Source organism: Aquarana catesbeiana, linkage group LG01 (assembly GCF_042186555.1).
Source record: "Aquarana catesbeiana isolate 2022-GZ linkage group LG01, ASM4218655v1, whole genome shotgun sequence".
NCBI classification, from domain to species: Eukaryota; Metazoa; Chordata; class Amphibia; order Anura; family Ranidae; genus Aquarana; species Aquarana catesbeiana.
The window spans coordinates 972,403,555-972,475,643 of record NC_133324.1 but is presented as its reverse complement, the minus strand read 5'-3'; the positions used below and the strand labels follow the sequence as shown (position 1 = coordinate 972,475,643).

General features: G+C 45.8%; 2 protein-coding genes across 4 annotated transcripts; both read left to right on the top strand.

The window, feature by feature from the left end:
• Positions 1–14,770: 14,770 nt before the first annotated feature.
• Positions 14,771–27,276, top strand: LOC141123259 (uncharacterized). The gene is made up of 7 exons (XM_073612041.1): positions 14,771–14,897; positions 16,756–16,936; positions 22,135–22,413; positions 22,899–22,931; positions 24,552–24,700; positions 24,813–24,913; positions 27,079–27,276. Exons 1-7 carry the CDS (start codon positions 14,865–14,867, stop codon positions 27,188–27,190), a joined length of 888 nt encoding a protein of 295 aa, XP_073468142.1. The 5' UTR covers positions 14,771–14,864; the 3' UTR covers positions 27,191–27,276.
• A 438-nt stretch (positions 27,277–27,714) lies between these two features.
• On the top strand, positions 27,715–55,634 carry LOC141123187 (killer cell lectin-like receptor subfamily B member 1B allele C). Of its 3 annotated transcripts, none has more exons than XM_073612037.1 (6): positions 27,715–27,880; positions 45,897–46,190; positions 46,663–46,731; positions 48,730–48,878; positions 48,996–49,108; positions 55,510–55,634. In XM_073612037.1, the coding sequence occupies exons 2-6, from the start codon at positions 45,959–45,961 to the stop codon at positions 55,607–55,609; spliced, it is 663 nt and encodes a 220-aa protein (XP_073468138.1). In that variant the 5' UTR covers positions 27,715–27,880; positions 45,897–45,958; the 3' UTR covers positions 55,610–55,634. The 3 variants fall into 3 exon arrangements, with proteins under 3 accessions (XP_073468138.1, XP_073468137.1, XP_073468136.1); XM_073612036.1 differs by having other exon boundaries at positions 27,715–27,885; XM_073612035.1 differs by lacking the exon at positions 27,715–27,880 and adding an exon at positions 31,837–31,963.
• The last annotated feature ends 16,455 nt before the right edge of the window (positions 55,635–72,089 follow it).

Below are 72,089 nucleotides of genomic sequence, written 5' to 3'. Positions count from 1 at the left end.
TTTTCGTCGGACTTTGTTGGCTCCTTGCGCCGGACTTAAAAACGGACGGACTTGGCCACACACGCTCACTGCAAAAGTCCGCTGGTTTGGAACGCGGTGACGTATAGCATGTACGACGGGACTAGAAAAAGGAAGTTCAAGCCCCACTACGGCACCCTTTGGGCTCCTTCTGCTAATCTCGTGTTTATCTCGTGTTAGTAGAAGTTTGGTTAGAGACGATTCGCGCTTTTCACACTTCAGCTTATTTCGTTCGTTTTCTGCGGTTCAGTTTGTGCTTGTGAGGTTTGTATCTGCTTTTCAGTGCGTGTTGGTCAGTTCGTAACCTGCCTTGCAGGCCGTTCTGGTCCGCTCGTTCCTGATTTTCAGGTCGTTCTTCATAGGCCTTGCTGTTCTTCAGTGCGTTTGTTATAAGTTTGTTTGAGCAGCCGACCGTTTTGAAGCCATGTCGCGTGGACGTTCTCGTTCTCGAGTTCGTGCTGTGTGGGGACTTGGTGTTGGGGTTAATACTTTGACCCGAGTCCAGTCCATGAACAGGGTGGGGAAGAGTTCATGGACCAAGAATTGGTTGCGCCAGCGTGACCAGTTCTCTCATATGCCTTTGCTCCGTGAGCTCCGTGAGAATAATCCTGAGGATTTCAGGAATTTTCTCAGGATGACGGACCCCGTCTTTGAGCGTCTGCTGGCTATGCTGACCCCCTATATCAGCAGGCAGGATACCTGCATGAGGCAAGCCATCAGTGCGGAGCAGAGGCTAGTCGCCACGTTACGTTACTTGGCGACAGGGAGAAGTCTTCAGGACTTGAAGTTCTCAACAGGCATCTCCCCCCAGGCTCTGGGGATCATAATCCCAGAGACCTGTTCTGCTATTATTCAGGTCCTGCAGAAGGAATATATGAAGGTAAGTTTTATCCTTTAACATTACATGATATGTATTAAATGTTTTTTGATGTATTGTAGAACTGTCCTCTCTACCAAATTGCCATGCTTTCAATCTGCTGTGAATGTCCCCTTTATCTTCGTGCATGCCTATTTTAATCATTTATTGCCCTACATGCATAATTTCTTTCATTAACCTCCCCACCATGCAATGCTGGGTCCATTTATATCTCTAGCCTATAGTCCCTTGAACAATGTATATTGTCTGCTCCATTGTCTTGTTTGTCCCTCCCCCACCCCACAAATGTTTCAACCAGTCAGGTGTGTTTGTTAACCTAATTAGAACCCCTCCCTCACCCCACAAATGTTTGAACCAGTCAGGTGTGTTTGTTAACCTAATTAGAACCCCCCCCCACCCCACAAATGTTTGAACCAGTCATGTGTGTTTGTTAACCTAATTAGAACCCCTCCCCCACCCCACAAATGTTTGAACCAGTCAGGTGTGTTTGTTAACCTAATTAGAACCCCTCCCCCACCCCACAAATGTTTCAACCAGTCAGGTGTGTTTGTTAACCTAATTAGAACCCCTCCCCCACCCCACAAATGTTTCAACCAGTCAGGTGTGTTTGTTAACCTAATTAGAACCCCTCCCCCACCCCACAAATATTTCAACCAGTCAGGTGTGTTTGTTAACCTAATTAGAACCCCTCCCCCCACATTCAAATGTATCAATGGGCCATCAGAGGGGGTGAGTAATCTTATAAGTGTGCCTTATGTTTTTCAACATTTCAATTACAAACACACATATTAATAATATTTGACTGCTGTTGTTTACTAATGTTTTGGTGTAATCTGATATTTCCTTATCTTATTTTTTTTGCACTCCACAGTTTCCTTCAAGTACACAGGAATGGCAGACTGTGGCCTCCCAGTTCACTGACCGTTGGGACTTTCCCAACTGTGTAGGGACGATTGACGGGAAGCATGTCCGGATTGTGCCACCACCGCATTCGGGGTCTTATTTCTATAACTACAAGGGGTTCCATAGTGTAGTTTTGATGGCGGTGGTCTCGGCACATTTGAAGTTTATGTTTGTGGATGTGGGTAAGAACGGCCGGATGTCTGATGGAGGAGTCTTTGCACAGACCGAGCTGTGCCATCGTCTCCAGACCGGTGGCCTGGAATTGCCACCTGATGACGAGAATGTGGATGGACTCCCCTCAGTTTTTATTGCTGATGAAGCATTTGCTCTCGGTGAGAACTTGATGAGGCCATTCCCCCAAAGGACACTCACCCCAGAGAGGAGGGTATTTAATTATCGGCTGGCCAGAGCAAGAAGAGTTGTGGAGAATGCCTTTGGGATTCTGGCCAGCCGGTTCCGTTTATTCCTTTCTTCAATTAATTTGGCGGACTATAAACTAAACTACGTCATCCTTGCTTGCTGCATCTTGCATAACTTTTTAAGGAGACATTCAGCTACATATCTATCCTCTGTTGGCCCTGAGGCCAGACTGGAACAGGATAGCACTTTGACAGGCCTAGAAATTGGCCGTATTGGCTTGGCCCCCCGAACCGCACGTCAAGTGCGTGACCGTTATGTCAATTATTTTAATGGTCGGGGGGCCATTGCTATTCAGCAACAGCTGTAAGTTTCTTACAAAAAGAAAAAAGAAAATTGGTTTATCTAAATATCTTGTTTTTATTGTTGTTTACATTTAAGTTATGTCTGTCTCCTAGTGCACTTGTAGTAGTGTCAAGTGCATTTAGCTTTAGTTAATCAGGCCCACAAAAACAAACCACAAAATTTGACTTCAAGAATCAGCCACACACATTGTATTGCGTAAAAAATTTTACTTTGTGCACATTGAAAGGTGCATTTTTTAACCAAAATTTTTTTTTTTTTTTATTTTGATTTTTTTTTAAATTATTTTACGTTGTGTAAAAAATTTTTCTTTTACTAAATTATTCAAGGCATATTTTCACAAATATATAGACCTTTATATAAAAAGATTTACATACACAACAGTGTTTTTATAAACCAAACAAAAAATAAATGAACTTACAAAGTTCAATATTTAGAGAACGGTGCATGTAATGTCACCCTTGCAGAAATTGTTCATTTATAAGATGCTCAAAATTGAGCTTTACAAAAGGGTCAAGTCAACATGTGCTATCTCCTATCATGGGTGAGCAATGTACGTGTTTTGTGTGTGCAATCCCATTTTTGGTTCCTCTCACCACCAAAGATTTTTCAGGATGAAGGGGTTGCAAACACAAAACAAGTACATTGCTAACCCATGATGGAAGATAGCACATGATGACACACCGTGTGCATCACACAATGTAAATTTGGGTATACCCCAAAAATGTAAAATACATTATTTAAAACAAACCAACTTCCCAAGGAAATGAAGAACATGATTGATGTTTTTAGGCCAAACGTGATTATATTCGGCCCAAAACATCAATCATGTTCTTCATTTCCTGTTGCATGGAGTCCAGGCGAAGTTGCATGCTGTGAATTTGGTCACGCATTTTATCGATCTGGCCATTCCACAGCATTATCTGGCCAATTAGTCTTTGCGCACTGTCTGTGGTGAAGTGCTCTGCCGCTTGGCCTTCCACAACCAGAAACTCACCTAAAATGAATAAAAACAAGGTTTACAATATGCACGCCAAAATACAGTAACTCAAGCTGGGGTGTCAGTCACTCACTTGGTGGGCTTGAAACCTCGCACACTTCCTCCACCTCTCCTTCCTCAAGGTCGTCGGGTGGGCGTGGTCTTGGGCTGGGGCTTGGGGTATCTTCTGCCTCAGGCTGGTGACTTGGGGGGGTCCTGAGATCCTTGGATTGTTGTCTGAGTCTTTTCTCCCCTATGAGAATTGAACAAAAGGTATAGTTAAAACACACTGATCTTTTAGCTTTTAATAAATAAAGTTAAACGTTGGTTATGATTTTTGGCCAATTTTTCATCATAATAAATTTTGAAGACAGGATGAACATTACCTCTGAACAACAATTATAAACAATGCTCATTTTCGGGGAAGTTTCACAGATGCTGACACCTCAATTATCTCCTATGTGTATTACCCCTCTAAAATTTATTTATGGTCACATAGTACACTATAGTGCTCGTGAGTCCAGATGTGGAAACAGCTGATGTGTCCTGTCCCTACATTACACTGAATCATTTTTGATGAAGCATTATATTTTTAAACACATCTACACCACATCAACTCATTGTGGGAATTCGACAGATTATCAAGACATAAATGTATGTCCAACCCTGTCCCATCGTATTTGGCGAAAAAATAACGGCACTTTATAAAGTATCATATCTATTCTAAAGAACGGTCTTTACGAACGATGCAGAAAAAACTCCAAAAATAAGGATCAGCATGCAAGTTCAGTATCTCAATAGTAAAACACGAGTACTTACTTTTTTTAAGCAGCTTCTTTATTCGCCAATATTGTTCTGACTCCCGACTTTTGATGTCAGACCACCGCTTCCGCAATTGTTCTTTCGAACGTTTTGTACCAAATTTCTCTTCAAGAGCGGTAACAACTGAGGACATTATTTTGTCCTTCCTCATATTCGGTCGTGTGTACGGTCCATTTTTGCCATCGTAGTCCTCCCTTCTCAATATGGACACCATCTCCACCATCTCTTCAAAAGCCATGTTGGTGGCCTTATATCTCCTCCGGGATGTGGATGTTTGGGGCTCCGGGCTTTCCTCCGCGCTACTTCCACTTAATTTCTCCGCCATCTTTTGCTATCTACTCCCACTGCGCAACGAAGAGTGAAGGGGCGGGGCCAAATCGTACTTACGAACGTCAGGGGCGGGCGACGCAGGCGGAGCATGACACATGCGCAGTGTATATAAAGCTATTACGATGGCCTACGTATGTCCGTGCGGAAGTAGCGAGCGTCACAAACGAAGGTAAGATTAAAGTGTGTGTGTGTGTGTGTGTGTGTATGTGTCCCCTAGATTACAACCCAAACTAATCCTGTGATTTGGGACTGACATTTAAGTTTGGATCTTGTGTCTTGTCTTGCAGAAAAAATGAATCCCTTTAAAGAGGAAGAATTTTTGTGCCAATTTATTGAGCTCTATGAGGACAAGAAAAACCTGTGGGAGGTCAAACACCCCCTATATTATAATAGGGATGTTGGGAAGGCAACACTGGGCACACTTTTAGAGTTTGTGAAGACTCGACTCCCCCAGGCAGACCTCAAGTTTGTGGACAAGAAGATTGGTATCTTGCGAAACATGTATAAGCGGGAACACAAAAAAATCCAGGAGTCGCTCAGATCCGGGGCAGCAGCTGACCAAGTATATGTACCCAAGTTGTGGTACTACAACAAACTGCGATTCCTGGATGACCAGACCGAAGCCAGGCAATCACTTTCCACCCTTCCCCCCACCCTTCCCTCCAGACTTCCCTCCACTCTTCCCTCCAGCCTTCCTTCCACTCTTCCCTCCAGCCTTCCATCCACCTCCACCCCAGCTGAGGAGTCCCAGGATGAACTGGGCCTTTTCAGCATTGATGAAGTTGATGCGCCCAGCTTCAGCCAGGTATCCTTTTTTTTTGAATTTGGGATTGTGTAAATGTTATTAATGATGTTAAGGTGTTAATTTTGAAAGTGCTTCCTAAAAAATCACTTCTGCACAAAGAGTAATATGTAGACATATCACTAGACAGTAGTGGCCAAATATATACTTCACTTCAGATCTTGTTGATCATCTGAAATAATGGTGTTGTCAAATAGATAGCCTTTACTATTTTGTGTAATTATATTTGAAAGTCATGAGCTGAAAATTGTGTGTGATTGCATAACACAAAATTACAACTTATGTCCCTTTTTTTTACACAGGATGACCTCAGCCAGGAGGAGGCCTTGCCCAGTGGGAGAGAGGAGGAGGCCTTGCCCAGTGGGAGAGAGGAGGAGGCTGTGGCTGGGCCAAGTCGAAGCCGCACAGAGTGTCAGGTGCCTCCCCTCCGCATTCTCCACAAAAGGCCCAGGAGAATGACACCAACTGAGGAGGAATCCCTAGCCCTCATACGGGAAGCAAGCCTCATCCTGAGCAAACCATCCAATGCAGAGGAGGCGTATGGCACCTATATAGCCAGCAGATTGCTGGAGTTGGAAAAGGGCCAACGCCTCCTCTGTGAGGGTCTAATTTTTGAGGCTTACCAGAAGGGCTTGAGAGGGGAGCTTACTGCTACCACGTATCTGGCAGATGAAGCCACTCCTCCTCCTCCTCCTGCCCCAAGTACACCACCAGAGGCACAACCTCCAAGGAAGGCTGCAGAGAAGCGTGGAGGGAAGGCTGCAGAGAAGCGTGGAGAGAAGGCTCCACGGAAGAGTCGAAAGTGATTGCCTGGTTTCTGTCTGGTCTGACTGTGCTCCCTGTGCTCCCTATAGTCGCAAGATACCAATTTTCTTGTCCTCAAACTTGATGTGTGTCCTGGGGGACGAAAGGCTTCACAGATTCTAAAAGTGTCTCCAGTGTTGCCTTCCTAATTTTTTGAGAATAAACTAAATACATTTTTGGTTACCTTACATTCTTGCCTATGTCTTTTGATTAAAAAACGCCTTTTTCTTTGGGAGTAGGCAGGTACAGGTCAAAAAGACTATGGGGTTGATTTGAGAAAAGCAAATAGTCTGTGCACTTTGCAGAGGGCAGTTGCCCTCTGCAAGTGCAATTGCTCCAGAGCATCAGAAATTATTTAAAAGCTTGACTTTGCAAAGAGTACCCAATCCTGTGCAAGTAAAATAAAAAAAAAAACATTTTTGCTTGCACATGATTGGATGATGGAAGTCAGCAGAGCTGCTTCACATTTAATAAAGCTTGGGAGCAACTGTTCTTGCAGAGGGCAACTGCACTTTACAAAGTGCACAGTCTTTTTCCCTTTAGGAAATCAACCCCTATGTGTGTTTTTGACAAAAGGCTTAAATCATTTAGAATATCAAGTGAAACGTTCACTTGAGAAATTGCACAGCAAGTGCACTTGTTGGAAGTGCAGTCGCTGAAAATCTGAGGGGAAGAGCTTAAATTCGGGGAAGCTCTGCTGATTTATTCCGAAAATCATGTCAAATAAAAATTATTTGCTTTTTTTTGGGCTTCCTTGCATGTGCCCCTCGGATCCACAGCGAACGCACTTCAAAATGCTCTTTCTGTGGAATTCAATGTATAATTAGCACTTGTAGTGAAAAATGATTTTGCCTTTGTTAAATACACCCCCCTATGTCTAATGAACAAGGGACAACAACCTCATTAAGGTTCATTAAAACAACACAAAATATGAATGTTAATTGTGGTAACTTGAAAATACACACAAAAAATGTGGTTAGCATTTAACACACATTGTAAAATAGCTAAGTGTTGAAATAAAAAAAAAACAAAAAAAATTAGTCCAAAATCGATTTTAAAATTTATAAGTTATGGAGATCTGGCTTTTACAAAATATTATATTAGTCATGGCAGGAGTATAAATCATGAAGAAAGTAGTTTGTGAGAACTCTGTGTGAATATAAAGCAGAAAAACAACTTCATTCCTCTCGCATTATCAATCCTAAAAAAAGGCTGTATTAAAAGACGACAGAAGAGGAATGTGCTAGCTTCAAGACGAAGGCTAGTTTTACCAGACCGAGCGCTTCCGTCTTGTAATTGCTTCAGAGCATGCGTCAGTTTGAGTTCGTCGGACTAGCACACAGACGATCGGTTTGTCCGCTAGAAAGAAGAGTCCGTCGGATAAATTTTAAACAAGTTTCAAATCTAAGTCCGTCCAACTTTTGAGCAAACAAAGTCCGCTGGAGCCCACACACGATCGAATTGTCCGACAAAACCCAGTCCGCCGGGCAAAGTCCGCCGTAAAGTCCGCTCGTGTGTACGCGGCATAAGTGTAAAGGCTAGCCGGAGGCTAGCCTGCATTTGTGGGAGGAGTCAGAGGGCTATTTAAGCCTCCTCCTCTGTCAGGACAGAGCTCGTCAGCGTTTCTGGGTTCAGAAGGGGGTGGGGCCTACACGTCACTTCCGGGTCCTTGCCAAGCCACGGTCAGCTGCAACATGGTGGCGGTGCCTCTCTCTCTCAGTGCTTCACCGGGGAGTTCGCCTGTCCACCCACCTGGTCCCCCCTCGGCACCCATATTTATGGGTCCCCGCTTCTCCTGGTGTTCCAGCGGGGGTGGGTGATCGGCTGCCCGCTGCCGACTCCTCTCCCCATGCAATCCAGCTCCACAAGGGAGCCGCTCATCAGCCAGCTCCTCTCTCCCTTTACCAGCTTGCTCCATTGGGGAGCCGCCCGCCCGCTCCTCCAGGTTTTGGGGGGGATGTTCAGCCAGCTGCCTGCTCCTCTTCTCATATGGCTCCACGGGGGCCGCCCGCCCGCTTCTCCCGGCAGTTATGCCGGGGGAGGGAGGTGGGCCATCCATCTATCCATCCTCCACCCACCCTCCTTCCCCTCGGTTGCATCTGGTCAGGGTGCTGCCCGCTCGCTTCTCCCGGCGCTCATGCAGGGGGGAAGGGGGGGCGTCCGTCCATTGCCTTAGCCGCCCCCTGCTTCTCCCTTTTTATCCATGTGCCTGCCGGAACTGTCGGGGCCACCCGCTTTTCCCGGCGCTCATGCGGGGGGAGGGAGGGGGGGCGTCCGTCCATTAACTTAGCTGCCGCCCGCTTCTCCCTTTCAGCCTTGCGTGCCTGCCAGAGCTGTGGGGGCCGCCCGCTTCTCCCGGCGCTCATGCCAGGGCGAGCAGGGGGGCATCCATCCATCATCCACGGCTCCATCTTGTTAGCATGCTACTTGCCCGCCTGCTTTTCCCGGCTCCCATGCGGAGGGGGCATCTATCCATCCATCTCCGTAGCTGGGCGCAATCCCGCATAGTCTGGGGGGCCACCGCCCGCATCCTTCTTTCATCCCTCTGTTCCTGACAGCGCCGTGGGGGCCGCCCTGCCTGCTTCTCCCGGCACTCACGCCGGGGGGTAGCGGGGGAGGGGGGCCGTCTGTCCGTTCATCCATCCTCTAACCACCCACTTTCCCCACAACCTCATCTGTCCGGGGTGCTGCCCGCCCACTTCTCCTGTCTCTCATGCCGGGGGGAGGGGGGGGTGTCTGTCTATACATCCATCGTCCACCCACCGACTTGTCACTCGCCCTCAAGTTCACCCCCTTAGTACCACGCCGTGCATTGTGGAGGGGATGCCCGCATGCCTCCGAGTTCTCATGGGGGGTGCTCACTCAACTGCTCACCTCCCGGTATTCACGTGGGGCATCATGTGGGGGGGGTCCCTGCACACCTCCCGGGCATCCACCACTTCAGTCACAAGTGTTCATATCATGGCATTTCGGCCCCACGATTTCTGTTATAGCGTTTCGGCACAGGTTTTCTGTCATAGCGTTTCTGTTTAGGCATTTAGTCTCAGTGCTTATTTTTTCTGTCATGGCGTTTTTTCTGTCATAGCGTTTTTCTGTCATATCCTTTTCTGCCTCAGCATTTCTGTTGTAGCATTCTGTCCCAGCATTTCTGTCATGGCATTCGGCCCTATTATTTCTGTCATGGTGTTTCTGCCCCAGCAGTTCTGTCGTAGCGTTCAGCACTTCTGCCGTAGCGTTCAGCACTTTTGTCGTAGCGTTCAGCACTTTTGTCATAGCGTTCAGCACTTTTGTCGTAACGTTCAGCATTTCTGTCGTAGCGTTCAGCATTTCTGTCGTAGCGTTCAGCATTTCTGTCTTAACGTACTGCCCAGCATTTCTATAATAGCGTTCAGCATTTCTGTCATAACGTACTGCCCAGCATTTCTGTCATAGCGTTCAGCATTTCTGTCATAGCGTTCAGCATTTCTGGCTAAACATTCTGCCCTAGCATTGCTGTCATAAGCGTTCAGCATTTCCGTCTCAGCGTTCTGCCCTAGCATTTCCGTCTCAGCGTTCTGCCCTAGCATTTCCGTCTCAGCGTTCTGCCCTAGCATTTCCGTCTCAGCGTTCTGCCCTAGCATTTCCGTCTCAGCGTTCTGCCCTAGAATTTCCATCTCAGCGTTCTGCCCTAGCATTTCTGTCATAGCATTCTGCCCCGGCATTTCTGTCATAGCCTTCTGCCCCGGCATTTCTGTCTCGGCGTAGTCTTGGCATTTATATATAGCGTTCTTCCCCAGGATTCCTGTCATAGCGTTTCTGACCCAGGATTTCTGTCATAGCGTTTCTGGCCCAGGATTTCTGTCATAGCATCTCTGCCCCAGGATTTCTGTCATGACATTTTTCTTTATTCAGTCATGGCATTTTCTGTCATAGTGTTCTGCCCCAGCATTTCTGGCTCAGCGTTCAGTCTCAACTTTTGCTGTCTCAGTATTTCTGTCATAGCGTTTCTGCCCCAGGATTCTGTCTTTGCATTTCTGCCATCAGTATTTCAGTCTCAGCGTTTCTGTCATTGCGTTTTGGTCATGGCATTTCAGCCTCAGCGTTTCTGCCCCAGGATTCCTGTCATCGCGTTTCTGCCTCAGCGTTCTGTCAGAGTGTTTCTACCCCAGGATTTTCTGTCATTGCATTTCTGCCCCAGGTTTTTCTGTCATCACGTTTCTGTCTCAGCATTTGGTTCAGCATTTCTGTCATAGCATTTTCTGTCATAGCGTTGCTGTCCTTGTGTTTCTGCCCCAAGATTTCTGTCATAACCTTTCTGCCTCAGTGTTCAGCCTCAGCATTTCTCACAGGGGCATTGTTGTTCAGTCACGGTATACTCCGGTAGCTGTTTCATCTTCGTTGTTTGTCATGTCTTATTGTTTTTTTGTTCATGTTTGTACCTGCGTCAGGTAGCTAGGGCTCACATGTCATGATCTGTCACGTCTACAGATCCATACGGGCTGAGGTTTCGTTTGTTAATAATTGTTGACCACAATCTTCTCGCCCGTATAACATACGTCATACGATGCATGTTCATTCACCACACCTGTACGATTACCCACCACGGTCTGTGGGTACACCAGCCCTGAGTTTTCAGTTAATTACCTGTCTCTGCGCAGCAGGTTACTTGGGCTCACTCACTACTCACACGAGGGGGGGTCCGTTATCAGGTTCATTCACGCGCAGTGGTCTTGACATTTCTGCTCATGTTCTCATACTTAGGTAGGCACAGAGGGGCGTTGTTGTTCTCATGTCTTGTTGCCTGTCATTTCTCTTGTGCATGTTCTCAGGTTGGGCTGTGTTGGCATTCATCATCCCCTTGTTGGTCCTTAAGTGGTAGGTTTGGGCAAACATCGTCACGATTCTGGATTCCACTCTCGGCTCTGATCTCTTATCTAGGATGTGGCCTGGAAGACTGCTCAGGGACGTCAGTCCAGTCATCTTTTCCATTCCCCAGCCAGTTCCAGGTAGGGGGGTTTCAGTAACTTTGGGTATGACTGTTTCATGCCATGGTACTTATTTCCCTGGGCTGGAGTCTGGCCCTCCTTCCTCGGTTCAGGTTTCATACTCGGTTGCCAGGTCACAGGCTGAAGCACGACCCAATCGTATCAGGTGGGACCAGTATTCTGTGTCTGGCATGGTTTCTCCATGTTGTCAATGCTTATTGCCATAGTGCATCCATTATCCATCTACTAGAGGCCATCTACTAGAGGCCATCTACTAGAGGTAGTCAGAGTCTTCGCGTGAGAAAGTGAGAAAGTGATACTCCTAAGCACCAAGGCCTGAGGTGTGCCTTGGCCTGACTGGTCAGTCTGCCTGAAAAGAGGGCAAAAAGACACAAATGTAGGTGAAGAAGGGAAGGTAACAATCCATCAAGTGGAGTAGCGCGCGCCCAGATGGCAACAGTATGTATCCAAAAAGTGTCCGCTATGACCGGAGAAACCCCCCCCCCCGACTCCTGACTTGGTGATGAGACAGAACCCCCTACAGAACCTGCAAAGCTACCCAGAACCCAACTAAACGTCCCCTGAACGATTGGACAGAGCGTGAAGCCCGAAACGACCCAGACATGAGAATGAACTGCTTGTGAATGAGGATGCGTGGGGGAAGGGGAGCAATGGCTGTCCCGAGGAGCCCCTGCAAAATGATAGCCGAGAAGATCGAAAATTCAAACGGACACCAGTAAAGTGCTCACTGGTAGACGTAGGCAGAGTGATTTTCACTCTGGAGTCCTTGGGCTGGATAGTAAACAGAGAGAAGTCTTCTCTGGCTCCATCCCAAATAAAAGTATTTCTGGGATATCTGGTGGATACAGAGGCTCAGAAAGTGTTTCTTCCAGAGGAAAAACGATTAAAGGTGGTTACAGCAGTATCCTCTTTAAAAGAACCCAGGGGGTACTTTCGCAGGCATATCATGAGAGTTCTAGGTCTACCTCGTAACCTTGTGTATTCCAGCGGTTCCCTGGGCTCAGCTCCACCTCCTGGGACAAAAGGAGAGAGTCACTAGATGGGAAGGTGTCTATCCCAACAAGAGTAAGGACCTCCCTAGATTGGTGGCTGGATCAGGACAAGCTCTGGTCGGGTCTACCCTGGGACCAGTGGAATCCCACAAGAATCACTACCGACGCAAGCGCCTGGGGTTGGGGCACTAACCTGGGGGATGTCCAGGCACAGGGGGCCTTTGGAGACAGGATTCAGGGCTTAGAGCTCCAGGTCTTGTCAGACAATGTGACAACGGTCTCTTACGTAAATCTTCAGGGGGGCACCAGATCCAGGAAGCTACTGAGTCTAGTCCTAAATATCTTAAACTGGGCCGAAGAGAATCTTCAGTCCATATCAGTGTTTCACATAAGAGGAACTGCCAATGTGGTGGCAGACTTCTCAAGCCGGCAACCCATCCTCCAAGGGGAATGGGAGTTAAATCAGGATGTCTTTCTCCAGATAAGTCAGAAGTTCGGGATTTCGGATATAGACCTTTTTGCCCACAGAGGGAACAAAAAAGTGGATCGTTTTTTCTCTCTCAACAGAGAAGGGGGATATCAGGGAGTGGACGCTCTGTCTCAGGACTGGGACTTCCATCTAGCATACGCTTTTCTCCCACTAGCCTTAATACCACAGGTCTTACAAAAACTGGCCCGCTCAGATTGCGGACTGATCCTTATAGCCCCATGGTGGCCAAAAAGGACCTGGTTTGCCACTCTCAAAAAGTCGTAATTTTCTCCTCCGCTCCGTCTTCCAACCAGACAGGATCTTCTCATACAGGGGCCAGTCCTCCACCCCGACCCGAGATTCCTCAATCTGACGGCATGGTTCTTGAGGAGGAGATCCTTAGGGGCAAGGGTTGCTCTGATAGGGTAATTGAGACTCTCTTGGGCAGCAGGAAGCTGGTCACCAGGAGGATCTATTCCAAGGTTTGGAATTGCTTCTCACGGTGGTGCCGGGATAAGGAGGTGTCTCATCCTTCGGTACCAGTGGTACTGGAATTTTTACAAGCAGGGGTGGATCCGGGGATTTCCCCGAACACCTTGAGGGTACAGATAGCAGCGTTATCTGTATTTTTGGATCAGAGGCTCGCACTAGAACCTCTGATTAAGAGATTTCTTCTGGCAAGGGAGAGGTTAACCCCTGTCAGGGTGAATGTATTCCCTCCATGGAATTTATCTCTGGTTTTGGAGGCGCTGACAAAAGTGCCCTTTGAACCAGTGCAAGAGATTTCAGTTAAGTTTTTGACTCTTAAGTTAGCATTTCTGTTGGCCATAACCAAGGCTAGAAGGGTGAGTGACCTACAGCCCCTGTCAGTTAAGGAGCCTTTCCGGTTGATTCTGGAGGATAGCGTGGTTCTTAGACAGGACCCACTATATCTTCCCAAGGTCGCATCTAAGTTTAATAGATCTCTGGAGATCATTTTACCTTCTTTCTGTGATTATCCAAAGAATAAGAAGGAGAGAAAATTTAATTTATTAGATGTCAGGAAATGTCTATTGACATATCTAGATAGAGTAAAGGACTACAGAAGGTCAAATCATCTTTTAGTTTTATTTAGCGGCCCTAGAAAGGGAGAGCAGGCATCTAAATCTACTGTGGCTAGGTGGATTAGGCAGAAAATAAAATTGGACTATGAACAGACGGGTTCCCCAGTACCAGGGAACCTTAAGGCCCACTCAACACTCAACAACATCCTTGGCGGCCTCTTGGGCAGAGGGAGCTGGGGCCTCGATAGAACAGGTCTGTCGCACAGCCTCTTGGGCGAAGCAGGATACCTTTTTGAAACACTATAGAGTGGAACTGCTGTCGCCCCAGGATCTGACATTTGGAAGAAAGGTGCTACAAGCGGTGGTCCTGCCCTGAGGTAGGCCTTGAACTCCTTGTCCATCCTCTCAGGTTATGCCGTCCTGGAAGATGACTAGAGAAAATTGACAGTTACTTACCGATAACTGTTTATCTAGGATATCTTCCAGGACGGCAGGCCTACTTCCCACCCATGTTTTAATATAAGTACTACGGGAAGAGTTTCTCTCTGTCATCCGGATAACCTATTACTTTGGGAGAACTGAGGTGCAGGGGGAAGGGAGGGGCCTTTTAACCTTGTATGATGATTGTGTTTCCTGTCAGGTGGATCAGTCATCTCTCAGGTTATGCCGTCCTGGAACATATCCTAGAAAAACAGTTATCGGTAAGTAACTGTCAATTTTTTCTTACATTCAGGGTATGCCCTCTTTTCAGGCATACTGACCAGTCAGGCCAAGGCACACCTCAGGCCTTGGTGCTTAGGAGTATCACTTTCTCACTGGAAGACTCTGACTACAAATGTTATTTCTTCTCTGAGAACAAGCAGATATGTTCACTTAGTGATAAAGACTGTGAAAAGAATGGCTCTAGACTGGCCCATGTGAAGGAGAAGATCATGCAGGTCAGTGTTGGGGTCACTGGGTTGGGTGTGGAGAGCATCTGGTGGCACTTATATGACATCCAGAAAGGTGATAGTAATAATAATGTGTTGTGTATTTTGTTATCCAGAGACTGGTGACCATCACCAATTCCAGGAAAGGAATTCTGGGTCGGATTAACCCAATTTAACATCCATGGTGGATTATGGACAGGAAAATGGCCAGATGGCAGCATGGAGTAAGTTTTTTAGGGGACTTTTTTTTCATAAACAGAAAACACCCCCAACTCTTCAGTAGAAGTATCTCTGTATGATGTCAGGCTTCCTCCTCCTTCCTCTTCCACCACAAAGATTTGTACACAATCTGTTTGGATAACAGAATATTTTTTTTGTTTTTACTGAACCCCAGTATAATTAAGTGGGGACATGCTAGATCTCCTAAGTCACCCCTTTTTTGACAGCTCTTTGACCCAATTCACACCTGCACCAAGCATCGTTTTTTAGCGTGTTTTTTTGCCATGTTTGTCACAATGCAGCTCAAGGAAACCCTTTCACTTGAATCGACTTCCCAAGGCACAGCAAAGTATCCCAAGTACCTCTTTTTGCAAGTGACCCAAGTACATTTTGCATTTCACATTTTGCCTTGTTTTTTCACGCATTTTGTTGCGAGGGAAACATGCAACAAAATGCAGGACTGCGCCCTGTGTTTGGGATGTCATTAAGAAATAATATCACCACAAGCATGTTGTTTGTTTTTGCCGCATTTTGAGTGTTTCCAGAAACACAGGCAGAAATTCACTACTCTGCCAGCGAGTTTAGAATGCCCAGGGGTGAATGCAGCCTTATTGTCACTTTCTTGGAGCAAAGCACATCTCTCCTAAGGCAATTCTGTGTCTCGGTGGAGCTGTTATGAACATTCGTCACCAATCTAAAACACTCCTTTGGCCTCATTCACCTGTAATAGGACTGGATATGTTATATCTGTACAGTGTCCTCTATAGTTCTTCATCACCAGACACTCAGGTGTGACAGTCTGTGGGCGCACCAACCCAACTACATACACTATATTGTCAAAAGTATTGGGACACCTGCTTTTCCATGCACATGAACTTTAATGACATCCCCGTCTTAGTCTGTAGGGTTCAATATTGAGTTGGCCCACCCTTTGCAGCTATAACAGCTTCAACTCTTCTGGTAAAGGCCGTGCACAAGGTTTAGGAGTGTGTCTATAGGAATGTTTGACCATTCTTCCAGAAGAGCATTTGTGAAGTCAGGCACTGATGTTGGACGAGAAGGCCTGGATTACAGTCTCCACTCTAATTCATCCCAAAGTTGTTCTTTCGGGTTGAGGTGAGGACTCTGTGCAGACCAGTCAAGTTCCTCTTCCCCAAACTCGCTCATCCATGTCTTTATGGACCTTGCTTTGTGCACTGGCGAGCAGTCATGTTGGAACAGGAAGGGGCCATCCCCAAACTGTTCCCACAAAGTTGGGGGAATGAAATTTTCACAAATGTCTTGGCATGCTGATGCCTTAAGAGTTCCCTTCACTGGAACTAAGGGGCCAACCCAACCCCTGAAAAACAACCCCATGCCAAAATCCCTTCTCCACTAAATGGTTTGGACCAGTGTACAAAGCAAGGTCCATATGTTTTTCCTGTTTGTTTTTTTTCTCCTTCTCCCTTCTCCTTTCTCTCTCTTTCCATTGGGGCTTCTGCCCATGCCCGTTGTAAAGGTGAAGAATAGTAATTCCAGTTGCCAAACACAACTATGGAAACCCCTTTTATAAATCGGTGAAATACAGATGTGAGAGGAATGACAGAGGTACCAAACTTGGGATAAAAAGACCCATCTGACCCGATGTAAAATGTAGACACATTCCTTAGTAGAATAAGGAGTAGGAGGACCTTATAGAGATAGAAGACACAAAGGGGCATTATTTGGATGTTCTACACAAACAGTAAACTAGGACCTCTCCGTACACATTGGACATCCCTGTACGATCAGATAGAGGGATTCAGCGATCATGTTTGCACTCTCGTGTAAACCCCCGTCTCTTCTTAATTTCCTTTAGTAAATCAGCTTCATCATCTTTATTAGGTGTCACACTCTTGTTCCTCCTGTCCCCGTACATGGCTGACCACAGTCTGCAGACACAGAGGAGGTCTCAGGTTTCATTACCTCTTCCCCTCCAGCTGGAGAGACCACAGAACATCATATGAGAGCAGAGACACCATGGAGGAGGATGCCAAGTCTGCACGGAGGAGCGCTCAGAGAGCAGGTAACCTGGGGAGGGATGAGGAGAACAAAGTGAGGACATTTATTAAAGCCATTGAGGCTCCTATCACCAATCTTCATGTGCAAATATGTCATGTCAGCAGTTATCGTTGGGTCTTTTTTGCAATCAAACAGGTGTAGTTTTCTGTGGTAGTGCCACCAAATAGCCGATGATATTTTAATGTTTGTCACCAACCCTATGGTCCATCTCCCTAACCTTACAACCCCTTTGTCCCACTTTGGTAGTTTCTCTGACAGTGGCAGTCTGTCCATTAGGGGCACCTGTGCACCGCCCCCCCATACATGCATCCAGCCCCTTTAGGGACACTGGATGCATGAATTCCAACAGGGGTGTGTTTTTTTTATGGACCTGATTAGAGGCAGCCACCGGGATGCCTGCAGAGAGCAGGGGAAGTGGAAGCCGCTGCCGTAAAGGGAAGCCGCCGCCGCCATGATGACCGCAGAGAGCAGGGGAAGCCGCAGGTGAAGCCCGGGAGAAGCGCTGCCCACCATATATGGGGTGAGTGATCCGACCGACCGGGGGGGATGGTGGTGGCAGTGTTAGCCGCCCCCCCCAAAAGAACTACCACCGGCCGCCACTACTCTCTGGTCTCCAAATCAACCACACCAAATGAAAGATTTTGAATGTTTCCTTATTACCATATTTAGTGGTCTCTTTGCCCTACTCATTGGAACTGAAATGTCTCCCCTGCCTAGGAATTAATCTTACCTCCTCATGTGATACTTTTTATGAGGCTAATTACCCACCACTTTTTCATAAACGTAGGCACTTGTTTATTTTCTGGTCCACCCTCTATCTGGGTTAGGCTGTATTGCAGCAATTAGGATGAAGTCACTATATCTGTTCTGGGTCCTACCTCTGAGTCCCCTACCACATTTCACATATACAACAAAACCAGATCATACAATTCATTTGATGCCATCACAATCCTGGACTTGTTAGCTACAATCTTTTTTACAGTGGACCCCAAGGCAGCCTAGAAGTTCATATATATTTCCAAGCTGTTCAGTAGTTCTCCCTCACCAAATACCATGTGACCACAGAAATCCCTCTTTGGGTCTCACTGGAGGCAGATGATTGCACCCTTCTCTGCATAGATAATTTGCTTTGGTTTCTTCAGAAGGACAGAACTTGTATACACAATCCTGTTACATTACATTCTCTGAAACTTTGGGATAATCTTAAGTACTCTGGGCAGATCCAATCCCCTCATCTGCCTTTATAGAATTTTGTACAAAATCCTTTCTACTAGGTTTTGAGAATCCTTCCCTTTTTTAAACAGTGATTACAATGAAAGATCACTCGCTTACACACCCTTCTTACACCAGGTGGTGTTAAGTTATTCCAAACTCTTCAAAACACTTACACCCCCCTTAATTCTGAGATATTTAATTTATTGCAGATAAACCATTATGTCACTTATTCGGTCCCTAGCACGTCAGATAGAACTACCCTCGCATAAATGTAAACATGACCCCCATGCCCTGGGTATGGGCTCCTTAATGTATAATCAGCTTCTGATGGAAACATCCAGGCCCAACCATGTCCAAATGGCTGCCAGACCTTGCCATCCAACTGGACCCAGAGCAATGTCCTTGATCTGGGATACCACCAAGTCTTGCTCTCAGAGTGCTATGGCCCTGAAAACGAACTGCAAGCTATTACACCATTGGTATTTGACCCCAACTAAAATTGCAAAATTCACCTTGGAAAATACGGGAGCTTGCTTCTGAGGGTGTCCAGATCTGGGGACATATGGTGGACCTGTCCAGTTGTACAACGACTATAGACTAAGGCAGGGGTAGGCAACCTCGGCCCTCCAGCTATAGTGAAACTACAAGTCCCATGAGACATTGAAAGACTCTGACAATCACAGCCATGACTCCTAGAGGGATTTGTAGTTTCACCACAGCTGGAGGGCCGAGGTTGCCTACCCCTTGACTCTCAATGACAGCAGATAAAAATTATTTTTTCATTGATAAAGGTTGTATGAAGCCAACAGCGAGACTGATGGCTAAAATGTCCAAATTCCACCAGGTTTGGGACCCTTTGGTCACACATATTATTACAGAAGACTTCAACCATAGTTGACCTATGATACCTACTCTACTACTACTGATCATTGCTGCCTTCTGTGCAGCGAGCTGCTCCCCTCAAACCTTGTCTAAACTGTAATTATGCCACATCTTGTATTACTTGTCATACTCTCTTTGTACTATGTTTCAATAAAAGTTATTGAATGAAAATTGGAGGAAATTTTGTTAAAGCTGTATCAAACCCAAAAGCAAACATTTATTATATTGCGATAAAAGCAGCCATCACATCTATGTATTGGTAAGCCGCAATATATAACATTTTTAGTTTTTGGTTTAATACCGCTTTAAACTGTCACTTCTTATAGAGCACTTTTAAACTTTTGAGGGGGAGTTATTCATAGAAAGAAGAACACTGGAGACATGAATGCATTTCTGTCTGGGAAGATTTAATGGACACATTATGCCCTGTACACACAATTGGATTTTCTGTCTGAAAAAGTGTGATCGGATTGTGTTGTCAGAAATTCTGATCGTTTGTGGGCTCCATCTGACTTTTTCCATTGGAATTTCCGACACACAAAGTTTGAGAGCAGGATATAAAACTTTCCGACAACAAAATCCAATCGTTTAAATTCCGATCGTGTGTACACAAATCCGACACACAAAGTGCCACGCATGCTCAGAATAAATTAAGACACGAAAGCTATTGGCTATTGCCCCGTTTATAGTTCAGACATACATGTTTTACGTCACCGCGTTCAGAACGATCGGATTTTCTGACAAATTTGTGCGACCGTGTGTATGCAAGACAAGTTTGAGCCAACATCCGTCGGAAGAAATCAGATGGATTTTGTTGTCGGAACGTCCGATCAATGTCCGATCGTGTGTACAGGGCATTATTGTTATTTGCAACCCACAGCTGAGACATTGTTTATGTTATGTCTTACATTGTATCTTTTAATACATTGTATGAGAGGTGTTTTGTTACATTTATGTTTTTATATAGAGTATTGCACTATAATGACTCGAATGTTCTACTGAGCTCTGCAGGAGTGATATGGTTTACATATTTCTGCCTATTGTATACTTCTAAAAACACATTTACAAATGAAATGTTATTGCAAACAGCTCTAATTTTTTAAGTGGCCTCTGTGTATTTGTAAGGTGATCCAAGCTCCAACCTTAAACTCCAAGCTCCAAACTTAAACTCAAAATTTCATAACCAAAAGCCAAAAAAAATAATAAAAGCAAAAAACCCACTCCCATGCCAAACCTCTTATCCAATCCACTCCCATCAAACTAACACCCCTCACTCATTCCAAACCTTTCACCCAACCCAAACACTTTCTCCCATTTCAAATGCCCTTACCAAACCCAAACACCCCCATCCAGCCCATTTCATTGTACTACTCAATACAAATACTTTGTTACCCCCTAACCCACTCAAAAAAATCCCCTTAAGTCAAATGCCTTATCCAACCAAGATCCCTCACTCACTCTAAACCCTTAACCAAATCCAAACACCCTCTCCAGACCAAGTATACTTAACCCTCCTAACATCTTCACCCATTCCAATGACCCTCATCCATCCCATGTATCATCCCCCAACCCAGACACCGTCATTAACCTATTAACCACTTCAGCCCCGGAAGATTTTACCCCCTTCCTGACCAGAGCACTTTTTGCAATACGGCACTGCGTGACAATTGCGCGGCTGTGCGACGCTGTACCCAAACAAAATTTGTGTCCTTTTTTCCCCACAAATAGAGCTTTCTTTTGGTGGTATTTGATCACCTCTGTGTTTTTTATTGTTTGCGCTATAAACAAAAGAAAAGCTACAATTTTGAAAACAAAAACAATATTTTTTACTTTTTGCTATAATTAATATCCACATTTTTTTTTTCTTAAAACAAATATCTTCATCAGTTTAAGCTGATATGTATTCTTCTACTCTTAAAGGGAACCCCGTATCCATATGGGGTGTCAGGCAGGGGTGCCATTCTGCCCCCGCAAAAAGACAAGAGCTGGTCGGGAACCGGTTAATCAATCAAAAACACCAAACCAAACCAAATCTCTCAGCCAGTTGAGTCCCCTCACTCATTCCTAACCCATCACCCAATCCAAAACCTTCACTTACACCAAACACCTTCCTCTACTACAAACACATCACCTCAATCCAACATGTGTTCATCCTACACAACATTCTCACAAAACCCAAATATCCTCACCCAACCTTAACATTGCCCCCTCACTCATCTAAAAGCAACGCCAAAACCAAATCCCCTACTCAACCAAACCACCCTTACACAGCCCACAATCCTCATCAAATCTCTCTTCCAAGATATACTGTACATCTTCAGCCAGCTTAATCACCCCAACTGGACCCAAATGTTTACACCGAGTCCAAACATTTTCACCCAACCTAAATATCTTTACTTAACTGAGACCTCCTTACCAAACCTAAATGTGATGACCCAACTGGGACAGGGGCATTTGAAGGGGACTGCAGGGTAGCCTTTGGCCTACTGGCTATTTACAATAAGGTTAGTTTCTGTTTGCACCTGAGCTAGTCTCATCTAGTTCTTGGGAGCAATTGTCTGCTATAATACCTGTCTCCTGGTTCCAGAGTGGAAGTAGCTGTATCTTGGTGGAGGCACCCAGGCAGGCTGTCTAGCGGTTCATCACACCAAATGTCCTCACCCAACTAAAAGTCGCTCCCAAACCAATTCTCCCACTCAATCAAAACAAGCTTATACAACCCGCAATCCTCCACAAAATCCCTCATCCAATATATACGTCTTCAGCCAACTTAATCACCCCAACTGAACCCACATATCTTTACCCAGTCCAGATATTTTCACCAGGCCTACATATCTCTTGACCTATCAGATATCCTTGCCTAACCCAAATGTCCTTACCCAATTAAATCACCCTAATCCAAATCAAATGCTATGACACAATCTATACACCCCTGAAGAATGGGCAGTTCTGGGTCCCTCAAACACTTTGGCTGAACCTATTGATCTTGAGGAAACAATTTTAGTGGAATGAACAATTTTGGACTCTGTCCTCTTTGTGTTTTGCTCATGTGCACCATTCTTCCTATAATCATCCTTCATCTGTATGTTCTCTGTGTATTTCCAGGATATGACAGTGAGGTTGTGGTCTCTGGATCCAGCTTTACAACACCCATTTATGAGCATATGAACCGGGAATCTTCTGTGTATGATGATGTAGCCCCAGAATCTTCTAGCAATATTCCTACAACATTTATCTCTCAGCATGTGGCCCTCACATCATCCAGAATAAAGCATGGGGCCCATGGAGCATCCAGCTGTGGTTGTGTGGTCCCTGCACTGCTCATGGTGGTGTTGGTGACGTGTGTCACTCTACAGTCAGTGCTGATATTTCTTCGAGTGTCAGGTAAAAGACTCCTCAGGGGCGGGGCTGATTGCACATACTGAGTACATTGACAGATACAATTGGTATGGAGGTTCTTAGTAGTATAAGATAAGTCTACCCAGGAAGACAGGTGACTTTTCGATACATATGGGTCTGTCTTGGAATTTGTCATTTTTTTACAGCGCGTACAAGAACTGTATACCAGATTTTCACTGAATGGGATGACATAATAAATACAGTATTTGCACAAATATCTACATTTTGGTCACATTTTGGATGGGGGTGTGGTATAAATAATCTGGGTCTGCTGGCAGTTTTATCTCCTGGAGTTCTTTTACATCAGACCAACATCAGGACTAATGACCAGCGTGACCAACACCCCCCACTGTGTATAATGCATTTTATATATGAAGATTGGCAAGAGGCTGCACTCCTGCATACACATTATTACTGAATATGTTTACTGCTTGTCCGGAGTTCCTCCTAATGATGAATGTTTATTACAGGAAGAGAAAGAGAAGTCAGGAGAGGGGATACTGGTAAGAGTTCCCATCCCCCTGAGACATATCAGACTATGCAATGTACTCTATCTGTCTCTCCATCATTACTGACTGTCTCTATTATTCCATATTACAGGACGGTCTCTCCTGTGTCCGGCTGTCTCTCTATCATTACTGACTGTCTCTATTATTCCATATTACAGGACGGTCTCTCCTGTGTCCGGCTGTCTCTTCATCATTACTGACTGTCTCTATTATTCCATATTACAGGACGGTCTCTCCTGTGTCCGGCTGTCTCTTCATCATTACTGACTGTCTCTATTATTCCATATTACAGGACGGTCTCTCCTGTGTCCGGCTGTCTCTCCATCATTAATGACTGTCTCTATTATTCCATATTACAGGACGGTCTTTCCTGTGTCCGGCTGTCTCTCCATCATTGCTGACTGTCTCTATTATTCCATATTGTATAGTGTGGTCCCTCGCGCTAAATTGAGTAAACAGGCTGTGTGAATATCCACGTGATTAACTGAAATAACGGATAATGAAAAATATAATAAAAATAATAATAATATTGAATATGTGTGAATGGTGATGATGTCTCTACGGACTGCAGCAAAATCGAAAGTGTTCACTTACACTCAGCAATACAATAATAATAAAGTGATTTTGCGCTTCAAATCTATCACCTCTATGTATAATACATACAATTTATAGATGAATAAAATGTGTTCTATGAGTGCAACATCATAACAGTGCTCGATATTAAAATAAACAGGTGATCATCAAAAGTGCTGTTGTGCATCAATATTAAAAATAAAGAGTTTATATTGTGCATCAATATTTAAAAAAGAGTTTATATTGTGCTTTTCCACTGGGATCATATGATGGAGAAGGGAGGTGACAATGCTTTTTTTTTTTTTTCGTCTGCTCTCGGGCGTGGCCGAGAGCAGATGAAACCGGAAGTCAGTAAGGAGGCGCCTCAGACGCCGCTCATAAACCTCTTTTCACTGTTTATGCTGTTTTTAATTATCTATAATGTAAGAGACCACCTATATTTTCAATAAATAGTCATTTTAATTAACATACTACACCATTGGAGGCATTTTTCTCTCCCTTTCCTGTTCATACCACCGGACTGGTGGAGCCCAGGTGGGCAACCCCTCTTTGTTCCCATATCTGATAGGTGCTTTAAATCAGAAGAACCGCTACACCACCAGAGAAGCCCTACCTGAATGGCACTACACTACAGAGAACAAAGAACCTGTTTTGATGCCCATATTTATTTTATCTAAGGTGAGAGTCCAGAGAGCCCGGTGTCACCGGATCACTACAATTTTAAAAAGCATTGTCACCTCCCTTCTCCATCATATGATCCCAGTGGAAAAGCACAATATAAACTCTTTATTTTTAATATTGATGCACAACAGCACTTTTGATGATCACCTATTTATTTTAATATCGAGCACTGTTATGATGTTGCACTTATAGAACACATTTTATTCATCTATAAATTGTATGTATTATACATAGAGGTGATAGATTTGAAGCGCGAAATCACTTTATTATTATTGTATTATTCCATATTACAGGACGATCTCTCCTGTGTCCGGCTGTCTCTCTATCATTACTGACTGTCTCTATTATTCCATATTACAGGACGGTCTCCTAGTTGTCCGGATCTCTGGATCACCATAAATGATAAATGTTATTTCTTCTCTGAGAACAAGCAGATATGTTCACTTAGTGATAAAGACTGTGAAAAGAATGGCTCTAGACTGGCCCTGGTGAAGGAGAAGACCATACAGGTCAGTGTTGGGGTCACTGGGTTGGGTGTGGGGTGGGGAGCATCTGGTGGCACTCATAAGACATCCTGGAAGGTGATAGTAATAATAATATGTTGTGTATTGTGTTATCCAGAGACTGGTGACCATCACAGGAAAGGAATTCTGGGTCGGATTAACCCAATATGACCTCTATGGTGGAGTGTGGACAGGAAAATGGCCAGATGGCAGCGTGGAGTAAGTTTTATGGGACTTTTTTTTTTCTTAAACAGAAAACACCCCCAACTCTTCAGTAGAAGTATCTCTGTATGATGTCAGGCTTCCTCCTCCCTCCTCTTCCTCCACAAAGATTTGTACACAATCTGTTTGGATAACAGAATATTTGTTGTCTTTACTGAACCCCAGTATAAATAAGTGGGGACATGCTAGATCTCCTAAGTCACCCCTACTTTGACAGCTCTTTGGCCCAATTCACATCTGTACCAAGCATCGTTTTTTAGCGTGTTTTTTGCCATGTTTGTCACACTGCAGTACAAGGAAACCCTTTCACTTGAATCAGCTTCCCTAGGGACAGCAAATGTGGCAAAGTAGCCCAAGTACCTCTTTATACAAGTGAGCCAAGTACATTTTGCATTCCACATTTTGCCTCGTTTTTCATACAACAAAATACAGGACGGCTCCCTGTGTTTGGGATGCCATTAAGAAATAACATCACCACAAGCATGTTGTTTGTTTTGCCACATTTTGAGTGTTTCCAAAAACAGAAATTCACTACTCTGCCAGCGAGTTTAGAATGCCCAGGGGTGAATGCAGCCTTATTGTCACTTTCTTGGAGCAAAGCACATCTCTCCTAAGGCAATTCTGTGTCTCGGTGGGGCTGTTATGAACATTCGTCACCAATCTAAAACACTCCTTTATCCTCATTCACCTGTAATAGGACTGGACATGTTATATCTGTACAGTGTCCTCTATAGTTCCTCATCACCAGACACTCAGCTGTGACAGTCTGTGTGCACCAACCCAACTACATACACTATATTGTCAAAAGTATTGGGATGCCTGCCTTTACACGCACATGAACTTTAATGACATCCCAGTCTTAGTCCGTAGGGTTCAATATTGAGTTGGCCCACCCTTTGCAGCTATAACAGCTTCAACTCTTCTGGGAAGGCCGTCCACAAGGTTTAGGAGTGTTTCTATGGGAACATTTAACCATTCTTCCAGAAGTGCATTTGTGAGGTCAGGCAATGATGTTGGATGAGAAGGCCCTACTGGCAGTCTCCGCTTTAATTCATCCCAAAGATGTTCTATTAGGTTGAGGTCAGGACTCTGTGCAGGCATGTCAAGTTCCTCAACCCCAAACTCGCTCATCCATGTCTTTATAGACCTTGCTTTGTGCACTGGTGTGCAGTCATGTTGGAACAGGAAGGGCTCATCCCCAAACTGTTCCCACAAAGTTGGGAGCATGAATTGGTCCAAAATGTCTTGGTATGCTGACGTCTTAAGAGTTCCCTTCACTGGAGCTAAGGGGCCAAGCCCAACCCCTGAAAAACAACCCCCACATCATAATCCCCCCTCCACCAAATAGTTTGGACCAGTGCACAAAGCAAGGTCCATATGTTTTTCCTGTTTGTTTTTTTTTTCTCCTTCTCCCTTCTCCTTTCTCTCTCTTTCCATTGGGGCTTCTGCCTGTTCTCTCACCCTTTTCTATTATAGGCCAGTGCCTTTAGACCTCGGTCATTTTCGCAGACCTACGGCCTATGCCATGGGGTTGTACCTTGAGCTTTTGCTCTATATACCTTACCTGTTTTGGGTTCATTCATTGATATTCTATGTAATTTTATATCTCTCATCTGATCCCCTTGCATGGGCAATCTGTTGCTATGCACCTGTGCATAATTTTTTCCTCAATAAAAATGATTGTACCAGAAAGCAAGGTCCATAAAGACATGGATGAGCGAGTTTGGGGTGGAGGAACTGGCCTGCACAGAGTCCTGACCTCAACCCGATAGAACACCTTTGGGATAAATTTGAGCAGATTCTGTGAGCAAGGCCTTCTCATCCAACATCAGTGCCTGACCTCACAAATGCGCTTCTGGAAGAATGGTCAAACATTCCCATAAACACACTCCTAAACCTTGTGGACAGCCTTCCCAGAAGAGTTAAAGCTATTATAGCTGCAAAGGGTGGGCCAACTTAATATTGAACCCTACGGACTAAGACTGGGATGTCATTAAAGTTTATGTGTGTAAAGGCAGGTGTACCAAAACTTTTGACAATATAGTGTAAGTAGAGGCCTCTAGACATATTTTGCTTCATGGTCTTCTCTCTCTCCACCACCCATTACTGCTCATCTAAAAGGCCTGTGGAAATTCCCTCATCTTATTTTATCTCCTCTCTAGAACCCTCCCTCACCCTGAAGGGACTGGAGGCTGTGCCAAGCTCGGATCTCATCTGAAAGTGTGGAACTGTTATGAAGAACTGAACTACATCTGTGAGAAGAATGCTGTGTGACCGCACTGATCTGAGAAATGCTGTGTGAATGTTCTGGTCTCTGTGCCATTATTCTGAATTGTAAATAAAATGCTAATGAATTCATATATGTGTTTTTCTCCTTTGTGTTTATTTCTGTATAGACTGATTCTTGTAAGATTAAAGGATAAGGACACTTTTCTCACACTATCCTCAGCCGTCTCCTCAGAGGTGGGAGTGTTTGCAATAGAGAACACTAGAATGGAGCTCCTTGGGGGAGGGTGGAGAGGAGGGGAGAGCAGATGTGAGGAGGGGAAGGGAGAAGAGGGGGGTTCAAGAGAGAATGTTAAAGAGGGGGAGCATGGGCGTAGCATAACGGGTCGCAGGGGTCACAATCGCAAACCCACCCCTAGCTCCAGGGGGCCCCTGCAGCCTCCCTGTCATATTATCATATCCTCCACAAAATCCAGCTCCGATCTGCCTTATGGCCCCACAGCCACGCTCCAGTACTGGGCTTCCACTTTGCCTTTCACAGTCCACACCCCTCTGTTCCCATTGGCTGGGGAGAAGCTGTACACCATTTCCTGAATGGAGAGGAGCACGAGGTGAGAACAGCCCATGATGGGGAAGTGTCTGTTCTGTGTGCTGGCAACATGGAATGGTAACCGAGCTCAGCGAGGCAAGAAGAGGAGAGTGCCGTCCTGTAGCCACGATGTCCAACCGATGTCACTGGTGAGGTATGACACTGCTCAGTGTCTCCTAGTCACCAGCTGGGATTCTCTGTACCCCAACACTGACAGAGAAATCTTCAGAAATTGCTAAAACAAATCACTTAACACCTCCTCGGGGGGCCCTTGAAGGGCTGCAGGCTCCAGATTTTGTGTTACATGGCTTTGCCCTCCCAGATCTAAGTTGCCCCCCCCAAAGCCCCCTGACCACCCCTTCCACCCTGCATGCTATGCCTGGCTGCTGAGCTCCTTTCCCATTAGACTGTGTGTAAAGAAATGTGATTTCAGCCCTGTGTAGTGTGTGTGTGGGGAGGGGGAGCTGTATACAGCGCTGGGATGGGAAAGGAGCTCTGCCAAGTGACCTGCCAGGGGTGTATCTGCACGGACATGGAAGTAGTGGGGGGGCCCAGGTCAACTTTTGCATTGGGGCCCACAAGCTTCAAGCTACGCTTCTGAGGGGGAAGGTTTCCAAAGAGAAAGGAAAAGAAGGTTAGTGAAGTGGAAGGCGGAAGAGGGGAGATTTAGGAGAGAAAGAGAGTGTAGATTAGAGAAGGGAGGGGAGGGTTCAAGAGAGGAAGCAAAAGGGGGTTTGAGAAGGGGAATGGAGAGAAGGAGAGGATTGAGAAAGGGATAGAAGTTTAGAAAAGGGAAAGGGAAGGGAGTTTAAGAGAGATAGGTAGAGGAGGACAGAGAAGTGAAAGGGAGGGTTCAGGGACTGGAAGGGAGAGGAGGGGATGTTTCATGAGAGGAAGAAAGAGAAGGTTAGAGGAGGTGAAGGGGGGGTTCAAGAGAGGAGTGAGGCGGAGTACTGAGAAGTGGAAGGAAGAGATGGGGAGAGTTCAGGAGTGGGGATGGGGGGGGGTAGAAGGGAAAAAGAATGGAGAGGAGGGGATGGTTTAGGAGAGAAAGAAAGAGGAGAATAAAGAAGGGGAAGAGAGAAGTGGGGAGGGTTTAGGAGTGAAAAGAAGAGGAGGAAAGGGGGGGTGTTCAAGAGAGGAAGGGAGATGAAGCTACAGAAATAGAAGTCGGGGGTCATATACAGTAGATCCTGTGTGTTCCCCTCTGGACACCCGATGATGGGTCTGCTTCTCAGAGTAGCACAGACAAGGTGGGAAGTCTCACCTCACCTCAGAGACAAGTGTGTGTATTTCAATCTTCAAAATTCTGAAAGGTGTAATAACTCATCACTCCCATCCTGTGCAATGTATAATTATAAAGCTTTCTACAAAAGCCTGGCAGAAGACAAGAGAAGTTGAATGATTCAATCAAAAATAATATACAATAGTCCCATAAACTTGTATCTGCATCAAATCAGGAACTCCCAGGGGTGACTTTGGTGCTTAGAATGTTGTCAGGTAACTTTTGTGCTCCCCCTTCTGATTTCCTACTCATCGACTCCTGGTGCCCCTGCAGGGGTAATGGGCATGTAGTACTTTAAATGGAAATCGCAGCTCCTTGTTGGTTGCGGTGGGTGCCTCGGGTATATCCTGGCTGATGGAGATGTTGCAATGCCCTCCCAGATGAGTCAAAACTCATATACAGGTCTCCCCACGAGCTCTTTGCTCTCACTTCCTCTTCCCAATGCAAACTTGTATCTGCATCCTGATTTGATGCAGATACAAGTTTATGGGACTATTGTATACTATTTTTGATTGAATCATTGCAGCATATGCTGGGTCCAGGCTTTAATATATGAACTGTAAGGTATTCATAAGGCCCACAGTATATGCCTGAGCCATGTACACATATGGATGTGGCTGATGTAGATACAAACTTATGGGACTAATATACAATACTTTGATATACTTATTGTGGCATATGTTTTGTTCCAGCCCTATTATACTAGTCAAGTTGTAGCTGTGTGGTTGGTATAAGTTAAAATGTACTAAATTGGGTGATTGCTTGTCCTTGCTCTATACAGTGGGCACAGTGTATATTAAATATATACAGAGCGGATTATCTCTGGTAATACACTGCACCAACTTAGGCAATTTACCTATATATCATTCAGCTTACTTGTTATACAATTTTACCCCTATATATATTAACAAAATATTCTACCGATTGGGGATCCGAGGACCCCTTACTCCTACCAGTCACTGAGGCATTTTATTTAACCTACAGACTGGGATGATATGTACATTGGTGTGTAACACTGTATTAACATAAAACCACCTGTATGTTTTTTTCCTATATATGCATTAGCATTTAGGTTTCCAGGTAGCGCCAGTTAACCCTTTTCTTTTAGTTCATACATGGTTAGCAGAGTACCCTTGTGAGTGCTCTGCATAGGGGAGGCAGCAACCTGTTCTTGTACCATACAGGCCCATCCTAAGCGCAGTTTCTTTACGTGTTATATACCAGGCCACATACCCTCAACATGGGGAGTGTGCTTTGGAGTCCCCCCAATGTTGGCCTCTTGTTTATGGGGTCTGCGGGTGATGGCTTATCAGAATCTGGAAGTCCCCTTTAACAAGGGGACCCCAAGATCCTGCCCTCTCCCTTTTTTTTTTATGTATTCATTTGTATGGTTCTTTTTCATGTGGCTTTTTATGTGAATTTGTTTCTTTTGCTTTGTTTTATTGATATTTACATGTATTTAAATTTTTTGTTTGTATGATGAATCCGAAGGATTTTATAGAGGAAGATGCATATAGAAGCAGCAGGTCTGCTACTATTTTTTACTCGCTTATTAAAAGGGCTAAGGTGCACATTATCTCTCTGATCCATCTAATGAGCAGACAACAGGATCATCAAATTTGTCCACCCCTTATATAGAAGAATATGCTTTGTTCATTTTTATTTTCAGGGGTGTACAACCACTTTAAAGGGAAGAATTTAAAAAAATGCTGAAATTTGTTTAAATAACATGCCTGGGGGATGTGTTAAACCTGCCTGTGAGGTGTCTCATCTGTACGATGTACTACAGCAAAAGTGATATTCACAAAGTAAAAAAAAAATGATATTTCCCGGTCACTTTGTTCTGTTAGTAAAAAAAAGACCAGGATTACCCTCAGCATCTATATCAGGCCGACATCTTGGGTGAGGGTCTGCTATGGATTGTAATAGGGGAACCCAAAAAAAGCAAACAAAAAACTACGCACATATCCTCGAAAAGGTGTCTGGTCTGGATGTCAAGGGGGAACCCACGAAAAAAAAACTGCATTTGTCCACAAAAATGTAATATCAGTTTCCCTTTATAAATAGAGGGCTTCATGCCGCCAACACAGAATTCACCTTTTTGCATATTTTGATAAACACACGGGGGGAACCAAAAAGAAGCAATGGGTTGTGGAAGTGGACCTATACTCACCTCCATCCCATGATGTGGCATCAACGAGCTCCTTCACCAGCAGTGACATCTTCTCACATAATACCAATGGATGGTACAATTGTGCCCCATCACCCCCCATCCCTTTCCTTGGGAATGGTAACACTCTTCTTACCAGCTTCTCTTCTCCCTGATTGGAGTAAAAGGAAGGCAAACGTCACCAAGATTTATAAATTAGAAAATGATCATTCCACTGCTAAAAACTGGAAAGGTGAAGAATAGTACTTCCAGTTGCCAAACACAACTATGGAAACCCCTTTTATAAATCGGTGAAATACAGATGTGAGAGGAATGACAGAGGTACCAAACTTGGGATAAAAAGACCCATCTGACCTGATGTAAAATGTAGACACATTCCTTAGTAGAATAAGGAGTAGGAGGACCTTATAGAGATAGAAGACACAAAGGAGCATTATTTGGATGTTCTACACAAACAGTAAACTAGAACCTCTCTGTACACATTGGACATCCTGTATGATCAGATAGATGGATTCAGGGATCATGTTTGCACTCCCGTGTGAATCCCTGTCTCTTCTTCATTTCCTTTATTAAATCAGCCCCATCATCTCTATTAGATGTCACACTCTTGTTCCTCCTGTTCCCGTACAAGGCTGACCACAGTCTGCAGACACAGATGAGCTCTCAGGTCTCATTACCTCTTCCAATCTGGCTGGAGAGACCACAGAACATCATATGAGAGCAGAGACACCATGGAGGAGGACGCTGAGTCTGCACGGAGGAGCGCTCAGAAAGCAGGTAAACTGGGGAGGGATGGGGGAGAACAAAGTGAGGACATTTATTAAAGCCATTGAGGCTATCACCAATCTTCATGTGCAAATATGTCATGTCAGCAGTTATCACTGGGTCTTTTTTTGCAATCAAATCAACAGGTGTAGTTTTCTATGGTAGTGCCACCAAATAGCCGATGATATGTTTGTCACCAACCCTATGGTCACTCTCCCTAACCTTAGAACCCTTTTGTCCCACTTTGGTAGTTTCTCTGGCAGTGGCAGTCTGTCCAATAGAGGCGCCTGTGTGCCACCCCCCCCCCCCCCCCCCATCCATGCATCCGGCCCCTTTCAGGACGCCAGATGCATGAATTCCAACAGGGTTGTGTTTTTTTTTTTTAAGCACCTGATTAGAGCCAGAGACTCTAATAGGCTTCAAAATAGGGTGGGCTCAGGGCGCAGAGAATCGCGCTATGGGTCCAAACAGGTGTGTTACAATAGCAAATTAATATTCTCTATTGAAACACTGATCCTCCTCCCAGCCAATCAGGAAGCGGGTCTGAGACGAAAAAGGAGAAGGGTCCCAATTGGCTGCCGGAAAGGAGGGAGGTAACAGAAGTCATAGCCGCCGCCACTGGGATGCCTGTGGAGAGCAGGGGAAGGGGAAGCCACCACCATAAAGGAAAGCCACCGCCGCCACCGCCGTGATGACCGCAGAGAGCGGGGGAAGCTGCTGGTGAAGCCCGGGAGAAGCGCTGCCCACCATAGATGGGTTGAGTGACCCAACCGACCGGGAGGTTGGTGGCGGCACTGTTTTCCGCCCCCCCCAAAAAAAATTACCACTGTCCGCCACTACTCTCTGGTCTCCATATCAACCACACCAAATCTAAGATTTTGAATGTTTCCTTTTCACCACCTTTAGTGGTCTCTTTCCCCTACTCGTTGGAACTGAAATGCCTCCCCTGCCTGGGAATTAATCTCACCTCCTCATGTGATACTCTTTACGAGGCTAACCACCCACCACTTTTTCACAAACATAAGCACTTGTTAGTTTTCTGGTCCACCCTCTATCTGGGTTAGGCTGTATTGCAGCAATTAGGATGAAGTCACTATATCACTTCTGGGTCCTACCTCTGCTACTCCCCTCCCACATTTCACTTATACAACAAAACCAGATCATATAATTAATTTGATGCCATCACAATCCTGGACTTGTTAGCTATACTCTTTTTTACAGTAGACCCCAAGGCAGCCTAGGAGTTCATATATATTTCCAAGCTGTTCAGTTGTTCTCCCTCCCCAAATACCATGTGACCACAGAAATCTCTATTTGGGTCTCACTGGAGGCAGATGATTGCACCCTTCTCTGCATAGACCATTTACTTTGTTTTCTCCAGAAGGACAGAACTTGTATACACAATCCTGCTACATTACATTCTCTGAAACTTTGGGATAATCTTAGGTACTCTGGGCAGATCCAATCCGCTCATCTGCCTTCATAGAATTTTGTTCAAAATCCTTTCTACTGGGTTTTGAGAATTCTTCCCTTTTTAACAGTGATTACAATGAAAGATCACTCGCTTACACACACTTTAAACACCAGGTGGTGTTAAGTTATTCCACACGCTTCATAACACTTACACCCCCCTTAATTCTGAGATATTTAATTTATTGCAGGTAAACCATTATGTCACTTATTCGGTCCCTAGCACGTCAGGTAGCACTACCCTTGCATAAATATAAACATGACCTCCATGCCCTGGGTATGGGCTCCTTACTGTATAATCAGCTTCTGACAGAAAACATCAACCTTGTCCAAATGGCTGCCAGACCTTGACATCCAACTGGACCCAGAGCAATGGTCCTTGATCTGAGATACCACCAAGTTTTGATCTCAGAATGCTATTGCCCTGGAAATGAACTACAAGCTATTACACCATTGGTATTTGACCCCGACTAAAATTGCAAAATTCTCCTTGGAATATGCAGTAGCTTGCTTCCGAGGGTGTCCAGATTTGGGGATATACCTCCACACCTGGTGGACCTGTCCAGTTGTACAACGACTATGGGCTAAGGTATACAACATGTTAGCCCTTCTGTTGACCCCTTCAATCCCAATGCTCTCAGCTGAGGCCTACTAAAAAAACTATTCAAACTAATGACCCATGTCCTGTCCTCACAGCTACTAAACAATCCATAGCACAAGCATGGATAGCTGACCCCCTCTCAATGACAGCAGATAAAAATTGGCTTCATACAACCTTTATCAATGAAAAACTAACAGCGAGACTGATGGCTATCCAAATTACACCAGGTTTGGGACCTTCAGGTCTCACATTTTATGACAGAAGACTTCTACCATAGTTGACTTATGATACCTACTCTACTTCTACTGATCATTGCTGCCTTCTGCGCAGCGAGCTGCTCCCCTCAAAACTTGTCTAAGCTGTAATGATGCCAAATCTTGTATTACTAGTCATACTCTCTTTGTATTATGTTTCAGTAAAAATTATTAAATGAAAATTGGAGGAAATTTGGTTAAAGCTGTATCAAACCCAAAAGCAAACATTTATTATATTGCAACTTATCAGTTCCTAAGAAAGGAAACTAATGCAGTCATCACAACTACGTATTGGTAAGCTGCAATATATGACATTTTTAGTTTTTAGTTTAATACTGCTTTAAACTGTGACTTTTTATAGAGCGCTTTTAAACTTTGAAAATTTTGGGTGGAGTTATTTATAGAAAGAAGAACACTGGAGACATGAATACATTTCTGTCTGGGAAGATTTAATGGACCCATTCTTGTTATTTGCAACCCACAGCTGAGACATTGTTTATCTTATGTGTTACATTGTATCTTTTATTAAATTGTATGAGAGGTGTTTTGTTACATTTGTGTTTTTATATAGAGTATTGCACTATAATGACTTGAATGTTCTATTGAGCGATGTATTAGGAGATATTTGGTTTACATACTTCTGCATTTTGTATACTTTGTATACATTGTATACATACTTTGTATACTTTTGTATACATTTACAAATTAAATCTTATTGCTAACAGCTCTTATTTATTAAGTGGACTTAGTGCCTATGTAAGGTAATCCAAACAACTATCCTAAAACTCAAACACCCTCATTATTTCATAACCAAAAGCCAAAAAAAAAGCAAAAATCCCACTCCCATGCCAAACCTCTTATCCAATCCTCTCATCCAGCTAACACCCCTAACTCATTCTAAACCTTTCACTCAACCCAAACACCTTCTCCCATACCAAATGCCCTTACTAAACCCAAACACCCCCATCCAGCCCATTTCACTGTACTCAATACAAATACCTTTTGTACCCCCTAACACACTCAACAAATCACCTTAAGTCAAATGCCTTATCCAACCAAGATCCCTCACTCATTCTAAACCCTTAACCAAATCCAAACTCCCTCTCCAACCCAAGTATACTTAACCCTCCTAACATCTTCACCCCTTCCAATGACCCTTATCCATTCCATATATATTTTCCCCCAACCCAAACACTTTCATTAACCTATTAATTAATAACAATCCCCAAACCAAACCAAATCTCTCAGCCAGTTGAGTCCCCTCACTCATTCCTAACTCATCGTCAAACCCAAAACCTTTACTTACACCAAACACCTTCCTCTACTGCAAACACATCACCTCAACCCAAAATTCCTTCATCCTACATAACATTCTCACCAAACCCAAATATCCTCACCCAACCTAACTATTACCCCCCCCCCCCCACCCATCTACTATAAAAGCTGCTCAAAACCCAAATCCCCCACTAAACCAAAGCACCCTTACACAACCCACAATCCTCATCAAAACCCCCCATCCAAGTTATACATCAACACCCCAACTGAACCCAAATATCAAATATACCCAATCCAAAGCTTACCCCACCTAAATATCGTTACCTAACTGAGACATCCTTACCAAACCCAAATGTGACAGAACCAATCGGGACAGGGGCTTTTGGAGGGGACTGCAGGGTAGCCTCTTGCCTACTGACTATGGGCTCTGGCATTTCAGGGAGCTACGAGCATTCAGGAAGATGTCCTGTTATATAATGCAAAATGACATGTTATTACCACATTTAACAGTCAAGGATGCCATGATGGTCTCTGCCAACTTGAAACTAATTGAGAACATGGATGTGGAAAGAAAGCTGGTTAATTACATCTGTTGCCGGACTGTATGGGATGGGCACTCCCTGACTAATCAAAGCTTGTCTAGGGGCCTAGCTGTTAATTAGCTTACTGGTATATTAGTTCACTGTTTAATTGGATTAAAGTTAGCTGCAAGCTGTTCATTAGATGTACTGTTAGATGTACTGATGATTTTACTGTTCAAAGTTGCATTGTTCAGGATAATGTGATCAAGCTCTTATCTGATTTTGTGTGGTTTAAATTCTGTGTAAATTTACAATACAGTTTGTTCCTGTTTGCATCTAAGCTATAGTGTTGTCCAGTTCTTGGGAGCAGTTTTCAGCTATTAAACCTGGTTCCTGTTTCTAGAGAGGAGAAAGCTGTATCTTGTCGGAGGCATGTAGGTGGTGTGTCAAGCAGTCCATCACACCAAATGTCCTCACCCAACTAAAAGTCGCTCCCAAACCAAAATCCCCTAACTCAATCAAAACACAATCCTCATCAAAATCCCTCATCCAAAATATATATCTTCAGCCAACTTAATCACCCTAACTGAACCCACATATCTTTACCCAATCCAAACATTTTCACCAGGCCTACAAATCTCTTTACCTAACTGAGACATCCTTGCCTAACCCAAATGTCTTTACCAGTGGCAGAACTACTATGGTCGCAGCATTTGCACTTGCGACTGGGCCCTGGAGTTCCGCCACTGTGGTGGGGCCCTGCCCATCCATTTTGCCACTGTGGGGAGGCGCTGGTGGGGAAGGGTCATCTGTCGGGGGTCGCCTGCCAACGTACCCAACCGCCAATCACTAGTCTCCGCCCATTGTTCCAGAATCCAGTCAGATGTCAGGAGGAAACTGGAGTAGAAAGTCAGCTTACCAGTTGATTGCCAGTAGAGTGAAGGAGGAGGAGCTCTCTATTCTGTGAGGAGCCCCTATGTCAGGAGAGGCATCGCTGGAGGCACGTGAATGAAGCAGAGAGGCAGAGACACACTGAGCAAGGAGAAGGGGGAATCGACTGACACTGAGAGCAGGTGAGTGCCAGTGCCACTGATCCCATCCCCCATCACCACAGCTGCCTCTGACTTATCCCACCCCCCCTCCCATCAGGCAGCGGTGATTGGGGGATAGGGAGGACATCAGTGGCAGTGGACTGATGTCATCCTAACCCTCCCATCACCACCACCACTGATGTCATCCCTATCCCTCCATCACCACTGACACTGATGTCATCCTTATCCCCGTCACTAATATCCTCCCCATTCCCACCACTGCTACAGATGTCATCTCTATACCCACCACCACCACTGATATCATCCCTATCCCCACCACCAATGTCATCCCTATCTCCACCACCACCACCACTGATGTCATCATTATCCATCCATCACCACTGCCACTGAGGCTATCCCTATCCCCACCATTGCCACTGATGCCATCCTTATCCTCACCACTGTCACTGATGCCATACATATCCCCACCACTGATGTCATCCTTATACCCACCACCACCACTTATGTCATCCCTATCCCTCCTTCACCACCCCCACTGATGTCATCCCTATCCCCACCATCACCACGAATGTCTTCCTATCCCCACCACCACCACTGATGTCAACCCTATCCCCATCACCACCACTGATGTCACCCCTATCCCCACCAAGGCTACTGATGTCATCCCTATCCTGCCACCGCCACTGATGTCAGCCCTATACCCACTGCCACTAATGTCATCCCTATCCTCACCACTAGGGATGAGCCGAACACCCCCCGGTTCGGTTTGCACCAGAACCTGCGAACGGACCGAAAATTTGCACGAACGTTAGAACCTCATTGACGTCTATGGGACTCGAACATTCGAAATCAAAAGTGCTCATTTTAAAGGCTAATTTGCATGGTATTGTCCTAAAAAGGGTTTGGGGACCCGGGTTCTACCCCAGGGGACATGTATCAATGCAAAAAAAACTTTTAAAAACGTCCATTTTTTCGGGAGCAGTGATTTTAATGATGCTTAAAGTAAAAAAAAAAAAAATTGAAATATTCCTTTAAATATCGTACCTGGAGTGTGTCTATAGTATGCCTGTAAAGTGGCGTGTGTTTTCCATGTTTAGAACAGTCCCTGCACAAAATGTCATTTTTAAAGGAAAAAATCTCATTTAAAACTGCTTGCGGGTTTAATGTAATGTCGGGTCCTGGCAATATGGATGAAAATCAGTGAGACAAACGGCATGGGTACCCCCCAGTCCATTACCAGGCACTTTGGGTCTTGTATGGATATTAAGGGGAACCCCGCACCCAAATTAAAATAAGGAAAGGTGTGGGGCCACCAGGCCCTATATACTCTGAACAGCAGTATACAGGCGGTGCAAACAAGACAGGGACTGTAGGTTTGTTGTTAAGTAGAATCTGTTTGTAATTTTGAACGGGTACATTTTTAACGTGTTTAGCTCCAGCCAAAAAATCTTTTTTAAGCTTTTTGGAAAACATAGGGAAGGGTTATCACCCCTGTGACATTTGTTTTGCTGTCTTTCCTCCTCTTCAGAAGATTTCACCTCACTTTTTGTCCCAATGACAAATGTTTTTTGAAAATTTGGGGTTTTTTGTGGAACAAGGATTGGAAAGCATCAGTGGAAAGGAGAAATGTTTTTCCCATATTAACTCTTACAGGAGAGAATTTCCCTTCCTAGGGGTAGATTTCATCTCAATTCCTGTTGTCTCCCGCCGTTTGCAAGTAGGAGTCGTTTGTAAGTTAGATGTTTGAAAGTAGGGGCCTGCCCTATATACTCAGCAGAAATTTGGGCCTTAGGTGTTGTTGTGGCCACAACACTGTAAGCCCTCACAGGGCCCTGCTGTGAAATATTAGATCAAGAATTGTAATTACATGCCCCTGTTGAACAAGGGCAGAAAAATTGGGCCTTTGGTGGTGGTGGTGCTGGTGCCACAACACTGTAAGTCCTCACTCGCTCTTGGTGGGTGCAGAAATGGGCCCTGCTGTGAAATATTAGATCAAGAATTGTAATTACATGCCCCTGTTGAACAAGGGCAGAAAAATTGGGCCTTTGGTGGTGGTGGTGCTGGTGCCACAACACTGTAAGTCCTCACTCGCTCTTGATGGGTGCAGAAATGGGCCCTGCTGTGAAATATTAGATCAAGAATTGTAATTACATGCCCCTGTTGAACAGGGGCTGAAAAATTGGGCCTTAGGCACTGGTACTGGTGCCACAACACTGCAACCCCTCACAGATACTCTAGTTGTAACGCAGAAACGACTCCTGCTGCAAAGTATTGCATCAAAAATTGTAATTACACGCCCCTGTTAAACAGGGGCTGAAAAATTGGGCCTTAGGCACTGGTGGTGGCGCCCAGAACCAAAAATGTTCTTACAAGCTATCAGCATGATCATTGAGGAGGAAGAGGATAATTACTCAGGGATAGTCACTCAGCATCAGCATAGGCAGTCTTTGAAGAGATCTGAGATTTTAAAAAAAATTATTCGGTTACATCAGCATCAGGTGCTTGGTAGCTGGTGGTGATCCAAGACTGATTCATTTTTATGAAGGTCAGTCGATCGACCGAGTCGGTGGACAGACGCACCCTGTGATCGGTTACAAAGCCTCCAGCAGCACTGAATGTGCTTTCCGAAAGAACGCTGGATGCAGGACAAGCCAGTAGCTCAATTGCATACTGTGCAAGCTCTGGCCATTGATCCATCCTCAAGACCCAGTAACCCAGAGGATTTTCGGTGGGAAAGGTGTCCAAGTCAGATCTTGCCCCTAGGTATTCCTGCACCATGTAAAACAGACGCTGGCGATGGTTGCTGGAACCGATCATACCTTGGGGCTGCGGACCAAAAAATTGTCTGAACGCATCGGTCAGACGGCCACCTTCTCCACCGCTCCTTCTTTGACTGACTGAAGCCTCAGCAACACGTTGTCCAGAAACAGGAGTTTGTAACCTCTCAGTCTCTGGGAACGCGTTGCACAGACCTTTCTGCAAGGCCTCCCGAAGATGTTTCATCCTCTGCTCCCTCTGCGATGGCAAGATAAGGTCCACAACCTTACCCTTGTAACGTGGATCAAGGAGGGTTGCCAGCCAGTATTGGTCCTTCTCCTTGATACCACGGATACGAGGATCCTTACACAGGCTTTGGAGGATCAGGGAGGCCATGCAGCGTAGGTTTGTTGAGGCATTCGGTCCGGAGTCCTCTGGGTCACTAAGGACGACATGGTCCGCAGCCACCTCCTCCCAGCCAGTACAAGTCCATGTGTTTCTTGGGACTGATCCCTTAAAGAGTGCTGCTGATGCTGAGTGCCAGGCTCCACCTCCATACTGACACAATCTTCCTCCTCCTCCTCCTCCTCCCCGTCCTCTTCCTGTGTGATCGGTGGGCACGCAGGAACACTGTCTGGATAAAGGGGGCCTTGAGAGCTAGGGAAGTCCTCCTCCTCCTGCCTCTATTCTGCCTCAAGTGCCCTGTCCATTATTCCATGCAGCGTGTGCTCCAACAGGTGGACAAGGGGGACAGTGTCACTGATGCATGCACTGTCACTGCTCACCATCCTCGTGGCCTCCTCAAATGGTGACAGGACAGTGCATGAATCCCTGATCATGGCCCACTGGTGTGGGGAAAAAAAAACAAGCTCCCCTGACCCTGTCCTGGTGCCATAGTCGCACAGGTACTCATTGATGGCCCTCTGCTGCGTGTGCAGCCGCTGCAGCATGGCCAACGTTGAGTTCCACCTGGTGGGCATGTCACAGATTAGGCGGTTCTTGGGCAGGTTAAACTCCTTTTGGAGGTCCGTCAGCCGAGCACTAGCATTATATGACCGGCGGAAATGCACACAGACTTTCCTGGCCTGCCTCAGGACATCCTGTAAGCCCGGGTACCTGCCCAAGAACCGCTACACCACCAAGTTAAGGACGTGAGCCAAACAGGGCACATGGGTCATTTGTCCCTGTCGGAGGGCAGAGAGGAGGTTGGTGCCATTGTCGCAAACCACCATTCCTGCCTTAAGTTGGCGTGGCGTCAACCACCTCTGAACCTGCCCCTGCAGAGCTGACAGAACCTCTGCCCCAGTGTGGCTCCTGTCCCCCAAGCACACCAGCTCAAGCACCGCATGGCATCTTTTGGCCTGCGTACTTGCGTAGCCCCTTGAACGGCTACGGAGCACCGCTGGTTCCGAGGACAAAGCACAGGAAGAGGCCATGGAGGAAGAAGAAGAGGAGGGGGTGGAGGAGAGAGGTGTGTCACAATCATTAGCATTTTGGAGGCGTGGTGGCGGAACAACCTCCAACACTACTGCACCTTGTCCTGCATCCTTCCCAGCTGCCAGCAGAGTCACCCAATGCGCTGTGAAACTTAGGTAACGTCCCTGTCCATGCCTGCTGGACCATGAGTCAGCGGTAATATGCACCTTACCGCTGACCGCCCTGTCCAGCGAGGCATGGACATTGCATTCCACATGCCGGTAGAGAGCCGGAATCGCCTTCCGTGAGAAAAAGTGGTGTTTGGGTACCTGCCACTGAGGAACCGCACATTCCACAAACTCACGGAAGGGGGCAGAGTCTACCAACTGAAAAGGCAGCAGTTGAAGTGCTAGCAATTTTGCCAAGCTAGCATTCAACCGCTGGGCATGTGGATGGCTGGGAGCAAACTTCTTTTGGCGGTGCAGCAGCTGGGGCAGGGAAATTTGCCTGTACAATCTGACGTCGGTGTACCAAAAGCAGATTGCCCACAAGTACTTGGTTGTGACACACCTAATTCTACACCTTCATTCCTCTCAGTGCAGGTCTCAGAGAGGACTGAAGGTATAGTGGGGTTGGAGATCTCAGCTGATGAGGAGCAAGGAGAGGTCCTCTTTGTTCTTTGGCGTGGGTCTTTTAGATACGCTTGCCAACGAACTGCATGGCAGGTCAACATATGTCTGGTCAAGCATGTGGTACCCAAGCGGGAGATGTTTTGGCCACGCGAGATACGCTTGAGACATATGTTGCAAATAGCAGCGGTGCAATCTGATGCACTCGTCTCAAAAAATGCCCACACCAAAGAACTTTTTGAATAATGCGCAGAGACTGCAGCGCCCTGCACATGTGGAGCTTTGGGGTGTGATGCAGTCAAGGTGCTGCCCTTAGGCTGGCCCCTGGAGGGCATCCTGCCTCGTTGGTGATGTGCCGTCTCCTCCTTCTCCTCCTCCCCTCTCCTATCAGGCACCCACGTTGAGTCAGTGACCTCATCATCCCATCCCTCCTGATCACTGGAGCAAACCTGGCAGTATGCTGCAGCAGGGGGAGCATGACTGCCAGATTGCAGTCTTTCTTGGGCACCCCCTCTGTCCGTGCTCATGTTACTGCCTTCATCGAGCTCAGTATCATCATCAGAGCCGTCCAAACGCTGGGCATCCTCCTGGAGCATGTACCCAACACTGTGGTCAAACAGTTTGAGGGACTCCTCAGGAGGACATGGTGGGGCTAGGGAAGGAGTCACTGATGACATTGAGCCAAGGGAAGAGGCCGCTGCTTTGCCAGACAAAGTACCCTGGGCATGGGTGAGAGAGGATGAGGAGGATGAGGACGGCTTGGTCATCCACTCGACCAAGTCTTCCGCATGTTGCGGCTCAACGCGGCCAGCTGCTGAAAAAAAGGCCAAGCGTGTCCCACGGCCACGTGCTGATGAGGATGCACCGTCTCCACGACCAGCACTAGACACAGAGCCTGCTTGCCCTCTCTTATTGGCTTGTGACTGTCTGCCTCTCCTTCTTGGCCCTCCAGACATACTAATGGCCTGTAGCTGCACTAAGCTGGGATATATATATACTGCAGCTAGCAAAATCAACTGCCTGCCTGTAGTATGAGAACACCACCAACCTTCTACAGGTAGCTTTAGCTGAACACTGTGCAGAGCTCGCAAAAAACTAACTTGTAGCTTTTCTAGCTGCCTGCGGTAGTGATAGGATCAGGAAAACACCACCAACCTTCTACAGGTAGCTTTAGGTGAACACTGTGCAGAGCTCGCAAAAAAATAACTTGTAGGTTTAGCTGGACACTGTGAGGAGGACGCACCACACTAACTTGTAGTTTTAGCTGAACACTGTGAGCAGGACGCACCGCACTAACTTGTAGGTTTAGCTGAACACTGTGAGGTGGACGCACCGCACTAATGCCCCGTACACACGGTCGGATTTTCCGATGGAAAATGTCCAATCGGAGCGTGTTGTCGGAAATTCCGACCGTGTGTGGGCTCCATCGGACATTTTCCATCGGATTTTCCGACACACAAAGTTGGAGAGCAGGAGATAAAATTTTCCGACAACAAAATCCATTGTTGGAAATTCCGATTGTGTGTACACAAATCCGACGGACAAAGTGCCACGCATGCTCAGAATAAATAAAGAGATGAAAGCTATTGGCCACTGCCCCGTTTATAGTCCCGACGTACGTGTTTTACGTCACCGCGTTCAGAACGATCGGATTTTCCGACAACTTTGTGTGACCGTGTGTATGCAAGACAAGTTTGAGCCAACATCCGTCGGAAAAAATCCATGGATTTTGTTGTCGGAATGTCTGAACAAAGTCTGACCATGTGTACACCCTATAACTTGTAGTTTTAGCAGAACACTGTGAGGTGGACGCACCACACTAACTTGTAGGTTTAGCTGAACACTGTGAGCAGGACGCACCCCACTAACTTGTAGGTTTAGCTGAACACTGTGAGCAGGACGCACCCCACTAACTTGTAGTTTTAGCTGAATACTGTGAGCAGAACGCACTGCACTAACTGTAAATAGTCTAGCTACCTGACTGTGGTACTAATAGGATCAAAAGAACACCAGCAATTTTCTTCAGGTAGCTGTAAATACTGTAACAAGACAAGCCTGCCTGTCAGTAAGAAGATAACAGGAACGGATCTAGCTGAACACTGTGAGCAGGACGCACCCCACTAACTTGTAGGTTTAGCTGAACACTGTGAGCAGGACGCACCGCACTAACTTCTAGGTTTAGCTGAATACTGTGAGGTGGACGCACCACACTAACTTGTAGGTTTAGCTGAACACTGTGAGCAGGACGCACCGCACTAACTTGTAGGTTTAGCTGAACACTGTGAGCAGGACGCACCCCACTAACTTGTAGGTTTAGCTGAACACTGTGAGGTGGACGCACCACACTAACTTGTAGTTTTAGCTGAACACTGTGAGCAGGACGCACAGCACTAACTTGTAGTTTTAGCTGAACACTGTGAGCAGGATGCACCGCACTAACTTGAAGGTTTAGCTGAACACTGTGAGCAGGACGCACCCTGTGTGGGGCGTGTACTAAATCCCCTGAGCCATAATTGGCCAAAGTCTCCTTGGCTTTGGCCAATTACGGCTCTCTGTTCAGACGGCGCTGTGATTGGCCAAGCATGCGGGTCATAGTGCATGCTTGGCCAATCATCAGCCAGCAATGCACTGCGATGCTGCAGTGAATTATGGGCCGTGACGCGCCACACTAATTTGGTGCGAACAGCCCATATCGTTCGCAATTCAGCAAACGGGCGAACAGACGATGTTCGAGTCGAACATGGGTTCGACTCGAACACGCAGCTCATCCCTACTCACCACCACCATCACTGATGTCATCCCTATCCCACCACCGCCACTGATCTAATCCCATCCTCACCACCACTGCTGTCCCCCCTTTCCCCAACACCCTCAGTGGACTGATCCCATCACCCCCCTCATCATCACCACTGCCGCTGATCCCATCCCACCACCACCATCAGTGGACTGATCCCACTCTCCTCACCACCACCAACAGATTCCATGTCCTCACCACCTCAGTGGACTGATCCCATCCCTCCACCACCAGCGCTGCAGCTGATCCCATCCCTCCACCACCATCAGTGGACTGATCCCACTCTCCTCACTACCACCAAAGATTCCATCTCCTCACCACCCTCAGTGGACTGATCCCATCCCTCCACCACCACTGCTGCAACTGATCCCATCCCCCCACCACCACCGCTGCCATTGATCCCATCCCCTCACCACCCTCAGTGGACTGATCCTGTCCCAATCACTGCCACTGATCCCATCCCTCCACCACCACCACTGCCACTGATTCCATCCCCCCACCACCCTCAGTGGACTGATGCCTTCCCCATCACCACTGCTGCAATTGATTCCATCCCTCCACCACCACTGCTGCCACTGATCCCATCCGACCACCACTGCTGCCACTGATCCCATTTGACCACCACTGCCACTGATCCCATCCTTCCTCCACCACCACTGCCGCTGATCTAATCCCTCCACCGCCATCAGTGGACTGTTCCCATCCCATTCCTTTTATTAGTTACACAGGTTCTGGGGATAATTTAATGCAAATAAGGCACTAAGTGAAATTAATTACCACCTCTTTCAGCCACAGTACCCTTGGTATATAATATGTGTTCGGTTTTAAAAGGATGAGGTGGCAAACTTACCCCCCCACCAACACCAGAACCGCTGCCACTGATACATGGGGGGCTTCATTGTTTCTTGCACCGGGGCACAGAAGGTTCTAGTTATGCCTCTGGTCCTTACTCAATCCAAATACCCTCATTCAAACCAAAGTCCATGACCACATCTACACATCCCTGAAGAACAGACAGTTTTGGGCCCCACAAACACTTTGGCTGCACCTACTGATCTTGAGGAAACAATTTTAGTGGAATGAACAATTTTGGACTCTGACCTCTTGGTGTTCTGCTCAGAAGCACTCTTCTTCCTCCAACCATCCTTCATATTTATGTATTCTGTGTATTTCCAGAATCTGACAGTGAGGATGTGGTCCCCAGATCCAGCTTTCTGAATGTGATCCCTACATCACCAATGTATGAGCATATGGACCAGAAATCTTCTGTGTATGACAATGTAGCCCCAGAATCTTCTAGCAATATTCCTACAACATTTATCTCTCAGCATGTGGCAGTCACATCATCCAGAAGAAATCATGTGGCCCATGGAACATCCCGCTATGGTTGTCTGGTCCCTGCACTGCTCATGGTGTTGCTGTTGACATGTGTCACTCTACAGTCAGTGCTGATATTTCTCCGTGTATCAGGTAAAAGACTCCTCAGTGGTGGGGCCGATTGTACACACTAAATACTGTATATTGAGAGGTAAAATTGATAGAGAGATTCTGATTGGTATTAGAGAAGTCTGACCAGGAAGACAGTTGACTTCCACTGGTTTGAAGTCTACAGACTTCCAGTAGTCCCTTCTTTGGAGATGACATTTTCCCTTAATGGAAAAGTTTCTTATCTGAATGGACTGCGGTCAAATAATCCGAGTCTGCTGGCAGTTTTTTCTATTGGGGTTCTATTACTTCAGATCATCACTAATAACCAGTGCGACCAAACCCCACCATTTTATACCATCAGAAGTGTAAGTGTTCTCTAAAAAAATAGATCAATATATTGTACTACACAGAATGATTTTACATGGGAGACCAACAAGAGGCTGCAGTCCCGTCTGTTACTGAATATTTCTACAGCTTGATAGAAGTTATTACTAAAGATGAATGTTTATCACAGGAAAACCAAGAGAAGACTGTGCCACTGGGAACAGTTCCTATTCACCTGTATCAGATCAGACAACACGAGGTACTATAACCATATCTTCATCATTACTGACTGTCTCTATTATTCCATATTACAGGACGGTCTCTCCTGTGTCTGGCTGTCTCTTCATCATTACTGACTGTCTCTATTATTCCATATTACAGGATGGTCTCTCCTGTGTCCGGCTGTCTCTTCATCATTACTGACTGTCTCTTTTATTCCATATTACAGGACGGTCTCTCCTGTGTCCGGCTGTCTCTTCATCATTACTGACTTTCTCTAATATTTCATATTACAGGACGGTCTCTCCATTGTCCGGCTGTCTCTCCATCATTACTGACTGTCTCTATTATTCCATATTACAGGACGGTCTCTCCTGTGTCTGGCTGTCTCTCCATCATTACTGACTGTCTCTATTATTCCATATTACAGGACAGTCTCTCCTCTGTCCGGCTGTCTCTCCATCATTACTGACCGTCTCTACTATTCCATATTACAGGACGGTCTCTCCTGTGTCCGGCTGTCTCTCCATCATTACTGACTGTCTCTATTATTCCATATTACAGGACGGTCTCTCCTGTGTCCGGCTGTCTCTCTATCATTACTGACTGTCTCTATTATTCCATATTACAGGACAGTCTCTCCTGTGTCCGGCTGTCTCTCCATCATTACTGACTGTCTCTATTATTCCATATTACAGGACGGTCTCTCCTGTGTCCGGCTGTCTCTCCATCATTACTGACTGTCTCTATTATTCCATATTACAGGATGGTCTCTCCTGTGTCCGGCTGTCTCTTCATCATTACTGACTGTCTCTATTATTCCATATTACAGGACGGTCTCTCCTGTGTCCGGCTGTCTCTTCATTATTACTGACCGTCTCTATTATTTCATATTACAGGACAGTCTCTCCTGTGTCCGGCTGTCTCTCCATCATTACTGACTGTCTCTATTATTCCATATTACAGGACGGTCTCTCCTGTGTCCGGCTGTCTCTCCATCATTACTGACTGTCTCTATTATTCCATATTACAGGATGGTCTCTCCTGTGTCCGGCTGTCTCTTCATCATTACTGACTGTCTCTATTATTCCATATTAAAGGATGGTCTCTCCTGTGTCTGGCTGTCTCTTCATCATTACTGACCGTCTCTATTATTTCATATTACAGGACGGTCTCTCCATTGTCCGGCTGTCTCTCCATCATTACTGACTGTCACTATTATTCCATATTACAGGACAGTCTTTCCTGTGTCCAGCTGTCTCTTCATCATTACTGACTGTCTCTATTATTCCATATTACAGGACGGTCTCTCCTGTGTCCGGCTGTCTCTCTATCATTACTGACTGTCTCTGTTATTCCATATTACAGGACGGTCTCTCCTGTGTCCGGCTGTCTCTCTATCATTACTGACTGTCTCTATTGTTCCATATTACAGGACGGTCTCTCCTGTGTCTGGCTGTCTCTCTATCATTACTGACTGTCTCTATTATTCCATTTTACAGGACGGTCTCTCCTGTGTCCGGCTATCTCTTCATCATTACTGACTGTCTCTATTATTTCATATTACAGGACAGTCTCTCCTGTGTCCGGCTGTCTCTTCATCATTACTGACTGTCTCTTTTATTCCATATTACAGGACGGTCTCTCCTGTGTCTGGCTGTCTCTTCATCATTACTGACTGTCTCTAATATTTCATATTTCAGGATGGTCTCTCCATTGTCCGGCTGTCTCTCCATCATTACTGACTGTCTCTATTATTCCATATTACAGGACGGTCTCTCCTGTGTCTGGCTGTCTCTCCATCATTACTGACTGTCTCTATTATTCCATATTACAGGACAGTCTCTCCTCTGTCCGGCTGTCTCTCCATCATTACTGACTGTCTCTATTATTCCATATTACAGGACGGTCTCTCCTGTGTCCGGCTGTCTCTCTATCATTACTGACTGTCTCTATTATTCCATATTACAGGACGGTCTCTCCTTCGTCCGGCTGACTCTTCATCATTACTGACTGTCTCTATTATTCCATATTACAGGACGGTCTCCTAGATGTCCGGATCTTTGGATATCCATCAATGATAAATGTTATTTCATCTCTGAGAACAAAAAATCCCATGTAGACAGTTATAGAGACTGTACAGAACGTGGCTCCAGACTGGCCACTGTGAAGGAGGAGACCATACGGGTCAGTGCCGGTGTCACTAGGTGGGTGTGGGGTGAATAGTATTTGGTGGTTCTCAAAAGACTTCCAGAAAGGTGATAGGAATAAATTGAATAATGTGTTGTGTATTGTTTTATCCAGAGACTTATCCAGAGACTGGTGACCATCACAGGAAAGGAATTCTGGATCGGATTAACCAAATATAACTCTGATGGTGGTATATGGAGAGGAAAATGGCCAGATGGCAGCATGGAGTAAGTATCACAGGACTTTTTTTTCTCTTAAACAGAAAACCCCCAAACCTTCAGGAGAAGTATCTCTGTATGTCAGGCTTCCTCCTCCTTCCTCTTCCTCCACAAAGATTTGCAGACACTCTGATTGTGTGACAGAACAGTTTTTTCTTTTTATTGAACATTAATAAGTATTAATAAGTTGGGGTATGATAGATCTCTTATGGCTGCACTCTTACCCTATGTTCACAGCTATGGTTTCCTATGGATGTAGTTTGCATCTATGCGTTTTGCAGCAATACATTTTTAAAAAGGGTCATGGTTTTTTCCCTGCAGCAGATTGTGTTTTTTTCGTGTAATTGATTTCAATGGATTTGTACCAAAAACTCAAGTGTTGCGATTTTGATGTGTTTTTTTTTATGTGTTTTGTAGGGTTTTTTGCTTTAAAAACACTGTATATAACCTCACCAATACGTAGGTGGCCCAACGATTGAGGCACCTACGGTGTGGCAGGAGCGCACCCCTACCACCCCCTCCTCCCTCCCCCCTCCTAATTCCTCTCATACCTGCTCTTTACCCTTCTGCTTCTTTTCTCTCTCTCCCCATTTTCTTTACGATTCTCATCTTTTAAATTATAGTCGATGAAGACTATCACAGTATGTTACATAATTTACCAGAATGTTTATTCTACTTTCTGTAAACTTAAAAATTGAATAAATACCATTGTTTGAAAAAAAAAAAAAACACTGTATATAGCTGGTTGCTAAGGAGCAGACTGGGAAACCCGCTGCCGTGTCCTTAACAACCAATGAGTCATCAGCAGTCACCAGGGTTTACAGCTGAATGAAAAAAAAAGTTGCTGGCAAAAACATTTGGGGAAAAAAAGCGTGGCCCCCCCCTTAAATCTATACCTTTGGGTCTGGTATGGATTTAGAGGGGAACTCCATATCAAAATAAGAAAAATGGCGTGGGCTTCCCCCTCCTGGGCTGTGGTTGTGGGGTCTGCGGGTGGAGGGTTTATCAGAATCTGGAAGCCCCCTTTAACAAGGGAGTCCCCAATTCCCACACCCCATGTGAATGAGTATAGGATGGTACATTATACCCTTACTCATTCACCAAAAAAGTGTCAACAAAAAAAACCTCACAAGCACAGTTTTTGACAATTCTTTTATTAAAAATAAAAAACAATGTCTCCCGATGTAGATCCATCATCAATCATGACACCCGTCAAAAACCGTGTTTGTGGTTTTTTTGTATTGACACTTTTTTTGCGAATGAGCATGGGTATAATGTACCCCATACTCATTCACATGGGGGGTGGGATCTGGGGACACCCTTGCTAAAGGAGGCTTCCAGATTCTGATAAGTCCCCCACCCACAGACCCTCTCAACCACAGCATGTTGAGGGCATGCGGCCCAGTATGGTTCAGGAAGGGGGGTTCTTGCTCGTCCCCTCCCTTTCCTGACCTGCATGCTCAGATAAGGGTCTGGTATGGATTTGGGAAGACCCCATGCCATTTTTTTTATTTTAGTGTGTGGTTCCCCTCGGGTTCCCCTTCAGGTCTAGTATGGATTTGGAGGGGACCTCATGCTTTTCCCCTAATTTAATTAGGGGAACCCCACTGACAGCTGTTGACTCGTAGGTTGTGACGCGGCAGTTGGCTTCCCAGCCCGCTCCTTAGCAGCCAGCTATATACAGTTTGTTTAACTACTTCAATACCGGGTACTTTCACCCCTTTCATTCCCAGACCAATTTTCAGCTTTTTGTGCTCTCGCGTTTTCAATAACAATTACTCAATCATGCTACATTGTACCCATATGACATTTTTATAACTTTGTTGACACAAAATAAAGTTTTCTATTTTTTGCAATATAAGCGAAAAAAGAGCAAACATTTTGAAAAAAAATATATTTTCTACTTTCTGTTTTAAAAGAAATCCAATAAAATCTAATTTCATCATAAATTTAGGCCAGAATATATTCTGCTACATGTCTTTGGTAAAAAAAAAAATCCCGATAAGTGTATGATAATAGGTTTGTGTGAAAGTTATAGAGTCTACAAGCTATGCTACGTATCTTTGAAAATGATCAATCCTGATGTACTGACGGCCTATCTCATTTCTTGAGGCCCTAAAATGTCTGGACAGTACAAATACCCCCCAAATGACCCTTTGTAAAGAGGACTGTCCAAAGTATTTAGTAAGAGGCATAGTGAGTTTTTTTGAAGTTACAATTTTTTGCCCACAATAGTTTGGAAAATGAAGAATTTGTTTTCCACAAAATTGTCATATAAAGTTATTTCTCACACATGGCATAGATAAACTTTTACACCCCAAAATACATTCTGCTGCTCCTCCTGAGTACGGCGATACCACATGTGTGAGACTTTTACACAGCCTGGCCACATACAGAAGCCCAACATGCAGGATGAACCATCAGGTGTTCTAGGAGCATAAATTACATAAATTACATATATAATTTCCTGACTACCTATCACACTGGAGCACCAGGACAATGGAAACACCCACAAAATGAAAACATCCCAATGTATATTCTACGAGGCATAATGTGTCTTTTGAACATGTCAAAGTTTTTGGAAAATGTGAAAAGAAAATGAAAACGTATTTTTTTTTTTTACACAAAGTTGTCAATTTATAAGATGTTTCTAACACATAGGATGTACATAGCAAAAATGACACCCCAAAATACATCCTACTGCTCCTCCTGAGTATTGTAATACCACGTGTGTGAGATTTTTCCACAGCCTGGCCACATACAGAGGCCCAACATCAGGCGTTCTAAAGGCATAAATTACACATTTCATTTCCTGAGTGCATATCACTTTTTTGAAGGCCCTTAGTACCAGGACAATGGAATTAGATGTGGCAGATGATCACAGACAGATGTGTGCCAGATGTGCACAGATGATCACGGACAATTGTGGCAGATGATCACGGACAGTTGTGCCAGATGATCACAGACAGATGTGGCAAATGATCACAGACAGATGTGGCAAATGATCACGGACAGATGTGTGCAGATGATCATGGACAGTTGTGGCAGATGATCACGGACAGTTGTGGCAGATGATCATGGACAGATGTGCGCAGATGATCATGAACAGATGTGGCAGATGGCCATGGATAGATGTGCGCCAGATGTGCCCCAGATAATCACGGACAGATGTGCCAGATTATCATGGACAGATGTGACAGATGATCACAGACAGATGTGGCAGATGATCACAGGCAGATGGACAGTGAGAGAGATGTGTCAGATGTTCAGTGGGACAAATGTTTACTGGGATAGATGTTTTTTACTGTGTTGGGGACACTGTGATAGTATACTCTTTGGGGAAACCAGCTGGGTGATCTGTGTGTAAAAAGCTGTAAAAAAACAGCTCATACACACTGATCCCTAGCTCAGTTCCACTCTCCTTCTCCTCACTAATAGGTTCTGTGTAATGAGAATCAGAGTCGATTACCTGGAAACGGCTGTGTTTACATTACATGAATAAATATAAGGAAAAAATCTTGCGAGCCACAATGATCCAGTACCTTAATAGAGAACCAACTGAATAAATACCCGGCTGCAAACGCAGATCACGTATTCATGACCGTGCGATAGAATGTAAACAAAGAATGCGTTGCGCCTAGGGATATATCTAAATATCTATACTCCTTAGTGATAACATGTGAAAAATAATAATAAAGTAAAGTGCAATTTACAGAAAATATGGATCTAAGATCACTTTCTGTATAAAACAAACTCTATAACCACGTACAACAAGGTGCCGTGTGCATTGAATCACAAAGTGCAATGTGCATATACTGCGTACCTAAATCATGTGATATAATTAAAAGCACATGTGAATAAATGTATAAAATAACCAAATATAAATCCTTGAATAGGTGTACACACTGAAAATGTACTATACATATATCACATAAAAAATCCACTGTGATTATAAAAGTGAGGGTGAAAAAAATAAAAATAAATAAAAGCACAAGTAAATAAAACACTCGTGTAGTAAAATAGACTGTAATCGTCCTTATTGTGGTATTGAAAATTACAGTCGTGAAAACTCTTCCAATCCAGCAATGTGAAGTGACAAAGTTCCAACAGAAATCAATATAATAGTGGTGCTTCAAAGAAAAAGTTCCAGTACTGAATCAAAGGTGCCCAAATCATGCCGTGAAGTGCCTTGGTGACCCCCAATGTGATTGCGCTCACCTTAGAGCGTGTGACACAGTGTTCAGTTGTGTCAATACACGCTTTGGAGCCACCCCTGGGCTCAGTGATTAGTAACAGCTGATTCCCCAAACAGATTCGTTATGGCTCCACACACATCATACCATAGAAAAGAGAAAGGCTAATATAGTGTAATACCGCAAGATTATTTTATTAAAATGACATCCAATCCCCACAGTGGGGTACTCACATTTATAAGGTGCTCATGTGCACCAAACATAACAAGTGAAATAAACCGCTGTACGGCGTGCTGCGGGGTGTGAGAGATCCACAACCGAGCTCTGTGCTGATCGCTCCGTCCTGGCCCCTCCCCTACGCGTCTTCGACACAGGGAGTCACGTGTCTTCATCAGGGGGATATGATTGGACGGGCGCTCTGCAGTTTAAATACACTGATGGCGGCCATTTTGCGTGAGACCGCAGACATTAATGTAATGGGCTCCGCTCCTCTTATTCATTTTAAGTACATTGACGGCGGCCATTTTGCGTGAGACCGCAGACATTAATGTAATGGGCTCCGCTCCTCTTATTCACAGCACAGAGACATTATTCCCATACGATCTCTATAATCATGTTAATCTAAGGGGAAAGAAACTCAATCCTATACTCAAAATACACAGGATGGAGCTAGGAAGGGAATCAAAACTCACACCGCTCAGCATTCCCATAGGGCATATAAAACAATATATATATAAATATGAAAACAAATGTGGTAGCGATCCTAAACTACACCAATCTAAAAATGGCTAATACGATAATTGTTCTAAATGCAGACATAGTAAGTACATTTGCCACACTATAGTCATATAACAGACAAAAGTGCACCTCTTCATTCAGCTATAAACCTCCCCTATCAGTATAAACTAACAGCCCACATAAGGATGCATGTTGAATACTCCCCTATCTTATAACCATATTCTGTATTTAAAAAATTAAAATCCAATCTGAGATCAATCCTAAATAAAAAAAAAAAAAAAAAACATTAAAACATCTTTATTTAAAAATCTTCCTCTAAAAAATCTTACTTAAAAAACTTTCAATGACTGGTATGCCCTCAAACGAAAAGGGGGTGTGGCAGATGATCACAGGCAGATGGACAGTGAGAGAGATGTGTCAGATGTTCAGTGGGACAAATGTTTTTTACTGTGTTGGGGACACTGTGACAGTATACTCTTTGGGGAAACCAGCTGGGTGATCTGTGTGTAAAAAGCTGTAAAAAAACAGATCATACACACTGATCCCTAGCTCAGTTCCACTCTCCTTCTCCTCACTAATAGGCTCTGTGTAAGGAGAATCAGAGTCGATCACCTGGAAACGGCTGTGTTTACATTACATGAAGGCTGTGATTGGATACAGCCATCATGTGATCAGGAGGGCCAATCCCAGATCCCTCCTGCTGAGTGATGTTGCCCTGTCTCTGGGGGACACAGGCACATCTGAATCATGCCGATGTGTGGGCACGTTGCCGTGGGATCTCGATCCTTGTGATGTCACCAGGCTGTGTTAACATCACATGATGGCTGTGATTGGACACAGCCATCATGTGATCAGGAGGGCAAATCACAGAGCCCTCCTGCCGATCCAAGATGTGGCATGTCCAGGGGACACGAGCGCATCAGAATCTCGCGGCTGTGCGATCCTGCTCCTTCTGAAGGACGTTCAAGAACGTCTACACGGGAGAAAGGGCCCAACCCGCCGTTTATATGCAGTGGCTGAGTGGGAAGTGGTTAATAAATGCATTAAAACTGCATGCAAAAATGCATAAAAAATGTGGTTTTGAAAATGTAAAATGCACCTGAAAACCACGTCAACTGCAACCACATAGATGTGAGCCTAGACTTATAGTCACTTTCTTAAAGTAGATCCCCTACAGCAGTCCTTTTATAACAGCTCTCCTATGGAGATGTTATGGGCACTGGTCACCCTCCAGAAACACTCCTGTGACCTCGTTCACCTGTAATAGGACTGGACATGTTATATCTGTGCCATGTCCTCTATAGTTCTTCATCACCAGACCCTCTAGTGTGGCAGCCGGTGTGTGCACCAACCCAACTAAATAAGTATAGGCCTCTGTACATAATATGTCCAATGTTCTCCTCTATCTCTCCTCTCCCCATTACTGCTCATCTACAATGACTGTTGAAATGATCTTACCAGACTTTGTCTCCTGTCTAGAACTCTCACTGAAGGGATAGGAAACTGTGCCACGCTCGGATCTATTCTGACACTGGATAACTGTTATGCTGCACTGAACTATATCTGTGAGAGCGACTGATCTGAGGAACCCTGTTTGACCGCACTGATCTGAGGAACCCTGTGTGACCGCACTGATCTGAGGAACCCTGTGTGACCGCACTGATCTGAGGAACACTGTGTGACCGCACTAATCTGAGGAACCCTGTGTGACCGCACTGATCTGAGGAACCCTGTGTGACCGCACTGATCTGAGGAACCCTGTGTGATCGCACTGATCTGAGGAACCCTGTGTGACCGCACTGATCTGAGGAACCCTGTGTGACCGCACTGATCTGAGGAACCCTGTGTGACCGCACTGATCTGAGGAACCCTGTGTGACCGCACTGATCTGAGGAACGCTTGAACGATGTTCTGATCTCTGTGCAATTATTCTGAATTGTATATAAAGTATGGATGATGTCATAGTTGTTGCTCCTTCGTGTTTATTTCTGTGTTTGTCAAGTAATGAAATGATTGATAAAAATATGTGTGTACTGAATCTTGGAACATTAAAAGGTAAGGACACTTTTCTCACACCGTGCTCAGATGTCTCCTCAGAGCTGAAGTTATTTGTAATAGAATATACTGTAATGGGGATCCTCAGAGGATGTTGGGGGGGAGAGGAGATGAAATTTGAGGTTAGGAAAGAAGAGGAGTTTAGACAAGTAGAAAGGAAAATAGGGGTAGGTTCAAGAAAGGAAGGGAGAGAGGGTGTTAGAGAGAGGAAGGGTGAGGAGGAGCAGGGCCGGTCCTAGACGGGGTGCACGGGGTGCAGTGCACCCAGGCGCCAGAGAGGTGGGGGCGCTGAAGCGCCAAAGTGCTCCACTGCTCCCTTCCCTCCTCCTCCTCCCCTTGATTGTGTCCGGCGGGGGAAGAAGAAGAAAGGCGCCGCTGTTTGCTGCTCAAGCCCCTCCTCAGAGAAAGAGAGCAGCTGCCAGCCGGAGATGACATCGGAGGCAGAGCGGCTGGTCTCTGCGTGGAGAGAGACCAGCCAAACAGTGATGTCGCGCGGGGGGGGGGGGGGGGGAGCGGAGGAGCGGTCCGTGCCTGACACATTCTCCTCTCTGTGTCTCCCGCTCCTGCCTGCTTTGATCTGCTCTGCTCTCCACCTGGGCGGCGCGGCTGGCTGCAGTGCACACTGTCCTCTCCTCTCCAGCTGCCGCCCGGGTGTATTTATGTACCCTAATGGAGGGGGGGGGGCTGTACTGTACTAATGGAGGGGGGGGCTGTACTAATCGAGGGGGGGCTGTACTAATCGAGGGGGGCTGCACTAATGGAGGGGGGCTGTAATGTACTAATGGAGGGGGGGCTGTACTAATGGGGGGGCTGTACTAAAAATGGGGGGGTCTGTACTAATAATGGGGGGCTGTACTAATAATGGGAGGGCTGTACTAATGGGGGGGTCTGTACTAATCCAGAGGGGGTCTGTACTAATGGAGTGGGTCTGTACTAATGGGGGGGTTCTGTACTAATGGAGGGGGGTCTGTACTAATGGGGAGGTGCTGTACTAATGGAGGGGGGTCTGTACTAATGGAGGGGGGTCTGTACTAATGGAGAGGGGGTCTGTACTAATGGAGGGGGGGTCTGTACTAATGGAGGGGGGTCTGTCCTTGGGGTCTGTACTAATGGAGAGGGGATCTGTACTAATGGGGTCTGTACTAATGGAGAGGGGGTCTGTACTAATGGAGGGGGGGTCTGTACTGGGGGGTCTGTACTAATGGAGAGGGGGTCTGTCCTGGGGGTCTGTACTAATGGAGAGGGGGTCTGTACTAATGGAGGGGGGTCTGTACTAATGGAGGGGGGTCTGTACTAATGGAGAGGGGGTCTGTACTAATGGAGGGGGGGTCTGTACTAATGGAGGGGGGTCTGTCCTTGGGGTCTGTACTAATGGAGAGGGGATCTGTACTAATGGGGTCTGTACTAATGGAGAGGGGGTCTGTACTAATGGAGGGGGGGTCTGTACTGGGGGGTCTGTACTAATGGAGAGGGGGTCTGTCCTGGGGGTCTGTACTAATGGAGAGGGGGTCTGTACTAATGGAGGGGGGGTCTGTACTAATGGGGGGGTCTGTACTAATGGAGGGGAGTCTGTCCTGGGGGGTCTGTACTAATGGGGTCTGTACTAATGGAGGGGGGGTCTGTACTAATGGGGGGGGTCTGTACTGGGGGGTCTGTACTAATGGTGGGGGGTCTGTACTAATGGAGGGGGCTCTGTACTAATGGAGGGGGGTCTGTACTAATGGAGAGGGGGTCTGTCCTGGGGGGTCTGTACTAATGGAGGGGGGTCTGTCCTGGGGGGTCTGTACTAATGGAGAGGGGGTCTGTACTAATGGAGGGGGGGTCTGTACTAATGGGGGGGTCTGTACTAATGGAGGGGGGTCTGTCCTGGGGGGTCTGTACTAATGGAGAGGGGGTCTGTACTAATGGGGTCTGTACTAATGGAGGGAGGGTCTGTACTAATGGGGGGGTCTGTACTGGGGGGTCTGTACTAATGGACGGGGGTCTGTACTAATGGAGGGGGGGTCTGTACTAATGGAGGGGGGGTCTGTACTAATGGAGAGGGGGTCTGTACTAATGGAGGGGGGTCTGTCCTGGGGGGTCTGTACTAATGGAGAGGGGATCTGTACTAATGGGGGGGTCTGTACTAATGGGGTCTGTACTAATGGAGGGGGGTCTGTACTACTGGGGGTCTGTACTAATGGAGAGGGGGTCTGTCCTGGGGGGTCTGTACTAATGGAGGGGGGGTCTTTACTAATGGAGGGGGGGCTGTACTAATGGAGGGGGGGGGGTCTGTACTAATGGAGGGGGGGTCTGTACTAATGGGGGGGTCTGTCCTGGGAGGTCTGTACTAATGGAGGGGTGGTTTGTCCTGTGGGGTCTGTACTAATGGAGAGGGAGATCTGTCCTGGGGGGGTCTGTACTAATAGAGGGGGGTTACCTGGGGGGGGATCACTGGGTAATTTATACTTAGTGTGGGTTCTGCACTGACGGAGGGGGGTCTATATGTAGTGGAGGGGGGTCTGTACTGAGGGACGACTATAGTTGGAAGGGGGGTGACCCTAACCCTAGTGAAGCCAATGCAGCTGCGGGCTCTCCTTTTCCCCCCTCCCTCTCCTTTCCCCCCTCCCTCTCCTTTCCCCCCTCCCTCTCCTCCTGCTTGCTGCTGTACTAGTGAGCGGTGCTTGCCAGCACAGCTGCCCACAATGTTTCTTCCCCCGCCTTCATATCAACCAGGGAGGAAACAGTATAGAAAAAGGAGCAGAGAAGAGGATTGTGGGACATATAGTCCCGAGGACTGGCAGCCCCACTGTAACACAGAAACTGCAGCCCACACAGCATGCTCAGCTGAATGGGAAAGAGAGAGAGAGACAGGAGCCTGGGAAAGCTTTCAGGGAAGTACACCCAGGACTCCAGAGGGAGAGGACAGTGCTGAGAGAACACCATCAGAGAGAGAACCCTGCTGCCCTGCGCCACCAGAGGGAAAGCCACACAGCCTAGCGCCATCCCTGGCAGAGAAAGAAATGGAGTCATTGCCGGAATACAGATCTGGGTGCTACTCAGCGGAGTCACCACGGGCAATTCAGAGTGAGCTGACTCCTGATCAGAGGAACCGTTGCTGTATCGCTGGGTCAGGTGAGAGGGCCGATCGGCCATTATGTACTAGTGTCCATAGGAACTGCAGTCTCTGACCATCTCCTGTAGTATGTCTGCAGTCTCTGACCATCTCTTGTAGTATGTCTGCAGTCTCTGAGCATCTCCTGTCCTATGATTGCAGTCTCTGACCGTCTCTTGTATCATAACTACAGTCTCTGACCATCTCCTGTACTAAGTCTGCAGTCTCTGACCATCTCCTGTTCTATGATTGCTTTCTCTGACCATCACCTGTACTATGATTGCAGTCTCTGATCGTCTCCTGTATCATAACTACAGTCTCTGACCATCTCCTGTACTATGTCTGCAGTCTCTGACCATCTCCTGTTCTATGATTGCTTTCTCTGACCATCACCTGTACTATGATTGCAGTCTCTGATCGTCTCTTGTATCATAACTACAGTCTCTGACCATCTCCTGTACTATGTCTGCAGTCTCTGGGCATCTCCTGTACTATGTCTGCAGTCTCTGATCATCTCCTGTACTATGTCTGCAGTCTCTGATCATCTCCTGTACTATGTCTGCAGTCCCTGATCATCTCCTGTACTATGTCTGCAGTCCCTGATCATCTCCTGTACTATGTCTGCAGTCTCTGATCATCTCCTGTACTGTGTCTGCAGTCTCTGGGCATCTCCTGTACTATGTCTGCAGTCTCTGGGCATCTCCTGTACTATGTCTGCAGTCTCTGATCATCTCCTGTACTATGTCTGCAGTCTCTGATCATCTCCTGTACTATGTCTGCAGTCTCTGATCATCTCCTGTACTATGTCTACAGTCTCTGACCATCTCTTGTACTATGCCTGCAGTCTCTGGGCATCTCCTGTACTATGTCTGCAGTCTCTGACCATCTCTTATATCCTGTCTGCAGTCTCTGATCATCTCCTGTACTATGTCTGCAGTCTCTGACCATCTCCTGTACTATGTCTGCAGTCTCTGACCATCTCCTGTACTATGTCTGCAGTCTCTGGGCATCTCCTGTACTATGTCTGCAGTCTCTGATCATCTCCTGTACTATGTCTGCAGTCTCTGATCATCTCCTGTACTATGTCTGCAGTCCCTGATCATCTCCTGTACTATGTCTGCAGTCCCTGATCATCTCCTGTACTATGTCTGCAGTCTCTGGGCATCTCCTGTACTATGTCTGCAGTCTCTGGGCATCTCCTGTACTATGTCTGCAGTCTCTGATCATCTCCTGTACTATGTCTACAGTCTCTGACCATCTCTTGTACTATGCCTGCAGTCTCTGGGCATCTCCTGTACTATGTCTGCAGTCTCTGACCATCTCTTATATCCTGTCTGCATTCTCTGATCATCTCCTGTACCATGTCTGCAGTCTCTGATCATCTCCTGTACTATGTCTGCAGTCTCTGATCATCTCCTGTACTATGTCTGCAGTCTCTGATCATCTCCTGTACTATGTCTGCAGTCTCTGACCATCTCCTGTACTATGTCTGCAGTCTCTGATCATCTCCTGTACTATGTCTGCAGTCTCTGACCATCTCCTGTACTATGTCTGCAGTCTCTGACCATCTCCTGTACTATGTCTGCAGTCTCTGACCATCTCCTGTACTATGTCTGCAGTCTCTGACCATGTCCTGTATCATGTCTGCAGTCTCTGACCATCTCTTGTATCATGTCTGCAGTCTCTGACCATCTCCTGTATCATGTCTGCAGTCTCTGACCATCTCCTGTATCATGTCTGCAGTCTCTGACCATCTCCTGTATCATGTCTGCAGTCTCTGACCATCTCCTGTATCATGTCTGCAGTCTCTGACTATCTCCTGTATCATGTCTGCAGTCTCTGACCATCTCCTGTATCATGTCTGCAGTCTCTGACTATCTCCTGTATCATGTCTGCAGTCTCTGACCATCTCCTGTATCATGTCTGCAGTCTCTGACTATCTCCTGTATCATGTCTGCAGTCTCTGATCATCTCCTGTATCATGTCTGCAGTCCCTGATCATCTCCTGTACTATGTCTGCAGTCTCTGGGCATCTCCTGTACTATGTCTGCAGTCTCTGGGCATCTCCTGTACTATGTCTGCAGTCTCTGATCATCTCCTGTACTATGTCTACAGTCTCTGACCATCTCTTGTACTATGCCTGCAGTCTCTGGGCATCTCCTGTACTATGTCTGCAGTCTCTGACCATCTCTTATATCCTGTCTGCAGTCTCTGATCATCTCCTGTACTATGTCTGCAGTCTCTGACCATCTCCTGTACTATGTCTGCAGTCTCTGGGCATCTCCTGTACTATGTCTGCAGTCTCTGATCATCTCCTGTACTATGTCTGCAGTCTCTGATCATCTCCTGTACTATGTCTGCAGTCTCTGATCATCTCCTGTACTATGTCTGCAGTCTCTGACCATCTCCTGTACTATGTCTGCAGTCTCTGATCATCTCCTGTACTATGTCTGCAGTCTCTGACCATCTCCTGTACTATGTCTGCAGTCTCTGACCATCTCCTGTACTATGTCTGCAGTCTCTGACCATCTCCTGTACTATGTCTGCAGTCTCTGACCATCTCCTGTATCATGTCTGCAGTCTCTGACTATCTCCTGTATCATGTCTGCAGTCTCTGACCATCTCCTGTATCATGTCTGCAGTCTCTGACTATCTCCTGTATCATGTCTGCAGTCTCTGATCATCTCCTGTATCATGTCTGCAGTCTCTGACCATCTCCTGTATCATGTCTGCAGTCTCTGACTATCTCCTGTATCATGTCTGCAGTCTCTGATCATCTCCTGTATCATGTCTGCAGTCCCTGATCATCTCCTGTACTATGTCTGCAGTCTCTGGGCATCTCCTGTACTATGTCTGCAGTCTCTGGGCATCTCCTGTACTATGTCTGCAGTCTCTGATCATCTCCTGTACTATGTCTACAGTCTCTGACCATCTCTTGTACTATGCCTGCAGTCTCTGGGCATCTCCTGTACTATGTCTGCAGTCTCTGACCATCTCTTATATCCTGTCTGCAGTCTCTGATCATCTCCTGTACTATGTCTGCAGTCTCTGACCATCTCCTGTACTATGTCTGCAGTCTCTGGGCATCTCCTGTACTATGTCTGCAGTCTCTGATCATCTCCTGTACTATGTCTGCAGTCTCTGATCATCTCCTGTACTATGTCTGCAGTCTCTGATCATCTCCTGTACTATGTCTGCAGTCTCTGATCATCTCCTGTACTATGTCTGCAGTCTCTGACCATCTCCTGTACTATGTCTGCAGTCTCTGATCATCTCCTGTACTATGTCTGCAGTCTCTGACCATCTCCTGTACTATGTCTGCAGTCTCTGACCATCTCCTGTACTATGTCTGCAGTCTCTGACCATCTCCTGTACTATGTCTGCAGTCTCTGACCATGTCCTGTATCATGTCTGCAGTCTCTGACCATCTCCTGTATCATGTCTGCAGTCTCTGACCATCTCCTGTATCATGTCTGCAGTCTCTGACCATCTCCTGTATCATGTCTGCAGTCTCTGACCATCTCCTGTATCATGTCTGCAGTCTCTGACCATCTCCTGTATCATGTCTGCAGTCTCTGACCATCTCCTGTATCATGTCTGCAGTCTCTGACCATCTCCTGTATCATGTCTGCAGTCTCTGACTATCTCCTGTATCATGTCTGCAGTCTCTGATCATCTCCTGTATCATGTCTGCAGTCTCTGATCATCTCCTGTATCATGTCTGCAGTCTCTGACCATCTCCTGTACTATGTCTGCAGTCTCTGACCATCTCCTGTACTATGTCTGCAGTCTCTGATCATCTCCTGTACTATGTCTGGGGGCTTTTTCTAACAGACTCTCTAACAGAAGCCCTCTTTGTGTGCATCAGAGAGACTCCCCTCCAGGTCTCATTAGTGTACGCTCTTCCTGTATTTTTTTTATTGTTAAAAGATCATGGGAGGATCTATTCCTAGGATAACAAAGACTTCTTAGGGGAGCATCTCTGTGTTTGAGTCGTTGCCATAGAAACATTTATAAAGGGGAGGAGTTCGTAAGATGACCACGCCCATGTGGGGGCGCCAGAAATATTTCTGCACCCAGGCGCCGGTGACCCTAGGATCGGCCCTGAGGAGGAGAGGGTTTAAGGGAGGAAGAGAAAGGAGGTTAGGTTCAGGAGAGGTTAGAGAGGGTAAAAGAAGAAGAGGGAAAAGAAGAGAAGGTTAGGGAAATGGAAGGGAGGGGAACGTTCAGGAGAGGAAGAAAGAGGAGGTTTGAGAGGAAGTGTGAGGAGGGGAGGATTCAAGAGAGAAAGAGAATGGGGTTTAGAGGAGATGTGGGTTCAGGAGAGGAGGTTAGAGAAGGTCAAGATTTGGTTTTCTCCTGCGGGCAGAGCAGATTGGATGAAAAGGGAAGGTATATTTTCCTCTCTTGCTTAATAGAGAACAAAAGATATATACTGGCCAATGTGTATATCCCCCCCCCCATTTTGTACGGAGGTGGACCTAGCCAGGTTCATAGCAGACTTCCCTGGGACCCCGGTAATAGCACTGGGAGATTTTAATATGACGATGAACAGGAGCATAGACAGGTTTCCGGTAAGGCATGGAGCTGGAGAGGCCAACAGGAGCCCCCTTCTGCAGTACTGTGATGAAATAGGGCTGGTGGATATCTGGAGAAGGAGGCATCCTGGAGAGAGGCAGTACTCATGTCACTCCAGGACTCATGCCACCCTGTCCAGAATTGACCTTGTATTGGGTAATGAGGAGGTATTAAATGTAGTGGAGAAAAAACCTACGAACCGAGAGGCGTCTCAGACCACACGCCAGTTATTGCCTCCGTGAAGGTAGGGGGGCGATATAGCAAGGGGAGCTGGAAGATTAATCCCTTTTGGCTTGAACTTATAGGAGAGGAGGAGAAAATGATGGAGGGGCTGTCTGAATTTATTAGTATAAACTTAGGGTCGGCTCCATTGAGGGTGGTCTGGGACTCCTTGAAGGCATATCTTCGAGGAGCTTTAATTCAGAGAATTGCTTATGTTAAGAAACAGTCACAAGTTGAGGAACTGGGCGCTAAAGAAAATGCAAGACTGTCGGAGGCGCACTTCGTAGTAACACCGTCCCAAGCTAATTATGAGTGCTGGGTGAGGAGGCAGGAGGAGTATAGTAGGGTACTCCGAGAGAAGACAGAAAAGATTAGATCTTTTCAGAGACTGAGCTTTTTTGGAGAAGGAGAGAGAATTGGGAAAGCTCTGTCTCTGATAATTAAGGCAAATGGCCCCCCGAGTGCAGTGCCGGCAATCAAAGGGAGGGAAGGAGAAATAAGAAAAAACACCCCAGATATAATAGACAAATTCAAGACATACTTCGAGTTATATAGCTCCTCTAGGGTAAATGTAGAGGGGGAAATGCAGGGCTTTTTTGAGGGGCTGGGGATAATCCCGGTATCAGAGGAGGACAGGGAAATGTTAGATGCCCCATTGACCCTCAAGGAATTGCAGAGGGCTATTGGAGATATGGCGGCCCAAAAGTCCCCGGGCCCGGATGGCCTGCCCATAGAATTATATAAAAAATACGGGGGGGTACTGTTACCCTTATTACTGGAGGTATTCAATGGGGCTAGGGAGGAAGGGGCTTTGCCCCCTCTATGGCAGAAGCCATAGTAATACTTTTGTTGAAAGAAGGGAAGAATCCAATAGATATGTCTTCATATAGGCCCATCTCGCTCTTGTGTTCGGACGTAAAGATCCTGGCCAAAGTACTAGCTGCAAGGCTGTATAAGATAATCCCCAAATTAATACACACAGACCAGACCGGGTTCATCCCGGACAGATCTACAAGCACGAATATAAGACGGGTATACCTTAATATGCAGATCCCCATAGAAAATAGCGGTAGGAGAGCAATTCTTTCGCTAGACACAGCCAAGGCTTTCGATTCCTTGGAATGGCATTACTTATGGAAGGTGTTGGCGAAATATCAGCTTGGCCCCGGGTTCGCTCGGTGGCTAAGATTGCTATATAGTGAGCCGAGGGCCAAGGTGAAAATCAACGGGCAGTGCTCGGAGTGGTTTCAGCTGAGCAGAGGCACGAGACAGGGGTGTCCTTTGTCCCCCCCTGCTCTTCGCCCTGGCAATTGAGCCCTTGGCGGTTGCTCTGAGGAAGGCACAGGGCATACAGGGGTTTAAGAGAAAGAGAGGGGTGGACAAAGTGGCCTTGTATGCCGACGATATTCTGCTGTTTCTGGCGGATACGCAGGATTCACTGGAAACAGCTATGGGGATAGTGAGGGAGTTTGGTGTCTTCTCTGGGTTACTGATCAATTGGGAGAAATCAGTGATCCTGCCTATTGACGCCTTGAGCGAGCCTCTCCCTCACCAGGCATCCCAAGTCCAAGTGGTCAGGCAAATGAAATACTTGGGGATTAATATATCTAGAGACCCAGGCCAGTATATATCCGGAAATCTAGTTCCATTGATGAAAAAGCTGAAGCAGAAATGTCGAGTGTGGAGACGCCTGCCCCTCTCGGTCGCCGGGCGCTGCAATCTGATTAAAATGGTCTGGCTACCCCAAATATTATACGTCCTGCAGAACTCTCCTGTTTGGATCCCCAAGCATTGGTTCAAAAAAATGGACAGTATGTTCAGAGAGCTTATTTGAAAGAATGGGGTGGCCAGGATCGGGTTGGGGACGCTACGGCGACCAGAGGTGAAGGGCGGCTTGGCGGTACCAGATCCACGAGGCTACTTCCTGGCAGCTCAATTGCAACAAGTTGGAGGTAGTAATAGGCCAAGAGAAGTGGGAGCAGGAGGTAGCATCTTATTGAACGACACCGGACATGACACAGTGGCAGAGGGATTAGAGGCAGATTCATTTCGTACTAAATGCCCCACTACCCGGATGATGAGTAAAGTCTGGGTACAAGCTAAAAGAACCCTGGGATATACCGGGTTTGCGGAATTTTCGCCACTTTGGGACAACAATTGCCTCAATGAGCTTAAAAAAATGGGGCGCGTTGAGGAATGGGACCGACAGGGTATCCACTACCTGGCACAGGTATACAGGGCGGGGAGGTTGAAGTCCTTTCAGGAGCTGGTAGAGAAGTTTGCGACCTCCAACAGGTCATTTTACAGATATCTGTAAGTCAGGCATGCCCTGGAGGCACAATTTGGGAAGGAAGCGCCAGTGTGGTGCGAAATGACCTCTTTGAGAAAGCTGATCGACGCAGGATCCACAAAGGGATTGATCTCAGACATGTATGGGTGCCTGAATGCAGCAGCCCAGGAAGGCCCGGTTGAAAATAAAAACAGGGCTAAATGGGAAAAAGATGTGGGAGCACTGTCTGACGATCAATGGGACCAAGTCTTGGCGTCTGGTCCCAGGGTCACTCTCTCTCCTTCACAAGTGATGTCTCACCTGTACTTATCTTATAGAGCATACTATACGCCGCTGAAATTATTTAAGTGGGGTAAAAGACCTGACCCGAAATGTCAAAGATGTAGAGGGGGACATGGGGATTTGATCCACATGTTCTGGCGATGCCCCAAGCTGCACAGATATTGGGAAGGGGTAGTGGGGAAAATAAATTTAGTGTTTGGGACATCGCTGAGGTTGGAGGCGAGGGAGTGCCTGCTGGGATTGACAGGGGAGGGGGGGACCTCAAGGGACATACAGACGGCAAGAGCCAGATGCTTGTTTCAGGGAAGAAAGCTTATCGCACAGCACTGGCAAAGGAAGGAGGCTCCGACAGTGATAGAATGGGAAAATGCAGTAAGGGAGGTGATTTGCAGGGATAAGTATATCTATAAGAAAAGGGGCAATTATAAGAAATTTGAGAAAATATGGAAAGCATGATTGGATCGGGATAGAGTCGGATTGGAGGGGGAGGTGGGGTGAGGATGGTATGGGAGAAGAGTGGTGTATGGTATATGTGAGGATGCATGGCGGGTGAGGGGAGGAGGAGGGGGGGGGGTGAAAAAGAGGGGAAAAATGAAGAAACTATTTTTATCTTTCCCTCTTTGAAGGTTACAGCTTATGGATATTTTGAATTGGCACATATTAGATGCAAAAGAACTTGTGGGAATAATGGATGATTTTAATGAGTTGGCGACCTTAGTGACAGTCCCTATTTTTGTACTTTTTTTTTTTTTTTTTGTTTTTTTCCTTTGTGATTTGATTATGTTGTGTATGCTGTAATGGATAACTTTTTCAAATAAAGAGATTATAAAAAAAAAAAGAGAAGGTCAAGTGACAAGAGGGGAGGGCAGAAGCGGCTCTCTAATTGGGCAAATTAGGTGACCACCTTAGGCCTCGCAAATCCCAGGGGCCCCGCAGCTGCCTAATTTGCCTGTACCTCACCCTTTCCCAGCAAATCAAAGTCATGGAATACCCGCACGCCGCCTGCAAGCTCCACTTTTTACTGCAAAGAGAGCCGAGTCATCTCTCCCCACAGTCCCCGGCTGCCTGACACACAATTATTGCAGAGTGCCATGGAGTGAACTGAACCCGCCCCCTCCTTCTCCTGCTGTGTGATGTTTGCTGTGTACACAGAGGAGAAGGGGGAGGAGGAGGCTCACCGTGCTGCCGACACAAAGCTGCTCATCTGAGACTGCCGAAACTAATGCAATTGAGTTTCCAGAGGAGGGGGGGGGAACAAGCCTACAGTTCACTTTGATTGATTTGGGGGGAGAGGATATGTTTTAGGGGGCACTTTAGGACTTGTGCTACAAGGGGGCTTGGATATGAAATCCACCACCCTTACCACATATCCTCTCCCTCCCCAATCAAAGAGATGCTGTCTGCCACAGAGGGGGTGGCCCTTGACACCCCACAAGTGATGTGCACAATTGCTCCAGGTGCCCAAACTAGTGCCCCCCTTCCAGGCATGTTAGTGCAGGAAAGTGAAAAACACAGGAACACGCTGTGCGTTCTGTGCAATGCACATGTGACCCGGGTGCAATTTCAGCCCAATTATGTCCACACACTCTCTGACCATCTCCTGTAGTATGTCTGCAGTCTCTGCCCATCTCCTGTATCAGGTTTGCAGTCTCTGACCATCTCCTGTACTATGTCTGCAGACTCTGACCATCTCCTGAAGCATGTATGCAGTCTCTGACCATCTCCTGTTGTATTTCTGCAGTCTCTGACCATCTCCTGTATCATGTATGCAGTCTATGACCATCTCCTGTATCATGTATGCAGTCCCTGACCATCTCCTGTAGTATGTCTGCAGTCTCTGACCATCTCCTGTATCATGTCCGCACACTCTCTGACCATCTCTTGTATCATGTATGCAGTTTCTGACCATCTCCTGTAGTATTTCTGCAGTCTCTGACCATCTCCTGTATTATGTCCGCACACTCTCTGACCATCTCTTGTATCATGTATGCAGTCTTTGACCATCTCTTGTATCATGTATGCAGCCTCTGACCATCTCTTGTATCATGTATGCAGTCTCTGACCATCTCCTGTATCATGTCCGCATACTCTCTGACCATCTCTTGTATTATGTCCGCACACTCTCTGACCATCTCTTGTATCATGTATGCAACTTCTGACCATCTCCTGTAGTATTTCTGCAGTCTCCGACCATCTCCTGTATCATGTCCGCACACTCTCTGACCATCTCTTTTATCATGTATGCAGTTCTGACCATCTCCTGTAGTATGTCTGCAGTCTCTGACCATCTCTTGTATCAGATATGCAGTCTCTGACCATCTCTTGTATCATGTATGCAGTCTCTGACCATCTCCTGTATCATGTCCGCATACTCTCTGACCATCTCTTGTATCATGTATGCAGTCTCTGACCATCTCCTGTAGTATGTCTGCAGTCTCTGACCGTCTCCCCTAGTATGTCTGCAGTCTCTGACCATCTCCTCAAGTATGTTTGCAGTCTCTGACCATCTCCTGTATCATGTCCACACACTCTCTGACCATCTCCTGTAGTATTTCTGCAGGGTCTGACCATCTCCTGTATTATGGCCATACAGTCTCTGACCATCTCTTTTATCATATAGGATGAAATGAGAGCCATCAAGCTGGAGCCCAGAGAGGACCATCTGACTGAGCCCTGCACAGTGCACCTGAGTGGTGGTCAGTAACAGCGTAGCAAGGCCAGTCTGAGGGGGGATCACTGATGTAGGGGGCAGTGAATACAGTAAGGTAAGGGGGCACTGATATGAAGGTTCCCCATTATAACAGTAAGCCCCCCCCTTTACCTTAGTGCATTCACTCTGTGGAAGGTGCTCTATGTTGACCAGAGCCCTCCCCACATTAGAGTTTCCATTTTAAATGCAAGTTGGAACTCTGTGGACAATGACATAAAGGGGAACTCTGATATAAGGTGATCTCGTTACCAGAGCCCCTCCTTACATCAGATGTATATATAAATGACTCCCGCAATGTCTAGAAAACTAATCTAGGGGGCACTGCTGCAAAAACCTGAAATTCTGATCCAAAGAGAAAGAATAAATAATAAAATATATGTCACATAAAACAAAACAAATACACAAAAAAGAAAATGCACGCAATGATAAATCCAAACCGGTATTGGAAAAAATATATATGTGTAGCAAAAAGTCTATAAAGTGATATAATCCAATAGCAAAAGTCCGTGTAAAAAAAAACAAAACGAAAAAAAAAAAACAACCAATTGATCCCACCACCAGAAGACACGAGTGTACAAAATAAAACTATTCAGTGATGGCACCTCTGTGTCTGCAAGTAGCTCACCTTACTGCTGTAAGGTGTACAGCATAAACTGGTCGCAGATAGGGATGGCAGATGCAATGTTATGATGGTCTCCTATGTGTTGCTTGAGCAATCCCAGTTGCTGGTGTGAGATCATATGGAGAAATACAAAGGGTCGTATATAGCGTAACTCTGCAATAAACACAGTGGGATGGGGGCGAATTAGGAAAATGATGCACTCACTTTTAATAAAGGAGCGTAGGTGTCAATCCACGAACGCCGAGTTTGTATGCCCTTTGGATGGGATCCTTGGTCCGCTCCGCTCCCACTCTCAGGTGTTTACCAGGTATAGGCTCAGTGGATATTAATATGAATATGAAAAGAGAGTGCTCATAGCATAATCCCGTATGTATGACATATTTATTGATAAAATGTAAAAGCCAAATTCACATAGGTAATGAACAACCAGATAAAATCATCCACGAGCACCGAGCTCGTCTCCTGCCATCAGGCTGTGACTGTACCCAGTGCTCCAATCTTGACACGTATCGTCACATCACATGACTTCATCAGGGGATGATCCCCTGATGAAATCACGTGACGTGACGATACGCAAGGATCCCATCTAAAGGGCATACGAACTTGGCATTCGTGGATTGACGCCTACGCTCCTTTATTAAAAGTGAGTGCATCATTTTTCTAATCCGCCCCCATCCCACTGTGTTTATCGCAGAGTTACGCTATATTCAACCCTTTGTATTTCTCCATATGATCCACTGGGATTGCTCAAGCAACACATAGGAGACCATCATATCATTGCATCTGTCATCCCTATCTGCGACCAGTTTATGCTGTACACCTAACAGCAGTAAGGTGAGCTGCTTGCAGACACAGAGGTGCCATCACTGAAGAGTTTTATTTTGTACACTCGTGTCTTTTGGTGGTGGGATCAATTGTTTTTTGTTTCTGTTTTTTTTTACACTGAATTTTGCTATTGGATTATATCACTTTATGGACTTTTTGCTGACATATATATTTTTTACTAATACCGGTTTGGATTTATCATTGCGTGCATTTTCTTTTTTGTGTAATTTTTTTTTTGTTTTATGTGACATATGTTTATTTTTCTTATGTGTTACATTTGTTTAACCTCCTTACATCAGAGTTTCCCCTTACACCAAAGTCTGCAACATTCCCCCTTACATCAAATTTCCCCTTGCACTGTAAGGGGGAATCCTGCACACTCTGATGTAAGGGAGAACTCTGTGTTGGGTTATATTAACCTGACCTTCATGTAAATGGGAAATATGGTCTTGATTCTTACCTTAAACATATTGCTAGTAGCAGCTGCACAAATGTTATCTATATTTGTGTGCGTGTAATATATATATATATATATATATATATATATATATATATATATATATATATATATATATATATATATATATATAATATATATGTAGTATATATATTTGATTAATTTTGATTAAAGAAGAATTGGTTGGGGAAAGTTCTAGAAACTGTAAATTCGTAGTTCATAGGATTTAAGGCTCTTTGTATATGCAATGTATACCGTTAATTTTTATCGCTTGAATTATTTTTCCCATTATGGGAGTTAGTGGGGCCTCATGTCTAAGGTTTGCCTATGGCCTCACAAAGTCTAGAGCCGCCTCTGGGGGAAGGACAGGGGTTCAGGAGAGGAAGGATGAGGAGGTTACAGACCTGGAAGGATTTAAGAGAGGAAGGGAGAAAAGGTTAGATAAGAGTAAAGGGGTTTAAGAAAGGAAGAGAGAGGAAGTTAGAGAAAGGGGAGGGGAGAAGAGGGGAGGGTACAAGAGAGGAAGGGTAAGAAGGTTAGAGAAAAGGAGTGTTTAGGGGAGGGGGGAGAGGAGGTTAGAAAAAGTGAGGGTCCAGGAGATGAGGTTAGAGAAGGGGAATTGAGAGGAGAGAAGGTTCAAGAAAAGAAAAGAGAGAACATAAAGCGCAGTTCTGCCTGCAAAAAGAATTTAAGTCAGCAGCTATAAATACTGCAGCTGCTGACTTAATATAAGGACAGTTACCTGTCCAGGGCACCCGTGATATCCTCACCCAAAGCCGACCCGTCCTTGGCTCCGGGTGAAGGTGCTGACATGTTCAGTAAGGGAAACAGGAAGTGAAGACACGGCATAGTTCACAGCAGAATCTGCGACACCCTTTGACCTGGAAGGGGAACAAATACCCGGATTTGACAAGTATCTGCTCC

Coding starts and splice junctions, on each gene's coding strand:
- LOC141123259 (XM_073612041.1), top strand. CDS start 14,865: ATGGACAGGAAAATGGCCAGATGGCAGCATGGA. Junction 22,932..24,551: donor AGTCAGGAGAGGGGATACTG/GTAAGAGTTCCC, acceptor TCCATATTACAG/GACGGTCTCCTAGTTGTCCG. Junction 24,914..27,078: donor TGGCCAGATGGCAGCGTGGA/GTAAGTTTTATG, acceptor TCTCCTCTCTAG/AACCCTCCCTCACCCTGAAG.
- LOC141123187 (XM_073612035.1), top strand. CDS start 31,918: ATGGAGGAGGACGCTGAGTCTGCACGGAGGAGCGCTCAGAAAGCAG. Junction 31,964..45,896: donor GAGGAGCGCTCAGAAAGCAG/GTAAACTGGGGA, acceptor GTGTATTTCCAG/AATCTGACAGTGAGGATGTG. Junction 48,879..48,995: donor TGAAGGAGGAGACCATACGG/GTCAGTGCCGGT, acceptor TGTTTTATCCAG/AGACTTATCCAGAGACTGGT.